The sequence below is a fragment of the Calliopsis andreniformis genome, unplaced genomic scaffold (assembly GCF_051401765.1).
Source record: "Calliopsis andreniformis isolate RMS-2024a unplaced genomic scaffold, iyCalAndr_principal scaffold0111, whole genome shotgun sequence".
Classification (NCBI taxonomy): Eukaryota; Metazoa; Arthropoda; class Insecta; order Hymenoptera; family Andrenidae; genus Calliopsis; species Calliopsis andreniformis.
This window is the reverse complement of record NW_027480520.1, coordinates 810475-882563: the sequence shown is the minus strand read 5'-3', so window position 1 is coordinate 882563 and position 72089 is coordinate 810475.

The following is a 72089-nucleotide window of genomic DNA, read 5'->3' as shown; positions in this document are numbered from 1 at the left end:
CAATTCTCAATCCTCAATCCTGAATCATCAGACCACAAACATCAATACTTAACCCTAAGTCCTCGTCCGCAGTCCACAACCCTCAATCCTCAATCCTCAATCTTCATACATCAATATTCAACCTTCAATCCTCAATCCTCAATACTCAATCCTCAATCCTCAATCCTCAATCCTCAATCTTCAATACCCAATCCTCAATCGCCAATCATCAATCCTCAATCCTCAATCCTCAAACCTCAATCCTCAATCCTGAGTAATCAAACATCAATCCTGAATCCTCAATCCTGAAACCTCAATCTTCAGCCCTCAGTCCTCAACAATCAGTTGCCAATCCTAAATCCTCAATAGAATATCACCAATTCACAGTTTGCAATACTCAATACTCAATCTGCCATCTTCACATCTCTATCCACAAACATCAATACTCATCACTCAGCCCTCAGCACTCAGTCCTCAATATTCAACGCTCAATCCTCAATTCTCAATCTTCATTAATCAATATTCAATCTTCAATCCTCAATACTCAATCCTCAATCCTCAATCCTCAATCCTCAATCCTCAATCCTGAATCCTCAATCCTGAATCCTCAATCTTCAGCCCTCAGTCCTCAACAGTCAGTTGTCAATCCTCAATCCTCAATAGTATATCAACCATCACAGTTTCCAATACACAATACTCAATCTGCAATCTTGAAACCTCTATACACAAACATCAACACTTATCACTCAACCCTCAACACGCAGTACCCAATCCTCAATATTCAATCCTCAATCCTCAATCCTCAATACTCATTCTTCAATCCTGAATACCCAATCCTCAACCTTCAATCCTCTATCCTCAATCCTCAATCCTCAATCCTCAATCTTCAATCCTCAATAATCAATCTTCAATCCTCAATCCGCAATCCTCAGTCCTCAAACCTCACTCCTCAATCCTCAATCCTCAATCAACAATCCTCAATACTCAATCTGCAATCCTCAATCCTCAGTCCTCAAACCTCAATTCTGAATCCTCAATCTTGAATCCTCAAGCTTCTGCCCTCAGTCATCAACAATCAGTTAACAATCCTCAATCCTCAATAGAATATCCTGAATTCACAGTTTTCAATACTCAATACTCAATCTGCAATCTTCAAATCTCTATCCACAAACATTCATTCCCATCACTCAACCCTCAACACTCAGTCCTCAAAGTTCAATCCTCAATCCTCAATTCTCAATCTGCAATCCTCAATACTGAACCTTCAATCCTCAATCCTCAGTCCTCAATCCTCAATCCTCATTCTTCAACCCTCAATACCCAATCCTCAATCTTCAATCCTCAATCCTCAATCCTCAATTCGCAATCCTCTATCCTCAATCCTCAGACCTCAAGCATCAATACCCAACCCTCAGTCCTCGTCCTCAATCCACAACCCTTAATCCTCAATCCTCAATATTCATTCATCAATATTCAACCTTCAATCCTCAATCCTCAATCTTCAATCCTGAATCCTCAATCCTCAATCCTCAATCCTCAACCATCAATCCTCAATGCTCAATCTTCAATCCTCTACCCTCAATACTCAATCCTCAATTCTTAATCCTCAATCGTCAATCTTCAATCCTCTATATTCAATCTTCAATCCTCAGTCATCAATCCTCAATCCTCAATCCTCAATCTTCAATCCTCAATACTGAATCTTCAATCTTAAATCCTCAATCCTCAATCCTCAATCCTCAATCCTCAATCTTCAATCCTCAGTCCCCAATCCCCAGTCATCAATCCTCAATCCTCAATTCTGAATCCTCAATCTTCAGCCCGCAGTCCTCAACAATCAGTTGTCAATCCTCAATCCTCCATACAACAACATCAATTCACAGTTTTCAATACTCAATACTCAATCTGCAATCTTCAAATCTCTATCCACAAACATCAATTCTCATCACACAACCCGCAACACTCCGTCCCCAATCCTCAATCTTCAATCCTCAATCTTCAATCCTCAATACTCGATCCTCAATCCTCAATCGTCAATACTCAATACTCAATACTCAATCGTCAATCCTCAATCCCCAATCCTCAACCTTCAATCCTCTATCCTCAATCCTCAATCCTCAATCCTCAATCTTCAATCCTCAATAATCAATCTTCAATCCTCAATCCGCAATCCTCAGTCCTCAAACCTCAATCCTCAATCATCAATCCTCAGTCATCAATCCTCAATACTCAATCTGCAATCCTCAATCCTCAATCCTCAATCCTCAATCCTAATTCGTCACTCGTCAATACCCAATCCTCAATCTTAAATCCTCAATCCTCAATCCTCAATTCTCAATCCTCAATCCTCAATCTTCAATCCTCAATCCTCAATCCTCAATTCGCAATCCTCAATCCTCAATCCTCAGACCTCAAGCATCAATACCCAACCCTCAGTCCTCGTCCTCAATCCACAACCCTCAATCCTCAATCCTCAATCTTCAATCATCAATATTAAACATTCAATCCTCAATCCACAATCCTCAATCCTCAACCCTCAATCCTCAGTCCTGAAACCTCAATCCCGAATCCTCAATCCTGAATCCGCAAACTTCAGTCCTCAGTCCTCAACAATCAATTGTCAATCCTCAATCCTCAATAGAATATCCTCAATTCACAGTTTTCAATACTCAATCCCCATTCTTCAATCTTCAAATCTCAATCCACAAACATCAATTCTCATCACTCAGCCCTCAACACTCAGTCCTCAATCATCAACCCTCAATCCTCAATCCTCAATCTTGAATCCTCAATACTCAATCTTCAATCCTCAATCCTCAATTCTCAATCCTCAACACTCAATCCTCAATCGTCAATCCTCAATCCCCAATCCTCAATCTTCAATCCTCTATCCTCAATCCTCAATCCTCAATCCCCAATCCTCAATCCTCAATCTTCAATACTCAATACTCAATCTTCAATCCTCAATCCTCAATCCTCAGTCCTCAATCCTCAATCCTCAATCCTCAATCCTCAATCCTCAATCTTCAATCCTCAATACTCAATCTTCAATCCTCAATCCTCAATTCTCAATCCTCAATACTCAATCCTCAATCGTCAATCCTCAATTCCCAATCCTCAATCTTCAATCCTCAATCCTCAATCTTCAATCCTCAATCCTCAATCCTCAGTCCTCAATCCTCAATCCTCAATCCTCAATCGTCAATCGCCAATCCTGAATACTCAATCTTCAATCCTCAATCCTCAATCCTCAATTCGCAATCCTCAATCCTCAATCCTCAGACCTCAAGCATCAATACCCAACCCGCTGTCCTCGTCCTCAATCAACAACCCTTAATCCTCAATCCGCAATCTTCAATCATCAATATTCAACCTTCAATCCTCAATCCTCAATTCGCAATCCTCAATGCTCAATCCTCAATCGTCAATCCTCAATTCCCAATCCTCAATCTTCAATCCCCAATCTTCAATCTTCAATCCTTAATCCTCAATCCTCAATCCCCAATCCTCAATCTTCAAACCTCAATACTCAATCTTCAATCCTCAGTTCTCAATCCTCAATCCTCAATCGTCAATCCTCAATCCTCAATCTTCAATCCTCAATACTCAATCTTCAACACTCAATCTTCAATCCTGAATCCTCAATCCTCGTTCTTCAATCCTCAACACCCAATCCTCAATCTTCAATCCTCAATCCTCAATCCTTAATTCTCAATCCTCAATCCTCAATCCTCAGATCTCAAACATCAATACTCAACCCTCAGTCCTCGTCCGCAATCCACAACGCTCAGTCCTCAATCCTCAATCTTCAATCATCAATATTCAACCTTCAATCCTCAATACTCAATCCTCTATCCTCAATCCTCAATCCTGAATGTACAATCCTCAATACCCAATCCTCCATCTTCAATCCTTAATACTCAATCCTCAAACCTCAATCCTCAATCGTCAATCCTCAATCCCCAATCCTCAATCCTCAATCCTCAATCCTCAATCCTCAATCTTCAATACCCAATCCTCAATCGCCAATCATCAATCCTCAATCCTCAATCCTCAAACCTCAATCCTCAATCCTCAGTAATCAAACATCAATCCTGAATCCTCAATCCTGAAACCTCAATCTTCAGCCCTCAGTCCTCAACAATCAGTTGCCAATCCTCAATCCTCAATAGAATATCACCAATTCACAGTTTGCAATACTCAATACTCAATCTGCCATCTTCACATCTCTATCCACAAACATCAATTCTCATCACTCAGCCCTCAGCACTCAGTCCTCAATGTTCAACGCTCAATCCTCAATTCTCAATCTTCATTCATCAATATTCAATCTTCAATCCTCAATACTCAATCCTCAATCCTCAATCCTCAATCCTCAATCCTCAATCCTGAATCCTCAATCCTGAATCCTCAATCTTCAGCCCTCAGTCCTCAACAGTCAGTTGTCAATCCTCAATCCTCAATAGGATATCAACCATCACAGTTTCCAATACACAGTACTCAATCTGCAATCTGGAAACCTCTATACACAAACATCAACACTTATCACTCAACCCTCAACACGCAGTACCCAATCCTCAATATTCAATCCTCAATCCTCAATCCTCAATACTCATTCTTCAATCCTCAATACCCAATCCTCAACCTTCAATCCTCTATCCTCAATCCTCAATCCTCAATCCTCAATCTTCAATCCTCAATAATCAATCTTCAATCCTCAATCCGCAATCCTCAGTCCTCAAACCTCAATCCTCAATCCTCAATCCTCGATCATCAATCCTCAATATTTAATCTGCAATCCTCAATCCTCAGTCCTCAAACCTCAATTCTGAATCCTCAATCTTGAATCCTCAAGCTTCTGCCCTCAGTCATCAACAATCAGTTAACAATCCTCAATCCTCAATAGAATATCCTGAATTCACAGTTTTCAATACTCAATACTAAATCTGCAATCTTCAAATCTCTATCCACAAACATTCATTCCCATCACTCAACCCTCAACACTCAGTCCTCAATGTTCAATCCTCAATCCTCAATTCTCAATCTGCAATCCTCAATACTGAACCTTCAATCCTCAATCCTCAGTCCTCAATCCTCAATCCTCATTCTTCAATCCTCAATACCCAATCCTCAATCTTCAATCCTCAATCCTCAATCCTCAATTCGCAATCCTCTATCCTCAATCCTCAGACCTCAAGCATCAATACCCAACCCTCAGTCCTCGTCCTCAATCCACAACCCTTAATCCTCAATCCTCAATATTCATTCATCAATATTCAACCTTCAATCCTCAATCTTCAATCCTGAATCCTCAATCCTCAATCCTCAATCCTCAGCCATCAATCCTCAATGCTCAATCTTCAATCCTCTACCCTCAATACTCAATCCTCAATTCTTAATCCTCAATCGTCAATCTTCAATCCTCTATATTCAATCTTCAATCCTCAGTCATCAATCCTCAATCCTCAATCCTCAATCTTCAATCCTCAGTCCCCAATCCCCAATCATCAATCCTCAATCCTCAATTCTGAATCCTCAATCTTCAGCCCGCAGTCCTCAACAATCAGTTGTCAATCCTCAATCCTCAATACAACAACATCAATTCACAGTTTTCAATACTCAATACTCAATCTGCAATCTTCAAATCTCTATCCACAAACATCAATTCTCATCACACAACCCGCAACACTCCGTCCCCAATCCTCAATCTTCAATCCTCAATCTTCAATCCTCAATACTCAATCCTCAATCCTCAATCGTCAATACTCAATACTCAATCGTCAATCCTCAATCCCCAATCCTCAACCTTCAATCCTCTATCCTCAATCCTCAATCCTCAATCCTCAATCTTCAATCCTCAATAATCAATCTTCAATCCTCAATCCGCAATCCTCAGTCCTCAAACCTCAATCCTCAATCATCAATCCTCAGTCATCAATCCTCAATACTCAATCTGCAATCCTCAATCCTCAATCCTCAATCCTCAATCCTAATTCGTCACTCGTCAATACCCAATCCTCAATCTTAAATCCTCAATCCTCAATCCTCAATTCTCAATCCTCAATCCTCAATCTTCAATCCTCAATCCTCAATCCTCAATTCGCAATCCTCAATCCTCAATCCTCAGACCTCAAGCATCAATACCCAACCCTCAGTCCTCGTCCTCAATCCACAACCCTCAATCCTCAATCCTCAATCTTCAATCATCAATATTAAACATTCAATCCTCAATCCACAATCCTCAATCCTCAACCCTCAATCCTCAGTCCTGAAACCTCAATCCCGAATCCTCAATCCTGAATCCGCAAACTTCAGTCCTCAGTCCTCAACAATCAATTGTCAATCCTCAATCCTCAATAGAATATCCTCAATTCACAGTTTTCAATACTCAATCCCCATTCTTCAATCTTCAAATCTCAATCCACAAACATCAATTCTCATCACTCAGCCCTCAACACTCAGTCCTCAATCATCAACCCTCAATCCTCAATCCTCAATCTTGAATCCTCAATACTCAATCTTCAATCCTCAATCCTCAATTCTCAATCCTCAACACTCAATCCTCAATCGTCAATCCTCAATCCCCAATCCTCAATCTTCAATCCTCTATCCTCAATCCTCAATCCTCAATCCCCAATCCTCAATCCTCAATCTTCAATACTCAATACTCAATCTTCAATCCTCAATCCTCAATCCTCAGTCCTCAATCCTCAATCCTCAATCCTCAATCCTCAATCCTCAATCTTCAATCCTCAATACTCAATCTTCAATCCTCAATCCTCAATTCTCAATCCTCAATACTCAATCCTCAATCGTCAATCCTCAATTCCCAATCCTCAATCTTCAATCCTCAATCCTCAATCTTCAATCCTCAATCCTCAATCCTCAGTCCTCAATCCTCAATCCTCAATCCTCAATCGTCAATCGCCAATCCTGAATACTCAATCTTCAATCCTCAATCCTCAATCCTCAATTCGCAATCCTCAATCCTCAATCCTCAGACCTCAAGCATCAATACCCAACCCGCTGTCCTCGTCCTCAATCAACAACCCTTAATCCTCAATCCGCAATCTTCAATCATCAATATTCAACCTTCAATCCTCAATCCTCAATTCGCAATCCTCAATGCTCAATCCTCAATCGTCAATCCTCAATTCCCAATCCTCAATCTTCAATCCCCAATCTTCAATCTTCAATCCTTAATCCTCAATCCTCAATCCCCAATCCTCAATCTTCAAACCTCAATACTCAATCTTCAATCCTCAGTTCTCAATCCTCAATCCTCAATCGTCAATCCTCAATCCTCAATCTTCAATCCTCAATACTCAATCTTCAACACTCAATCTTCAATCCTGAATACTCAATCCTCGTTCTTCAATCCTCAACACCCAATCCTCAATCTTCAATCCTCAATCCTCAATCCTTAATTCTCAATCCTCAATCCTCAATCCTCAGATCTCAAACATCAATACTCAACCCTCAGTCCTCGTCCGCAATCCACAACGCTCAGTCCTCAATCCTCAATCTTCAATCATCAATATTCAACCTTCAATCCTCAATACTCAATCCTCTATCCTCAATCCTCAATCCTGAATGTACAATCCTCAATACCCAATCCTCCATCTTCAATCCTTAATACTCAATCCTCAAACCTCAATCCTCAATCGTCAATCCTCAATCCCCAATCCTCAATCCTCAATCCTCAATCCTCAATCCTCAATCTTCAATACCCAATCCTCAATCGCCAATCATCAATCCTCAATCCTCAATCCTCAAACCTCAATCCTCAATCCTCAGTAATCAAACATCAATCCTGAATCCTCAATCCTGAAACCTCAATCTTCAGCCCTCAGTCCTCAACAATCAGTTGCCAATCCTCAATCCTCAATAGAATATCACCAATTCACAGTTTGCAATACTCAATACTCAATCTGCCATCTTCACATCTCTATCCACAAACATCAATTCTCATCACTCAGCCCTCAGCACTCAGTCCTCAATGTTCAACGCTCAATCCTCAATTCTCAATCTTCATTCATCAATATTCAATCTTCAATCCTCAATACTCAATCCTCAATCCTCAATCCTCAATCCTCAATCCTCAATCCTGAATCCTCAATCCTGAATCCTCAATCTTCAGCCCTCAGTCCTCAACAGTCAGTTGTCAATCCTCAATCCTCAATAGGATATCAACCATCACAGTTTCCAATACACAGTACTCAATCTGCAATCTGGAAACCTCTATACACAAACATCAACACTTATCACTCAACCCTCAACACGCAGTACCCAATCCTCAATATTCAATCCTCAATCCTCAATCCTCAATACTCATTCTTCAATCCTCAATACCCAATCCTCAACCTTCAATCCTCTATCCTCAATCCTCAATCCTCAATCCTCAATCTTCAATCCTCAATAATCAATCTTCAATCCTCAATCCGCAATCCTCAGTCCTCAAACCTCAATCCTCAATCCTCAATCCTCGATCATCAATCCTCAATACTCAATCTGCAATCCTCAATCCTCAGTCCTCAAACCTCAATTCTGAATCCTCAATCTTGAATCCTCAAGCTTCTGCCCTCAGTCATCAACAATCAGTTAACAATCCTCAATCCTCAATAGAATATCCTGAATTCACAGTTTTCAATACTCAATACTAAATCTGCAATCTTCAAATCTCTATCCACAAACATTCATTCCCATCACTCAACCCTCAACACTCAGTCCTCAATGTTCAATCCTCAATCCTCAATTCTCAATCTGCAATCCTCAATACTGAACCTTCAATCCTCAATCCTCAGTCCTCAATCCTCAATCCTCATTCTTCAATCCTCAATACCCAATCCTCAATCTTCAATCCTCAATCCTCAATCCTCAATTCGCAATCCTCTATCCTCAATCCTCAGACCTCAAGCATCAATACCCAACCCTCAGTCCTCGTCCTCAATCCACAACCCTTAATCCTCAATCCTCAATATTCATTCATCAATATTCAACCTTCAATCCTCAATCTTCAATCCTGAATCCTCAATCCTCAATCCTCAATCCTCAGCCATCAATCCTCAATGCTCAATCTTCAATCCTCTACCCTCAATACTCAATCCTCAATTCTTAATCCTCAATCGTCAATCTTCAATCCTCTATATTCAATCTTCAATCCTCAGTCATCAATCCTCAATCCTCAATCCTCAATCTTCAATCCTCAGTCCCCAATCCCCAATCATCAATCCTCAATCCTCAATTCTGAATCCTCAATCTTCAGCCCGCAGTCCTCAACAATCAGTTGTCAATCCTCAATCCTCAATACAACAACATCAATTCACAGTTTTCAATACTCAATACTTAATCTGCAATCTTCAAATCTCTATCCACAAACATCAATTCTCATCACACAACCCGCAACACTCCGTCCCCAATCCTCAATCTTCAATCCTCAATCTTCAATCCTCAATACTCAATCCTCAATCCTCAATCGTCAATACTCAATACTCAATCGTCAATCCTCAATCCCCAATCCTCAACCTTCAATCCTCTATCCTCAATACTCAATCCTCAATCCTCAATCTTCAATCCTCAATCCTGAATCCTCAATCTTGAATCCTCAATCTTCAGCCCTCAGTCCTCAACAGTCAGTTGTCAATCCTCAATCCTCAATAGGATATCAACCATCACAGTTTCCAATACACAGTACTCAATCTGCAATCTGGAAACCTCTATACACAAACATCAACACTTATCACTCAACCCTCAACACGCAGTACCCAATCCTCAATATTCAATCCTCAATCCTCAATCCTCAATACTCATTCTTCAATCCTCAATACCCAATCCTCAACCTTCAATCCTCTATCCTCAATCCTCAATCCTCAATCCTCAATCTTCAATCCTCAATAATCAATCTTCAATCCTCAATCCGCAATCCTCAGTCCTCAAACCTCAATCCTCAATCCTCAATCCTCAATCATCAATCCTCAATACTCAATCTGCAATCCTCAATCCTCAGTCCTCAAACCTCAATTCTGAATCCTCAATCTTGAATCCTCAAGCTTCTGCCCTCAGTCATCAACAATCAGTTAACAATCCTCAATCCTCAATAGAATATCCTGAATTCACAGTTTTCAATACTCAATACTAAATCTGCAATCTTCAAATCTCTATCCACAAACATTCATTCCCATCACTCAACCCTCAACACTCAGTCCTCAATGTTCAATCCTCAATCCTCAATTCTCAATCTGCAATCCTCAATACTGAACCTTCAATCCTCAATCCTCAGTCCTCAATCCTCAATCCTCATTCTTCAATCCTCAATACCCAATCCTCAATCTTCAATCCTCAATCCTCAATCCTCAATTCGCAATCCTCTATCCTCAATCCTCAGACCTCAAGCATCAATACCCAACCCTCAGTCCTCGTCCTCAATCCACAACCCTTAATCCTCAATCCTCAATATTCATTCATCAATATTCAACCTTCAATCCTCAATCTTCAATCCTGAATCCTCAATCCTCAATCCTCAATCCTCAGCCATCAATCCTCAATGCTCAATCTTCAATCCTCTACCCTCAATACTCAATCCTCAATTCTTAATCCTCAATCGTCAATCTTCAATCCTCTATATTCAATCTTCAATCCTCAGTCATCAATCCTCAATCCTCAATCCTCAATCTTCAATCCTCAGTCCCCAATCCCCAATCATCAATCCTCAATCCTCAATTCTGAATCCTCAATCTTCAGCCCGCAGTCCTCAACAATCAGTTGTCAATCCTCAATCCTCAATACAACAACATCAATTCACAGTTTTCAATACTCAATACTTAATCTGCAATCTTCAAATCTCTATCCACAAACATCAATTCTCATCACACAACCCGCAACACTCCGTCCCCAATCCTCAATCTTCAATCCTCAATCTTCAATCCTCAATACTCAATCCTCAATCCTCAATCGTCAATACTCAATACTCAATCGTCAATCCTCAATCCCCAATCCTCAACCTTCAATCCTCTATCCTCAATACTCAATCCTCAATCCTCAATCTTCAATCCTCAATAATCAATCTTCAATCCTCAATCCGCAATCCTCAGTCCTCAAACCTCAATCCTCAATCCTCAATCCTAATTCGTCACTCGTCAATACCCAATCCTCAATCTTAAATCCTCAATCCTCAATCCTCAATTCTCAATCCTCAATCCTCAATCCTCAATCCTGAATCTTCAACCCTCAATATTCAATCTTCAATCCTCAATCCTCAGTCCTCAAACCTCAATTCTGAATCCTCAGTCCTGAATCCTCAACCTTCAGCCCTCAGTCCTCAACAATCAGTTGTCAATCCTCAGTCCTCAATAGAATATCCTCAATTCACAGTTTTCAATACTCAATACTCAATCTGCAATCTTCACATCTCTATCCACAAACATCAATTCTCACCGCTCAACCCTCAACACTCAGTCCTCAATGTTCAATCCTCAATCCTCAATTCTCTATCTCCAATCCTCAATACTGAATCTTCGATCCTAAATCCTCAATCCTCAATCCTCAATCCTCAATCCTCAATCTTCAATCCTCAGTCCGCAATCCTCAATCTTCAATCCTCAATCCTCAATCCTGAATCCTCAATCTTCAGCCCTCAGTCCTCAACAATCAGTTGTCAATCCTCAATCATCAATACAACATCATCAATTCACAGTTTTCAATACTCAGTACTCAGTCTGCAATCTTCAAATCTCTATCCACAAACATCAAGGCTCATCACTCAACCCTCAACACTCCGTCCCCAATCCTCAATCTTCAATCCTCAATCTTCCATCCTCAATCATCAATCCTCAATACCCAAGCCTCAGTCTTCAATCCTCAATCTTCAATCCTCAATCCTCAATCCTCAATTCGCAATCCTCAATCCTCAATCCTCAGACCTCAAGCATCAATACCCAACCCTCAGTCCTCGTCCTCAGTCCACAACCCTCAATCCTCAATCCTCAATCTTCAATCCTCAACCCTCTATCCTCAGTCCTGAAACCTCAATCCCGAATCCTCAATCCTGAATCCGCAAACTTCAGTCCTCAGTCCTCAACAATCAATGTCAATCCTCAATCCTCAATAGAATATCCTCAATTCACAGTTTTCAATACTGAATCCCCATTTTTCAATCTTCAAATCTCAATCCACAAACATCAATTCTCATCACTCAGCCCTCAACACTCAGTCCTCAATCATCAACCCTCAATCCTCAATCCTCAATCTTGAATCCTCAATACTCAATCTTCAATCCTCAATCCTCAATTCTCAATCCTCAACACTGAATCCTCAATCGTCAATCCTCAATCCCCAATCCTCAATCTTCAATCCTCTATCCTCAATCCTCAATCCTCAATCCTCAATCCCCAATCCTCAATCCTCAATCTTCAATACTCAATACTCAATCTTCAATCCTCAATCCTCAATCCTCAGTCCTCAATCCTCAATCCTCAATCCTCAATCCTCAATCTTCAATCCTCAATACTCAATCTTCAATCCTCAATCCTCAATTCTCAATCCTCAATACTCAATCCTCAATCGTCAATCCTCAATTCCCAATCCTCAATCTTCAATCCTCAATCCTCAATCCTGAATCCTCAATCTTCAGCCCTCAGTCCTCAACAGTCAGTTGTCAATCCTCAGTCCTCAATAGAATATCAACAATTCACAGTTTTCATTACACAATACTCAATAGAATATCAACAATTCACAGTTTTCAATACACAATACTCAATCTGCAATCTTAAAATCTCTATACACAAACATCAATTCTCATCACTCAACCCTCAACACTCAGTCCCCAATCCTCAATATTCAATCCTCAATCCTCAATCCTCAAACCTCAATCGTCAAACTTCAATCCTCAATGCTCAATCTTCAATCCTCAATCCTCAATCCTCAATCTTCGACCCACAATACTCAGTCTTCAATCCTCAATCCTCAATCCTCAATCCTCAATCCTCAATCCTCAATCCCAAATTCTCAATCCTCAATCCTCAATCCTCAATCCTGAACCGTCAATCCTCAGTCCTGAAACCTCAATCCCGAATCCTCAATCCTGAATCCTCAACCTTCAGACCTCAGTCCTCAACAATCAATTGTCAATCCTCAATCCTCGACAGAACATCCTCAATTCACAGTTTTCAATACTCAATCCCAATTCTTCAATCTTCAAGTCTCAATCCACATACATCAATCCTCATCACTCAACCCTCAACACTCAGTCCTCAATCTTCAATCCTCAATCCAAAATCCTCAATCTTCAATCCTCAATACTCAATCTTCAGTCCTCAATCCTCAATTCTCAATCCTCAATGCTCAATCCTCAATCGTCAATCCTCAATTCCCAATCCTCAATCTTCAATCCTCAATCCTCAATTGTCAATACTCAATCCTCAGTCCTCAGTCCTCAAACCTCAATCCTCAACCCTCAGCCCTCATCCTCATTCCTCAATTCTCAATCCCCAATCCTCAATCCTCAATCTTCAATCCTCGATACTCAATCTTCAATCCTCAATCCTCAGTCCTCAATCCTCAATCCTCATTCTTCAATCCTCAATACCCAATCCTCAATCTTCAATCCTCAATCCTCAATCCTCAATTCGCAATCCTCTATCCTCAATCCTCAGACCTCAGGCATCAATACTCAACCCTCAGTACTCGTCCGCAATCCACAACCCTCAATCCTCAATCCTCAACCTTCAATCATCAATATTCTATCTTCAATCCTCAATCATCAATCCGCTATACTCAATCCTCAATCCTGAATGTTCAATCCACAATACTCAGTCCTCAATCTTCAATCCACAATCGTCAATCCTCAATCCTCAATCCTCAATCCTCAATCCTCAATCCTCAATCCTCATTCTTCAATCCTCAATACTAAATCCTCAATCTTCAATCCTCAATCCTCAATGCTCAATTCGCAATCCTCAATCCTCAATCCTCAGACCTCAAGCGTCAATACACAACCCTCTGTCCTCGTCCTCAATCTACAACCCTTAATCCTCAATGCGCAATCTTCAATCATCAATATTCAACCTTCAGTCCTCAATCCTCAATCCTCAATCCCCAATCCTCAATCCTCAATCCTCAAACCTCAATACCGGAGCCTCAATCTTCAATCGTCAATACTCAATCCTCAATCCTGAATCCTCAATCTTCAATCCTCAGTACTCAATCTTCAATCCTCAATCCTCAATCCTCATTCTTCAATCCTCAACACCCAATCCTCAATTTTCAATCCTCAATCGTCAATCCTCAATTCTCAATCCTCAGTCCTCAATCCTCAGACATCAAGCATCAATACTCAAACCTCAGTCCTCGTCCGCAATCCACAACCCACAATCCTCAATCATCAACCTTCAATCATCAATATTCAATCTTCAATCCTCAATCCTCAATCCTCAATCCTCAATCCTCAATCCTCAATCCTCAGTCCTTAGTCCTCAAACCTCAATCATCAACCCTCAACCCTCATCCTCAATCCTCAATCCTCAATCCTCAATCCTCAATCCTCAAACCTCAATACCGGAGCCTCAATCTTCAATCCTCAATCCTCAATCCTCAATTCTCAATCCTCAATCCTCAATCCTCAGACCTCAAACATCAATACTTAACGCTCAGTCCTCGTCCGCAATCCACAACACTCAATCCTCAATCCTCAATCCTCAATCTTCAATCATCAATATTCAATCTGCAATCCTAAATCCTCAATCCTCTATCCTCAATCCTCAATCCTGAATGTTCAATACTCAATACCCAATCCTCTATATTCAATCCTCAATCCTCAACCGTCAACCCTCAATTCCCAATCCTCAATCTTCAATCCTCAATCCTCAATCCTGAATCCTCAATCCTCAATACCAAATCCTCAATCTTCAATCCTCAACACTCAATCCTCAATACGCAATCCTCAATCCTCAATCCTCAATCCTCAATCCTCAGTCCTCAGTCCTCAAACCTCAATCCTCAAACCTCAACCTTCATCCTCAGTCCTCAATCCTCGATCCTCAATCTTCAATCCTCAATCCTCAATCCTCAATTCCCAATCCTCAATCCTCAATCCTCAGACCTCAAGCATCAATACCCAACCCTCTGTCCTCGTCCTCAATCCTCAATCTTCTATCCTTAATACTCAATCTTCAATCCTCAATCCTCAATTCTCAATCCTCAATACTCAATCCTCAATCGTCAATCCTCAATTCCCAATCCTCAATCTTCAATCCTCAATCCACAATATTCAATCCTCAATCCTCAATCCTCAATCCTCAAACCTCAATCTTCAATCCTCAGTACTCAATCTTCAATCCTCAATCCTCAATCCTCAGTCCTCAATCCTCAAACCTCAATCCTCAATCGTCAATCTCCAATCCTGTATACCCAATCTTCAATCCTTAATCCTCAATCCTCAATCCTCAATCCTCGTTCTTCAATCCTCAATACCCAATCCTCAATCTTCAATACTCAATCCTCAATTCTCAACACTCAATCCTCAATCGTCAGACCTCAAGCATCAATACTCAACCCTCAGTACTCGTCCGCAATCCACAACCCTCAATCCTCAATCCTCAACCTTCAATCATCAATATTCTATCTTCAATCCCCAATCATCAATCCTCTATACTCAATCCTCAATCCTGAATGTTCAATCCACAATACCCAGTCCTTAATCTTCAATCCACAATCGTCAATCCTCAATCCTCAATCCTCAATCCTCAATCCTCAATCCTCAATCCTCATTCTTCAATCCTCAATACTAAATCCTCAATCTTCAATCCTCAATCCTCAATCCTCAATTCGCAATCCTCAATCCTCAATCCTCAGACCTCAAGCGTCAATACACAACCCTCTGTCCTCGTCCTCAATCTACAACCCTTAATCCTCAATGCGCAATCTTCAATCATCAATATTCAACCTTCAGTCCTCAATCCTGAATTCTCAATCCTCAATCCTCAATCCTCAATCCTCAAACCTCAATACCGGAGCCTCAATCTTCAACCGTCAATCCTCAATCTTCAATCCTGAATCCTCAATCTTCAATCCTCAGTACTCAATCTTCAATCCTCAATCCTCAATCCTCATTCTTCAATCCTCAACACCCAATCCTCAATCTTCAATCCTCAATCCTCAATCCTCAATTCTCAATCCTCAGTCCTCAATCCTCAGACATCAAGCATCAATACTCAAACCTCAGTCCTCGTCCGCAATCCACAACCCTCAATCCTCAATCATCAATCTTCAATCATCAATGTTCAATCTTCAATCCTCAATCCTCAATCCTCAATCCTCAATCCTCAATCCTCAATCCTCAATTCTCTATCCTCAATCCTCAGTCCTTAGTCCTCAAACCTCAATCCTCAACCCTCAACCCTCATCCTCAATCCTCAATCCTCAATCCTCAATCCTCAATCCTCAAACCTCAATACCGGAGCCTCAATCTTCAATCCTCAATCCTCAATCCTCAATTCTCTATCCTCAATGCTCAGTCCTTAGTCCTCAAACATCAATCCTCAACCCTCAACCCTCATCCTCAATCCTCAATCCTCAATCCTCAATCATCAATCCTCAATTTTCAATCCTCAATACTCAATCCTCAATCCTCTATCCTCAATACTCAATCCTCAATCCTCAATCCTCAATCCTCAACCCTCAATCCTCAGTCCTGAAACCTCAATCCCGAATCCTTAATCCTGAATCCGCAAACTTCAGTCCTCAGACCTCAACAATCAATTCTCAATCCTCAATCCTCAATAGAATATCCTCAATTCACAGTTTTGAATACTCAATCCCCATTCTTCAATCTTCAAATCTCAATCCACAAACATCAATTCTCATCACTCAACCCTCAACACTCAGTCCAGGATCTTCAATCCTCAATCCTCAATCCTCAATCTTGAATCCTCAATACTCAATCTTCAATCCTGAATCCTCAATTCTCAATCCTCAACACTCAATCCTCAATCGTCAATCCTCAATACCCAATCCTCAATCTTCAATCCTCTATCCTCAATCCTCAATCCTCAATCCTCAATCTTCAATCATCAATATTCAATCTTCAATCCTCAATCCTCAATCCTCTATCCTCAATCCTCAATCCTGCATGTTCAATCCTCAATACCCAATCCTCAACCTTCAATCCTCAATCCTCAATCCTCAATCTTTTATCCTCAATACTCAATCTTCAATCCTCAATCCTCAATCCTCAATCCTCAATTCTCAATCCTCATTCCTCAATCCTCAGACCTCAAACATCAATACTCAACCCTCAGTCCTCGTCCGCAATCGACAACGCTCAATCCTCAATCCTCAATCTTCAATCATCAATATTCAACCTTCAATCCTCAATACTCAATCCTCTATCCTCAATCCTCAATCCTGAATGTTCAATCCTCAATACCCAATCCTCAATCTTCAATCCTCAATACTCAATCCTCAATCCTCAATCCTCAATCCTCAGTCCTCAAACCTCAATCCTGAATCCTGAATCCTGAATCCTCAATCTTCAGCCCTCAGTCCTCAACAATCAATTGTCAGTCCTCAATCCTCAATAGAATATACCCAATTCGCAGTTTTCAATACTCAACCCCAATATTCAATCCTCAAATCTCAATCCACAAACATCAATTCTCATCACTCAACGCTCAACACTCAGTCCCCAATCCTCAATCTTCAATCCTCAATCCTCAATCCTCAATCCTCAATCCACGATATTCAATCCTCAATCCTCAATCCTCAATCCTCAAACCTCAATCTTCAATCCTCAGTACTCAATCTTCAATCCTCAATCCTCAATCCTCAGTCCTCAATCCTCAAACCTCAATCCTCAATCCTCAATCCTCATTCTTCTATCCTCAATACTAAATCCTCAATCTTCAATCCTCAATCCTCAATCCTCAATTCGCAATCCTCAATCCTCAATCCTCAGACCTCAAGCGTCAATACACAACCCTCTGTCCTCGTCCTCAATCTACAACCCTTAATCCTCAATGCGCAATCTTCAATCATCAATATTCAACATTCAGACCTCAATCCTCAATCCTCAATCCTCAATCCTCCATCCTCAATCCTCAAACCTCAATACCGGAGCCTCAATCTTCAATCGTCAATCCTCAATCCTCAATCCTGAATCCTCAATCATCAATCCTCAGTACTCAATCTTCAATCCTCAATCCTCAATCCTCATTCTTCAATCCTCAACACCCAATCCTCAATCTTCAATCCTCAATCCTCAATCCTCAATTCTCAATCCTCAGTCCTCAATCCTCAGACATCAAGCATCAATACTCAAACCTCAGTCCTCGTCCGCAATCCACAACCCTCAATCCTCAATCATCAATCTTCAATCATCAATATTCAATCTTCAATCCTCAATCCTCAATCCTCAATCCTCAATCCTCAATCCTCAATCCTCAATTCTCTATCCTCAATCATCAGTCCTTAGTCCTCAAACCTCAATCCTCAACCCTCAACCCTCATCCTCAATCCTCAATCCTCAATCCTCAATCCTCAATCCTCAAACCTCAATACCGGAGCCTCAATCTTCAATCCTCAATCCTCAATCCTCAATTCTCAATCCTCAATCCTCAATCCTCAGACCTCAAACATCAATACTTAACCCTCAGTCCTCGTCCGCAATCCACAACACTCAATCCTCAATCCTCAATCCTCAATCTTCAATCATCAATATTCAATCTTCAATCCTAAATCCTCAATCCTCTATCCTCAATCCTCAATCCTGAATGTTCAATACTCAATACCCAATCCTCTATATTCAATCCTCAATCCTCAACCGTCAACCCTCAATTCCCAATCCTCAATCTTCAATCCTCAATCCTCAATCCTGAATCCTCAATCCTCAATACCAAATCCTCAATCTTCAATCCTCAACACTCAATCCTCAATACGCAATCCTCAATCCTCAATCCTCAATCCTCAATCCTCAGTCCTCAGTCCTCAAACCTCAATCCTCAAACCTCAACCTTCATCCTCAATCCTCAATCCTCGATCCTCAATCTTCAATCCTCAATCCTCAATCCTCAATTCCCAATCCTCAATCCTCAATCCTCAGACCTCAAGCATCAATACCCAACCCTCTGTCCTCGTCCTCAATCCTCAATCTTCTATCCTTAATACTCAATCTTCAATCCTCAATCCTCAATTCTCAATCCTCAATACTCAATCCTCAATCGTCAATCCTCAATTCCCAATCCTCAATCTTCAATCCTCAATCCACAATATTCAATCCTCAATCCTCAATCCTCAATCCTCAAACCTCAATCTTCAATCCTCAGTACTCAATCTTCAATCCTCAATCCTCAATCCTCAGTCCTCAATCCTCAAACCTCAATCCTCAATCGTCAATCTCCAATCCTGTATACCCAATCTTCAATCCTTAATCCACAATCCTCAATCCTCAATCCTCGTTCTTCAATCCTCAATACCCAATCCTCAATCTCCAATCCTCAATCCTCAATTCTCAACACTCAATCCTCAATCGTCAGACCTCAAGCATCAATACTCAACCCTCAGTACTCGTCCGCAATCCACAACCCTCAGTCCTCAATCCTCAACCTTCAATCATCAATATTCTATCTTCAATCCCCAATCATCAATCCACAATCGTCAATCCTCAATCCTCAATCCTCAAACCTCAATCCTCAATCCTCAATCCTCATTCTTCAATCCTCAATACTAAATCCTCAATCTTCAACCCTCAATCCTCAATCCTCAATTCGCAATCCTCAATCCTCAATCCTCAGACCTCAAGCGTCAATACACAACCCTCTGTCCTCGTCCTCAATCTACAACCCTTAATCCTCAATGCGCAATCTTCAATCATCAATATTCAACCTTCAGTCCTCAATCCTCAATCCTCAATCCTCAATCCTCAATCCTCAATCATCAAACCTCAATACCGGAGCCTCAATCTTCAATCGTCAATCCTCAATCCTCAATCCTGAATCCTCAATCTTCAATCCTCAGTACTCAATCTTCAATCCTCAATCCTCAATCCTCATTCTTCAATCCTCAACACCCAATCCTCAATCTTCAATCCTCAATCCTCAATCCTCAATTCTCAATCCTCAGTCCTCAATCCTCAGACATCAAGCATCAATACTCAAACCTCAGTCCTCGTCCGCAATCCACAACCCACAATCCTCAATCATCAATCTTCAATCATCAATATTCAATCTTCAATCCTCAATCCTCAATCCTCAATCCTCAATCCTCAATCCTCAATCCTCAATTCTCTATCCTCAATCCTCAGTCCTTAGTCCTCAAACCTCAATCCTCAACCCTCAACCCTCATCCTCAATCCTCAATCCTCAATCCTCAATCCTCAATCCTCAAACCTCAATACCGGAGCCTCAATCTTCAATCCTCAATCCTCAATCCTCAATTCTCTATCCTCAATGCTCAGTCCTTAGTCCTCAAACATCAATCCTCAACCCTCAACCCTCATCCTCAATCCTCAATCCTCAATCCTCAATCATCAATCCTCAATTTTCAATCCTCAATACTCAATCCTCAATCCTCTATCCTCAATACTCAATCCTCAATCCTCAATCCTCAATCCTCAACCCTCAATCCTCAGTCCTGAAACCTCAATCCCGAATCCTTAATCCTGAATCCGCAAACTTCAGTCCTCAGACCTCAACAATCAATTCTCAATCCTCAATCCTCAATAGAATATCCTCAATTCACAGTTTTGAATACTCAATCCCCATTCTTCAATCTTCAAATCTCAATCCACAAACATCAATTCTCATCACTCAACCCTCAACACTCAGTCCAGGATCTTCAATCCTCAATCCTCAATCCTCAATCTTGAATCCTCAATACTCAATCTTCAATCCTGAATCCTCAATTCTCAATCCTCAACACTCAATCCTCAATCGTCAATCCTCAATACCCAATCCTCAATCTTCAATCCTCTATCCTCAATCCTCAATCCTCAATCCTCAATCTTCAATCATCAATATTCAATCTTCAATCCTCAATCCTCAATCCTCTATCCTCAATCCTCAATCCTGCATGTTCAATCCTCAATACCCAATCCTCAACCTTCAATCCTCAATCCTCAATCCTCAATCTTCTATCCTCAATACTCAATCTTCAATCCTCAATCCTCAATCCTCAATCCTCAATTCTCAATCCTCATTCCTCAATCCTCAGACCTCAAACATCAATACTCAACCCTCAGTCCTCGTCCGCAATCGACAACGCTCAATCCTCAATCCTCAATCTTCAATCATCAATATTCAACCTTCAATCCTCAATACTCAATCCTCTATCCTCAATCCTCAATCCTGAATGTTCAATCCTCAATACCCAATCCTCAATCTTCAATCCTCAATACTCAATCCTCAATCCTCAATCCTCAATCCTCAGTCCTCAAACCTCAATCCTGAATCCTGAATCCTGAATCCTCAATCTTCAGCCCTCAGTCCTCAACAATCAATTGTCAGTCCTCAATCCTCAATAGAATATACCCAATTCGCAGTTTTCAATACTCAACCCCAATATTCAATCCTCAAATCTCAATCCACAAACATCAATTCTCATCACTCAACGCTCAACACTCAGTCCCCAATCCTCAATCTTCAATCCTCAATCCTCAATCCTCAATCCTCAATCCTCAATCCTCAATCCTCAATCCTCAATCCTCAATCCCAAATCCTCAATCCTCAATCCTCAACCCTCAACTCTCATTCCTCAGACCTGAAACATAAATACCGCATCTTCAATACTGAATCCTCAATCTTCAGCTCTCAGTCCTCAACAATCAATTGTCAATCCTCAATCCTCAATAGAATATCCTCAATTCACAGTTTTCAATACTCAATCCCCATTCTTCAAACTTCAAATCTCAATCCACAAACATCAATTCTCTTCACTCAACCCTCAACACTCAGTCCTCAATCTTCAATCCTCAATCCTAAATCCTCAATCTTCAATCCTCAATACTCAATCTTCAATCCTCAATCCTCAATTCTCAATCCTCAATAGTCAGTCCTCAATCGTCAATCCTCAATTCCCAATCCTCAATCTTCAATCCTCAATCCTCAATCTTCAATCCTTTCTCCTCAATCCTCAATCCCCAATCCTCAATCTTCAATCCTTAATCCTCAACCCTCAATCCCCAATCCTCAATCCTCAATACTCAATCTTCAACCCTCAATCTTCAATCCTCAATCCTCAATCCTCATTCTTCGATCCTCAACACCCAATCCTCAATCTTCAATCCTCAATCCTCAATCCTCAATCCTCAATCCTCAATCCTCAAACTTCAATCCTCAATACTCAATCTTCAACCCTCAATCTTCAATCCTCAATCCTCTATCCTCATTCTTCAATCCTCAACACCCAATCCTGAATCTTCAATCCTCAATCCTCAATCCTCAATTCTCAATCCTCAATCCTCAATCCTCAGACCTCAAACATCAATACTCAACCCTCAGTCCTCGTCCGCAATCCACAACCCTCAATCCTCAATCCTCAATCGTCAATCATCAATATTCAATCTTCAATCCTCAATCCTCAATCCTCTATCCTCAATCCTCAATCCTGAATGTTCAATCCTCAATACCCAATCCTCAATCTTCAATCCTCAATACTCAATCCTCAATCCTCAATCCTCAATCCTCAGTCCTCAATCCTCAATTCTCAATCCTCAATCCTCAATCCTCAGACCTCAAACATCAATACTCAACCCTCAGCCCTCGTCCGCAATCCACAACCCTCAATCCTCAATCCTCAATCTTCAATCATCAATATTCAATCTTCAATCCTCAATCCTCAATCCTCTATCCTCAATCCTCAATCCTGAATGTTCAATCCTCAACACCCAATCCTCAACCTTCAATCCTCAATCCTCAATCCTCAATCCTCAATCCTCAAACCTCATTCCTCAGTCCTGAAACCTCAAAACCGAATCCTCAATCCTGAATCCTCAATCTTCAGCCCTCAGTCCTCAACAATCAATTGTCAATCCTCAATCCTCAATAGAATATCCTCAATTCACAGTTTTCAATACTCAATCCCCATTCTTCAATCTTCAAATCGCAATCCGCAAACATCAATTCTCATCACTCAACCCTCAACACTCAGTCCTCAATCTTCAATCCTCAAACCTAAATCCTCAATTTTCAATCCTCAATACTCAATCTTCAATCCTCAATCCTCAATTCTCAATCCTCAATCCTCAATCCTCAATCCTCAATCCCCAATCTACAATCTTCAATCATCAATATTCAATCTTCAATCCTAAATCCTCACTCCTCTATCCTCAATCCTCAATGCTGAATGTTCAATACTCAATACCCAATCCTCAATATTCAATCCTCAATCCTCAACCGTCAACCCTCAATTCCCAATCCTCAATCTTCAGTCCTCAATCCTCAATCCGGAATCCTCAATCCTCAACACCAAAACCTCAATCTTCAAACCTCAACACTCAATCCTCAATACGCAATCCTCAATCCTCAATCCTCAATCCTCAATCCTCAGTCCTCAGTCCTCAAACCTCAATCCTCAAACCTCAACCTTCATCCTCAATCCTCAATCCTCGATCCTCAATCTTCAATCCTCAATCCTCAATCCTCAATTCCCAATCCTCAATCCTCAATCCTCAGACCTCAAGCATCAATACCCAACCCTCTGTCCTCGTTCTCAATCCTCAATCTTCTATCCTTAATACTCAATCTTCAATCCTCAATCCTCAATTCTCAATCCTCAATACTCAATCCTCAATCGTCAATACTCAATTCCCAATCCTCAATCTTCAATCCTCAATCCACAATATTCAATCCTCAATCCTCAATCCTCAATCCTCAGTCCTCAATCTTCAATCCTCAGTACTCAATCTTCAATCCTCAATCCTCAATCCTCAGTCCTCAATCCTCAATCCTCAATCCTCAATCGTCAATCTCCAATCCTGTATACTCAATCTTCAATCCTCAATCCTCAATCCTCAATCCTCAATCCTCGTTCTTCAATCCTCAATACCCAATCCTCAATCTTCAATCCTCAATCCTCAATTCTCAACACTCAATCCTCAATCGTCAGACCTCAAGCATCAATACTCAACCCTCAGTACTCGTCCGCAATCCACAACCCTCAATCCTCAATCCTCAACTTTCAATCATCAATATTCTATCTTCAATCCTCAATCATCAATCCTCTATACTCAATCCTCAATCCTGAATGTTCAATCCACAATACCCAGTCCTCAATCTTCAATCCACAATCGTCAATCCTCAATCCTCAATCCTCAATCCTCAATCCTAAATCCTGAATCCTCATTCTTCAATCCTCAATACTAAATCCTCAATCTTCAATCCTCAATCCTCAATCCTCAATTCGCAATCCTCAATCCTCAATCCTCAGACCTCAAGCGTCAATACACAACCCTCTGTCCTCGTCCTCAATCTACAACCCTTAATCCTCAATGCGCAATCTTCAATCATCAATATTCAACCTTCAGTCCTCAATCCTCAATCCTCAATCCTCAATCTTCAATCCTCAATCCTCAAACCTCAATACCGGAGCCTCAATCTTCAATCGTCAATCCTCAATCCTCAATCCTGAATCCTCAATCTTCAATCCTCAGTACTCAATCTTCAATCCTCAATCCTCAATCCTCATTCTTCAATCCTCAACACCCAATCCTCAATCTTCAATCCTCAATCCTCAATTCTCAATCCTCAGTCCTCAATCCTCAGACATCAAGCATCAGTACTCAAACCTCAGTCCTCGCCCTCAATCCACAACCCTCAATCCTCAATCCTCAATCTTCAATCATCAATATTCAATCTTCAATCCTCAATCCTCAATCCTCAATCCTCAATCCTCAATCCTCAATCCTCAATTCCCTATCCTCAATCCTCAGTCCTTAGTCCTCAAACCTCAATCCTCAACCCTCAACCCTCATCCTCAATCCTCAATCCTCAATCCTCAATCCTCAATCCTCAAACCTCAATACCGGAGTCTCAATCTTCAATCCTCAATCCTCAATCCTCAATTCTCTATCCTCAATGCTCAGTCCTTAGTCCTCAAACATCAATCCTCAACCCTCAACCCTCATCCTCAATCCTCAATCCTCAATCCTCAATCCCAAATCCTCAATCCTCAATCCTCAACCCTCAACTCTCATTCCTCAGACCTGAAACATCAATACCGAATCTTCAATACTGAATCCTCAATCTTCAGCTCTCAGTCCTCAACAATCAATTGTCAATCCTCAATCCTCAATAGAATATCCTCAATTCACAGTTTTCAATACTCAATCCCCATTCTTCAAACTTCAAATCTCAATCCACAAACATCAATTCTCTTCACTCAACCCTCAGCACTCAGTCCTCAATCTTCAATCCTCAATCCTCAATTCTCAATCCTCAATAGTCAATCCTCAATCGTCAATCCTCAATTCCCAATCCTCAATCCTCAATCCTCAGTCTTCAATCATCAATATTCAATCTTCAATCCTAAATCCTCACTCCTCTATCCTCAGTCCTCAATCCTGAATGTTCAATACTCAATACCCAATCCTCAATATTCAATCCTCAATCCTCAACCGTCAACCCGCAATTCCCGATCCTCAATCTTCAATCCTCAATCCTCAATCCTGAATCCTCAATCCTCAATACCAAATCCTCAATCTTCAATCCTCAACACTCAATCCTCAATACGCAATCCTCAATCCTCAATCCTCAATCCTCAATCCTCAGTCCTCAGTCCTCAAACCTCAATCCTCAAACCTCAACCTTCATCCTCAATCCTCAATCCTCGATCCTCAATCTTCAATCCTCAATCCTCAATCCTCAATTCCCGATCCTCAATCCTCAATCCTCAGACCTCAAGCATCAATACCCAACCCTCTGTCCTCGTTTTCAATCCTCAATCTTCTATCCTTAATACTCAATCTTCAATCCTCAATCCTCAATTCTCAATCCTCAATACTCAATCCTCAATCGTCAATCCTCAATTCCCAATCCTCAATCTTCAATCCTCAATCCACAATATTCAATCCTCAATCCTCAATCCTCAATCCCCAATCCTCAATCTACAATCCTCAGTACTCAATCCTCAATCCTCAATCCTCAATCCTCAGTCCTCAATCCTCAATCCTCAATCCTCAATCCTCTATCCTCAATCCTCAATCCTGAATGTTCAATCCTCAATCCTGAATCCTCAGTCCTCAATACCAAATCCTCAATCTTCAATCCTCAACACTCAATCCTCAATCCTCAATCCTGAAACCTCAATCCTCAGTCCTGAAACCTCAATACCGAATCCTCAATCCTGATTCCTCAATCTTCAGCCCTCAATCCTCAGTCCTGAAACCTCAATCCCGAGTCCTTAATCCTGAATCCGCAAACTTCAGTCCTCAGACCTCAACAATCAATTCTCAATCCTCAATCCTCAATAGAATATCCTCAATTCACAGTTTTGAATACTCAATCCCCATTCTTCAATCTTCAAATCTCAATACACAAACATCAATTCTCATCACTCAACCCTCAACACTCAGTCCACAATCTTCAACCCTCAATCCTTAATCCTCAATCTTGAATCCTCAATACTCAATCTTCAAACCTCAATCCTCAATTCTCAGTCCTCAACACTCAAACCTCATTGCTCAATCCTCAATCCCTAATCCTCAATCTTCAATCCTCTATCCTCAATCCTCAATCCTCAATCCCCAATCCTCAATCTTCAATACTCAATACTCAATCTTCAATCCTCAATCCTCAATCCTCAGCCCTCAATCCTCAATACTCAATCATCAATCCTCAATCTTCTATCCTCAATACTCAATCTGCAATCCTCAATCCTCAATCCTCAATCCTCAATCCTAATTCGTCACTCCTCGAAACCGAGTCCTCAATCTTCAATCCTCAATCCTCAATCCTCAATTCTCAATCCTCAATCCTGAATCCTCAATCCTCAATTTTCAATCCTCAATACTCAATCTTCAATACTCAATCCTCAATCCTCAATCCTCAATCCTCAATCCTCAATCCTCAATCCCAAATCCTCAATCCTCAATCCTCAACCCTCAACTCTCATTCCTCAGACCTGAAACATCAATACCGAATCTTCAATACTGAATCCTCAATCTTCAGCTCTCAGTCCTCAACAATCAATTGTCAATCCTCAATCCTCAATAGAATATCCTCAATTCACAGTTTTCAATACTCAATCCCCATTCTTCAAACTTCAAATCTCAATCCACAAACATCAATTCTCTTCACTCAACCCTCAACACTCAGTCCTCAATCTTCAATCCTCAATCCTAAATCCTCAATCTTCAATCCTCAATACTCAATCTTCAATCCTCAATCCTCAATTCTCAATCCTCAATAGTCAATCCTCAATCGTCAATCCTCAATTCCCAATCCTCAATCTTCAATCCTCAATCCTCAATCTTCAATCCTTACTCCTCAATCCTCAATCCCCAATCCTCAATCTTCAATCCTCAATCCTCAACCCTCAATCCCCAATCCTCAATCCTCAATACTCAATCTTCAACCCTCAATCTTCAATCCTCAATCCTCAATCCTCATTCTTCGATCCTCAACACCCAATCCTCAATCTTCAATCCTCAATCCTCTATCCTCATTCTTCAATCCTCAACACCGAATCCTCAATCTTCAATCCTCAATCCTCAATCCTCAATTCTCAATCCTCAATCCTCAATCCTCAGACCTCAAACATCAATACTTAACCCTCAGTCCTCGTCCGCAATCCACAACACTCAATCCTCAATCCTCAATCCTCAGTCTTCAATCATCAATATTCAATCTTCAATCCTAAATCCTCACTCCTCTATCCTCAGTCCTCAATCCTGAATGTTCAATACTCAATACCCAATCCTCAATATTCAATCCTCAATCCTCAACCGTCAACCCTCAATTCCCGATCCTCAATCTTCAATCCTCAATCCTCAATCCTGAATCCTCAATCCTCAATACCAAATCCTCAATCTTCAATCCTCAACACTCAATCCTCAATACGCAATCCTCAATCCTCAATCCTCAATCCTCAATCCTGAGTCCTCAGTCCTCAAACCTCAATCCTCAAACCTCAACCTTCATCCTCAATCCTCAATCCTCGATCCTCAATCTTCAATCCTCAATCCTCAATCCTCAATTCCCGATCCTCAATCCTCAATCCTCAGACCTCAAGCATCAATACCCAACCCTCTGTCCTCGTTCTCAATCCTCAATCTTCTATCCTTAATACTCAATCTTCAATCCTCAATCCTCAATTCTCAATCCTCAATACTCAATCCTCAATCGTCAATCCTCAATTCCCAATCCTCAATCTTCAATCCTCAATCCACAATATTGAATCCTCAATCCTCAATCCTCAGTCCCCAATCCTCAATCTACAATCCTCAGTACTCAATCCTCAATCCTCAATCCTCAATCCTCAGTCCTCAATCCTCAACCGTCAACCCTCAATTCCCGATCCTCAATCTTCAATCCTCAATCCTCAATCCTGAATCCTCAATCCTCAATACCAAATCCTCAATCTTCAATCCTCAACACTCAATCCTCAATACGCAATCCTCAATCCTCAATCCTCAATCCTCAATCCTCAATCCCAAATCCTCAATCCTCAATCCTCAACCCTCAACTCTCATTCCTCAGATCTGAAACATCAATACCGAATCTTCAATACTGAATCCTCAACCTTCAGCTCTCAGTCCTCAACAATCAATTGTCAATCCTCAATCCTCAATAGAATATCCTCAATTCACAGTTTTCAATACTCAATCCCCATTCTTAAAACTTCAAACCTCAATCCACAAACATCAATCCTCTTCACTCAACCCTCAACAATCAGTCTTCAATCTTCAATCCTCAATCCTAAATCCTCAATCTTCAATCCTCAATACTCAATCTTCAATCCTCAATCCTCAATTCTCAATCCTCAATAGTCAATCCTCAATCGTCAATCCTCAATTCCCAATCCTCAATCTACAATCCTCAATCCTCAATCTTCAATCCTTACTCCTCAATCCTCAATCCCCAATCCTCAATCTTCAATCCTTAATCCTCAACCCTCAATCCCCAATCCTCAATCCTCAATACTCAATCTTCAACCCTCAATCTTCAATCCTCAATCCTCAATCCTCATTCTTCAATCCTCAACACCCAATCCTCAATCTTCAATCCTCAATCCTCTATCCTCATTCTTCAATCCTCAATACCCAATCCTCAATCTCAATCCTCAATACTCAATCCTCATTCCTCAATCCCCAATCCTCAGTCCTCAATCCTCAATTCTCAATCCTCAATCCTCAAACCTCAGACCTCAAACATCAATACTCAACCCTCAGCCCTCGTCCGCAGTCCACAACCCTCAATCCTCAATTCTCAATCTTCAATCATCAATATTCAATCTTCAATCCTCAATCCTCAATCCTCTATCCTCAATCCTCAATCCTGAATGTTCAATCCTCAATACCCAATCCTCAACCTTCAATACTCAATCCTCAATCCTCAATCCTGAAACCTCAATCCTCAGTCCTGAAACCTCAATACCGAATCCTCAATCCTGATTCCTCAATCTTCAGCCCTCAGTCCTCAACAATCAATTGTCAATCCTCTATCCTCAATAGAATATCCTCAATTTACAGTTTTCAATACTCAATCCCCATTCTTCAATCTTCAAATCTCAATCCACAAACATCAATTCTCATCACTCAACCCTCAACACTCAGTCCACAATCTCCAACCCTCAATCCTTAATCCTCAATCTTGAATCCTCAATACTCAATCTTCAAACCTCAATCCTCAATTCTCAGTCCTCAGCACTCAAACCTCATTGGTCAATCCTCAATCCCCAATCCTCAATCTCCAATCCTCTATCCTCAATCCTCAATCCTCAATCCCCAATCCTCAATCTTCAATACTCAATACTCAATCTTCAATCCTCAATCCTCAATCCTCAGTCCTCAATACTCAATCCTCAATCATCAATCCTCAATCTTCTATCCTCAATACTCAACCTGCAATCCTCAATCCTCAATCCTCAATCCTCAATCCTAATTCGTCACTCCTCGAAACCGAGTCCTCAATCTTCAATCCTCAATCCTCAACCCTCATTTCTCAATCCTCAATCCTGAATCCTCAATCCTCAATTTTCAATCCTCAATACTCAATCCTCAATCCTCAATCCTCAATTCTCAATCCTGAATCCTCAATCCTCAGACCTCAAACATCAATACTCAACCCTCAGTCCTCGTCCGCAATCCACAACCCTCAATCCTCAATCCTCAATCTTCAATCATCAATATTCAATCTTCAATCCTCAATCCTCAATCCTCTATCCTCAATCCTCAATCCTGAATGTTCAATCCTCAATACCCAATCCTCAATCTCAATCCTCAATACTCAATCCTCAATCCTCAATCCTCAATCCTCAATCCTCAAACCTCATTCCTCAGCCCTGAAACCTCAAAACCGAATCCTCAATCCTGAATCCTCAATCTTCAGCCCTCAGTCCTCAACAATCAATTGTCAATCCTCAATCCTCAATAGAATATCCTCAATTCACAGTTTTCAATACTCAATCCCCATTCTTCAATCTTCAAATCGCAATCCGCAAACATCAATTCTCATCACTCAACCCTCAACACTCAGTCCTCAATCTTCAATCCTCAATCCTAAATCCTCAATTTTCAATCCTCAATACTCAACCTTCAATCCTCAATCCTCAATTCTCAATCCTCAATCCTCAATCCTCAATCCTCAATCTACAATCCTCAATACTCAACCTTCAACTCTCAACCTTCAATCCTCAATCCTCTATCCTCATTCTTCAATCCTCAACACCGAATCCTCAATCTTCAATCCTCAATCCTCAATCCTCAATCCTCAATCCCCAATCCTCAATCTTCAATACTCAATACTCAATCTTCAATCCTCAATCCTCAATCCTCAATCTTCAATCCTTACTCCTCAATCCTCAATCCTGAATCCTCAATCCTCAAACTTCAATCCTCAATACTCAATCTTCAACCATCAATCTTCAATCCTCAATCCTCAATCCTCATTCTTCAATCCTCAACACCCAATCCTCCAACTTCAATCCTCAATCCTCAATCCCCAATCCACAATCCTCAATACCCAATCTTCAACCCTCAATCTTCAAGCCTCAATCCTCAATCCTCATTCTTCGATCCTCAACACCCAATCCTCAATCTTCAATCCTCAATCCTCTATCCTCATTCTTCAATCCTCAATACCCAATCCCCAATCTTCAATCCTCAATCCTCAATCCTCAATTCTCAATCCTGAATCCTCAATCCTCAGACCTCAAACATCAATACTCAACCCTCAGTCCTCGTCCGCAATCCACAACCCTCAATCCTCAATCCTCAATCTTCAATCATCAATATTCAATCTTCAATCCTCAATCCTCAATCCTCTATCCTCAATCCTCAATCCTGAATGTTCAATCCTCAATACCCAATCCTCAATCTCAATCCTCAATACTCAATCCTCAATCCTCAATCCCAAATCCTCAGTCCTCAATCCTCAATTCTCAATCCTCAATCCTCAATCCTCAGACCTCAAACATCAATATTCAACACTCAGCCCTCGTCCGCAATCCACAACCCTCAATCCTCAATCCTCAATCTTCAATCATCAATATTCAATCTTCAATCCTCAATCCTCAATCCTCTATCCTCATTCCTCAATCCTGAATGTTGAATCCACAATACCCAATCCTCAACCTTCAATCCTCAATCCTCAATCCTCAATCCTCAAACCTCAATCCTCAGTCCTGAAACCTCAATAGCGAATCCTCAATCCTGAATCCTCAATCTTCAGCCCTCAGTCCTCAACAATCAATTGTCAATCCTCAATCCTCAATAGAATTACCTCAATTCACAGTTTTCAATACTCAATCCCCATTCTTCAATCTTCAAATCTCAATCCACAAACATCAATTCTCATCACTCAACCCTCAGCACTCAGTCCACAATCTTCAATTCTCAATCCTCAGTCCTCAATCTTGAATCCTCAATACTCAATCTTCAATCCTCAATCCTCAATTCTCAATCCTCAACACTCAGTCCTCAATCGTCAATCCTCAAACCCCAATCCTCAATCTTCAATCCTCCATCCTCAATCCTCAATCCTCTATTCTCAATCCTCAATACTCATTCCTCAATCGTGAATCCTCAATACCCAATCCTCAATCTTCAATCCTCAATCCACAATATTCAATCCTCAATCCTCAATCCTCAATCCCCAATCCTCAATCTTCAATCCTCAATACTCAATCTTCAATCCTCAATCCTCAATCCTCAATCCTCAATCCTGAATCCTCAATCCTCAAACTTCAATCCTCAATACTCAATCTTCAACCATCAATCTTCAATCCTCAATCCTCAATCCTCATTCTTCAATCCTCAACACCCAATCCTCCAACTTCAATCCTCAATCCTCAATCCTCAATTCTCAATCCTCAATCCTCAATCCTCAGACATCAGACATCAATACTCAACCCTCAGTCCTCGTCCGCAATCCACAAACCTCAATCTTCAATCCTAAATCTTCAATCATCAATATTCAATCTTCAATCCTCAAACCTCAATCCTCTATCCTCAATCCTCAATCCTCAATCCTCAATTCTCAATCCTCAATCCTCAGTCCTGAGTCCTCAATCCTCAATCCCCAATCCTCATTCTTCAATCCTCAATACCCAATCCTCAATCTTCAATCCTCAATCCTCAATCCTCAATTCTCAATCCTCAATCCTCAGTCCTGAGTCCTCAGACCACAATCCTCAAACCTCAGCCCTCATCCTCAATCCTCAATCCTCGATCCTCAATCCTCAATCCTCAATCTTCAATCCTCAATACTCAATCTTTAATCCTCAATCCTCAGTCCTCAAACCTCAATTCTGAATACTCAGTCCTGAATACTCAACCTTCAGCCCTCAGTCCTCAACAATCAGTTGCCAATCCTCAGTCCTCAATAGAATATCCTCAATTCACAGCTTTCAATACTCAATACTCAATATGCATTCTTCAAATCTCTATCCACAAACATCAATTCTCATAACTCAACCCTCAACACTCAGTCCTCAATGTTCAGTCCTCAATCCTCAATTCTCAATATTCAATCCTCAATTCTGAATCTTCAATCCTAATTCCTCAATCCTCAATTCTCAATCCTCAATCCTCAATCTTCAACCCTCAGTCCCCAAACCTCAATCTTCAATCCTCAATCCTCAATCCTGAATCCTCAATCTTCAGCACTCAGTCTTCAACAATCAGTTGTCAATCCTCAATCCTCAATACAACGTCACCAATGCACAGTTTTCAATACTCAATACTCAATCTGCAATCTCCAAATCTCTATCCACAAGCATCAATTCTCATCACTCAACCCTCAACCCTCGGTCCCCAATCCTCAATCTTCAATCCTCAATCCTCAATCCTCAATCCTCAATCCTCAATTTTCAATCCTCAATACTCAATCTTCAATCCCCCATCCTCAATCCTCAATCCTCAATCCTCAATCCTCAATCCTCAACCCTCAATCCTCAGCCCTGAAACCTCAATCCCGAATCCTCAATCCTGAATCCGCAAACCTCAGCCCTCAGTCCTCAACAATCAACTGTCAATACTCAATCCTCAATAGAATACCCTCAATTCACAGTTTTCAATACTCAATACCCATTCTCCAATCTTCAAACCTCAATCCACAAACATCAATTCTCATCACTCAACCCTCAACACTCAGTCCCCAATCTTCAATCCTCAATCCTCAATCCTCGATCTTGAATCCTTAATACTCAATCTTCAATCCTCAATCCTCAATTCTCAATCCTCAACACTCAATCCTCAATCGTCAATCCTCAATCCCCAATCCTCAATCTTCAATCCTCTTGCCGCAATCCCCAATCCTCAATACTCAATCCTCAATCTTCAATACTCAATGCTCAATCTTCAATCCTCAATCCTCAATCCTCAGTCCTCAATCCTCAATCCTCAATCCTCAATCCTCAATCCACAATCTTCTATCCTCAATACTCAATCTGCAATCCTCAATCCTCAATCCTCAATCCTCAAACCTAATTCGTCACTCCTCGAAACCCAGTCCTCAATCTTCAATCCTCAATCCTCAATCATCAATTCTCTATCCTCAACCCTCAATCCTCAATCCTCAATCTTCAATCCTCAATACTCAATCTTCAATACACAATCCTCAATCCTCAATCCTCAATCCTCAATCCTCAATCCTGAATCCCAAATCCTCAATCCTCAATCCTCAATCCTCAACCCTCAATCCTCAGTGCTGAAACATCAATACCGAATCCTCAATACTTAATCTTCAATCCTCAATCCTCAATCCTCAATCCTCAATCCTCAATCCTCAATCCTCAATCTTCAATCCTCAATACTCAGTCTTCAACCCTCAATCTTCAATCCTCAATCCTCATTCTTCAATCCTCAACACCCAATCCTTAATCTGCAATCCTCAATCCTCAATCCTCAATTCTCAATCCTCATTCCTCAATCCTCAGACCTCAAACATCAATACTCAACCCTCTGTCCTCGTCCGCAATCCACAACCCTCAATCCTCAATCCTCAATCTTCAATCATCAATATTCAATCTTCAATCCTCAATACTCAATCCTCTATCCTCAATCCTCAATCCTGAATGTTCAATCCTCAATACACAATCCTCAATCTTCAATCCTCAGTACTCAATCCTCAATCCTCAATCCTCGAATTCTCAGTCCTCAAACCTCAATCCTGAATCCTCAATCCTGAAACCTCAATCTTCAGCCCTCAGTCCTCGACGATAAATAGTCAGTCCACAATCCTCAATAGAATATACCCAATTCGCAGTTTTCAATACTCAATCCCCAATCTTCAATTTTCAAATCTCAATCCACAAACGTCAATTCTCATCACTCAACGCTCAACACTCAGTCCCCAATCCTCAATCTTCAATGCTCAATCCTCAATCCTCAATCCTCAACCCTCAATCTTCAATCCTCAATACTCAATCTTCAATCCTCAATCCTCAATCCTCAATCCTCAATCCTCAATCCTCAATCCTCAATCGTCAATCTTCAGCCCTCAGTCCTCAACATTCAGTTGTCAATCCTCAATCCTCAATACAACATCATCAATTCACAGTTTTCAATACTCAATACTCAATCTGCAATCTTCAAATCTCTATCCACGAATATCAATTCTCATCACTCAACCCTCAACACTCCGTCCCCAACCCTCAATCTTCAATCCTCAATCCTCAATCCTCAATCATCAATCCTCAATATTCAATCCTCAATACTCAGCCTTCAATCCTCAATCCTCAATCCTCAATCCTCAACCCTCAATCCTCAATCCTCAATCCTCAACCCTCAATCCTCAGTCCTGAAACCTCAATCCCGAATCCTCAATTCTGAATCCGCAAACTTCAGTCCTCAGTCCTCAACAATCAATCGTCAATCCTCAATCATCAATAGAATATCCTCAATTCACAGATTTCAATACTCAATCCCCATTCTTCAATATTCAAATCTCAATCCACAAACATAAATTCTCATCACTCAGCCCTCAACACTCAGTCCTCAATCTTCAATCCTCAATCCTCAATCCGCAATCTTGATTCCTCAATACTCAATCTTCAATCCTCAATCCTCAATTCACAATCCTCAACACTCAATCCTCAATCGTCATTCCTCAATCCCCAATACTCAATCTTCAATCCTCTATACTCAATCCTCAATCCTCAATCCTCAACCCTCAACCTTCAATACCCAATCCTCAATCTTCAATCCTCAATCCTCAATCCTCAATTCTCAATCCTCAATCCTCAATCCTCAATCCTCAATCTTCAATCCTCAATCTTCAATCCTCAATCCTCAATCTTCAATCCTTAGTCCTCAATCCTCAATCCCCAATCCTCAGTCTTCAATACTCAATCTTCAATCCTCAATCCTCAATCCTCAGTCCTCAATCCTCAATCCTCATTCTTCAATCCTCAACACCCAATCCTCAATCTTCAATCCTCAATCCTCAATCCTCAATTCTCAATCCTCAGTCCTCAATCCTCAGACCTCAAGCATCAATACTCAACCCTCAGTCCTCGTTCGCAATCCACAACCCTCAATCCTCAATCCTCAATCTTCAATCATCAATATTCAATCTTCAATCCTCAATCCTCAATCCTCAATTCTCAATCCGCAATACTCAATCCTCAATCGTCAATCCTCAATCCTGAATCCTCAACCTTCAATCCTCAATACTCAATCTTCAATACTCAATCCTCAATCCTCAATCCTCATCCTAAATCCTCAATCCTCAATCCCAAATCCTTAAACCTCAATCCTCAATCCTCAACCCACAATCCTCAGTACTGATACCTCAATACCGAATCCTCAATCCTGAATCCTCAATCCTCAGCCATCAGTCCTCAACAACCAATTGTCAATCCTCAATCCTCAACAGAATATCTTCAATTCACAGTTTTCAATACTCAATCCCCATTCTTCATTCTTCAAATCTCAATCCACAAACATCAATTTTCATCACTCAACCCTCAACACTCAGTCCTCAATCTTCAATCGTCAATCCTAAATCCGCAATCTTCAATCCTCAATACTCAACATTCAATCCCCAACCCTCAATCCTCAATCCTCAGTGCTCAATCCTCAATCGTCAATCCTCAATTCCCAATCCTCAATCTTCAATCCTCAATCTTCAATATTCAATCCTGAATCGTCAATCCTCAATCCTCAATCCTCAATCCTCAATCTTCAATCCTCAATACTCAATCTTCAATCCGCAATCCTCAATCCTCAATCCTCAATCCTCAATCCTCAATCCTCAATCCTCAATCTTCAATCCTCAATACTCAATATTCAACCCTCAACCTTCAATCCTCAATCCTCTATCCTCATTTTTCAATCCTCAACACCCAATCCTCAATCTTCAATCCTCAATCCTCAATCCTCAATTCTCAATCCTCAATCCTCAATCCTCAGACCTCAAACATCAATACTCAACCCTCAGTCCTCGTCCGCAGTCCACAAACCTCAATCCTCAATCCTCAATCTTCAATCATCAATATTCAATCTTCAATCCTCAATCCTCAATCCTCTATCCTCAATCCTCAATCCTGAATGTTCAATCCTCAATACCCAATCCTCAATCTGCATTCCTCAATACTCAATCCTCAATCCTCAATCCTCAATCCTCAGTCCTCAATCCTCAATTCTCAATCCTCAATCCTCAATCCTCAGTCCTCAATCTTCTATCCTCAATACTCAATCCGCAATCCTCAATCCTCAATCCTCAATCCTCAATCTTCAATCATCAATATTCAATCTTCAATCCTCAATACTCAATCCTCTATCCTCAATCCTCAATCCTGAATGTTCAATCCTCAATACACAATCCTCAATCTTCAATCCTCAGTACTCAATCCTCAATCCTCAATCCTCGAATTCTCAGTCCTCAAACCTCAATCCTGAATCCTCAATCCTGAAACCTCAATCTTCAGCCCTCAGTCCTCGACGATAAATAGTCAGTCCACAATCCTCAATAGAATATACCCAATTCGCAGTTTTCAATACTCAATCCCCAATCTTCAATTTTCAAATCTCAATCCACAAACGTCAATTCTCATCACTCAACGCTCAACACTCAGTCCCCAATCCTCAATCTTCAATGCTCAATCCTCAATCCTCAATCCTCAACCCTCAATCTTCAATCCTCAATACTCAATCTTCAATCCTCAATCCTCAATCCTCAATCCTCAATCCTCAATCCTCAATCCTCAATCGTCAATCTTCAGCCCTCAGTCCTCAACATTCAGTTGTCAATCCTCAATCCTCAATACAACATCATCAATTCACAGTTTTCAATACTCAATACTCAATCTGCAATCTTCAAATCTCTATCCACGAACATCAATTCTCATCACTCAACCCTCAACACTCCGTCCCCAACCCTCAATCTTCAATCCTCAATCCTCAATCCTCAATCATCAATCCTCAATATTCAATCCTCAATACTCAGCCTTCAATCCTCAATCCTCAATCCTCAATCCTCAACCCTCAATCCTCAATCCTCAATCCTCAACCCTCAATCCTCAGTCCTGAAACCTCAATCCCGAATCCTCAATTCTGAATCCGCAAACTTCAGTCCTCAGTCCTCAACAATCAATCGTCAATCCTCAATCATCAATAGAATATCCTCAATTCACAGATTTCAATACTCAATCCCCATTCTTCAATATTCAAATCTCAATCCACAAACATAAATTCTCGTCACTCAGCCCTCAACACTCAGTCCTCAATCTTCAATCCTCAATCCTCAATCCGCAATCTTGAATCCTCAATACTCAATCTTCAATCCTCAATCCTCAATTCACAATCCTCAACACTCAATCCTCAATCGTCATTCCTCAATCCCCAATACTCAATCTTCAATCCTCTATCCTCAATACTCAATCCTCAATCCTCAATCCTCAACCTTCAATACCCAATCCTCAATCTTCAATCCTCAATCCTCAATCCTCAATTCTCAATCCTCAATCCTCAATCCTCAATCCTCAATCTTCAATCCTCAATCCTCAATCCTCAATTCTCAATCCTCAATCCTCAATCGTCAATCCTCAATTCCCAATCCTCAATCTTCAACCCTCAATCCTCAATCTTCAATCCTTAATCCTCAATCCTCAATCCCCAATCCTCAGTCTTCAATACTCAATCTTCAATCCTCAATCCTCAATCCTCAGACCTCAAACATCAATACTCAACACTCAGCCCTCGTCCGCAATCCACAACCCTCAATCCTCAATCCTCAATCTTCAATCATCAATATTCAATCTTCAATCCTCAATCCTCAACCCTCTATCCTCAATCCTCAATCCTGAATGTTCAATCCTCAATACCCAATCCTCAACCTTCAATCTTCAATCCTCAATCCTCAATCCTCAAACCTCAATCCTCAGTCCTGAAACCTCAATACCGAATCGTCAATCCTGAATCCTCAATCTTCAGCCCTCAGTCCTCAACAATCAATTGTCAGTCCTCAATCCTGAATAGAATATACCCAATTCGCAGTTTTCAATACTCAATCCCCAATGTTCAATCTTCAAATCTCAATCCACAAACATCAATTCTCATCAATCAACGCTCAACACTCAGTCCCCAATCCTCAATCTTCAATCCTCAATCCTCAATCCTCAATCCTCAATCCTGAATCCACAATCCTCATTCCTCAAACCTCAATCCACGGTCCTGAAACCTCAATCCCGTATCCTCAATCCTGAATCCGCAAACTTCAGTCCTCAATCCTCAACAATCAATTGTGAATCCTCAATCCTCAATAGAATATCCTCAATTCACAGTTTTCAATACTCAATCCCCATTCTTCAATCTTCAAATATCAATCCACAAACATTGATTCTCATTACTCAACCCTCAACACTCAGTTCTCAATCTTCAATACTCAATCCTCAATCCGCAATCTTGAATCCTCAATACTCAATCTTCAATCCTCAATCCTCAATTCTCAATCCTCAACACTCAATCCTCAATCGTCAATCCTCAATCCCCAATCCTCAATCTTCAATTCTCTATCCACAATCCTCAATCCTCAATCCTCAATCCTCAATCCTCAATCCTCAATCTTCAATCCTCAATCCTCAATCCTCAATCCTCAATACTCAACCCTCAATCCTCAGTCCAGAAACATCAATACCGAATCCTCAATCCTGAATCTGCAAACTCCAGTCCTCAGTCCTCAACAATCAATCGTCAATCCGCAATCTTGAATCCTCAATACTCAATCTTCAATCCCCAATCCTCAATTCACAATCCTCAACACTCAATCCTCAATCGTCAATCCTCAATCCCCAATTCTTAATCTTCAATCCTCTATACTCAATCCTCAATCCTCAATCCTCAATCCTCAACCTTCAATACCCAATCCTCAATCTTCAATCCTCAATCCTCAATCCTCAATTCTCAATCCTCAATCCTCAATCCTCAATCCTCAATCTTCAATCCTCAATCCTCAATCCCAAATCCTTAATCCTCAATCCTCAATCCTCAATCCACAATCCTCAGTCCTGATACCTCAATACCGAATCCTCAATCCTGAATCCTCAATCCTCAGCCCTCAGTCCTCAACAATCAATTGTCAATCCTCAATCCTCAATCCGCAATCTTGAATCCTCAATACTCAATCTTCAATCCTCAATCCTCAATTCACAATCCTCAACACTCAATCCTCAATCGTCAATTCTCAATCCCGAATTCTCAATCTTCAATCCTCTATACTCAATCCTCAATCCTCAATCCTCAATCCTCAACCATCAATACCCAATCCTCAATCTTCAATCCTCAATCCTCAATCCTCAATCCTCAATCCTCAATCCTCAATCCTCAATCCTCAATCTTCAATCCTCAATCCTCAATCCTCAATTCTCAATCCTGAATCCTCAATCGTCGATCCTCAATTCCCAATCCTCAATCTTCAATCCTCAATCCTCAATCTTCAATCCTTAGTCCTCAATCCTCAATCCCCAATCCTCAGTCTTCAATACTCAATCTTCAATCCTCAATCCTCAATCCTCAGTCCTCAATCCTCAATCCTCATTATTCAATCCTCAACACCCAATCCTCAATCTTCAATCCTCAATCCTCAATCCTCAATTCTCAATCCTCAGTGCTCAATCCTCAGACCTCAAGCATCAATACTCAACCCTCAGTCCTCGTCCGCAATCCACAACCCTCAATCCTCAATCCTCAATCTTCAATCATCAATATTCAATCTTCAATCCTCAATCCTCAATCCTCAATTCTCAATCCGCAATACTCAACCCTCAATCGTCAATCCTCAATCCTGAATCCTCAACCTTCAATCCTGAATACTCAATCTTCAATACTCAATCCTCAATCCTCAATCCTCAATCCTCAATCCTCAATCCTCAATCCCAAATCCTTAATCCTCAATCTTCAATCCTCAACGCTCAATCCTCGGTCCTGAAACCTCAATCCCGAATCCTTAATCCTGAATCCGCAAACTTCAGTCCTCAATCCTCAACAATCAATTGTGAATCCTCAATCCTCAATAGAATATCCTCAATTCACAGTTTTCAATACTCAATCCCCATTCTTCAATCTTCAAATATCAATCCACAAACATTAATTCTCATTACTCAACCCTCAACACTCAGTCCTCAATCTTCAATCCCCAATCCTCAATCCGCAATCTTGAATCCTCAATACTCAATCCTCAATCCTCAATCCTCAATTATCAATCCTCAACACTCAATCCTCAATCGTCAATCCTCAATCCCCAATCCTCAATCTTCAACCCTCTATCCACAATCCTCAATCCTCAATCCTCAATCCTCAATCCTCAATCCTCAATCTTCAATCCTCAATCCTCAATCCTCAATCCTCAATCCTAATTCGTCACTCCTCAATACCCAATCCTCAATCTTCAATCCTCAATCCTCAGTCTTCAATACTCAATCTTCAATCCTCAATCCTCGATCCTCAGTCCTCAATACTCAATCTTCAATACTCAATCCTCAATCCTCAATCCTCTATCCTCAATCCTCAATCCTCAATCCTCAATCCTCAACCCTCAATCCTCAGTCCTGAAACCTCAATTCCGAATCCTCAATCCTGAATCCGCAAACTCCAGTTCTCAGTCCTCTCCAGTCCTCAACAATCAATCGTCAATTCTCAATCCTCAATCTTCAATCCTCAATCCTCAATCCTCAATTCTCAATCCTGAATCCTCAATCGTCGATCCTCAATTCCCAATCCTCAATCTTCAATCCTCAATCCTCAATCTTCAATCCTTAGTCCTCAATCCTCAATCCCCAATCCTCAGTCTTCAATACTCAATCTTCAATCCTCAATCTTCAATCCTCAATCCTCAATCTTCAATCCTTAGTCCTCAATCCTCAATCCCCAATCCTCAGTCTTCAATACTCAATCTTCAATCCTCAATCCTCAATCCTCAGTCCTCAATCCTCAATCCTCATTATTCAATCCTCAACACCCAATCCTCAATCTTCAATCCTCAATCCTCAATCCTCAATTCTCAATCCTCAGTGCTCAATCCTCAGACCTCAAGCATCAATACTCAACCCTCAGTCCTCGTCCGCAATCCACAACCCTCAATCCTCAATCCTCAATCCTCAATCTTCAATCATCAATATTCAATCTTCAATCCTCAATCCTCAATCCTCAATTCTCAATCCGCAATACTCAACCCTCAATCGTCAATCCTCAATCCTGAATCCTCAACCTTCAATCCTGAATACTCAATCTTCAATACTCAATCCTCAATCCTCAATCCTCAATCCTCAATCCTCAATCCTCAATCCCAAATCCTTAATCCTCAATCTTCAATCCTCAACGCTCAATCCTCGGTCCTGAAACCTCAATCCCGAATCCTTAATCCTGAATCCGCAAACTTCAGTCCTCAATCCTCAACAATCAATTGTGAATCCTCAATCCTCAATAGAATATCCTCAATTCACAGTTTTCAATACTCAATCCCCATTCTTCAATCTTCAAATATCAATCCACAAACATTAATTCTCATTACTCAACCCTCAACACTCAGTCCTCAATCTTCAATCCCCAATCCTCAATCCGCAATCTTGAATCCTCAATACTCAATCCTCAATCCTCAATCCTCAATTATCAATCCTCAACACTCAATCCTCAATCGTCAATCCTCAATCCCCAATCCTCAATCTTCAATCCTCTATCCACAATCCTCAATCCTCAATCCTCAATCCTCAATCCTCAATCCTCAATCTTCAATCCTCAATCCTCAATCCTCAATCCTCAATCCTAATTCGTCACTCCTCAATACCCAATCCTCAATCTTCAATCCTCAATCCTCAGTCTTCAATACTCAATCTTCAATCCTCAATCCTCGATCCTCAGTCCTCAATACTCAATCTTCAATACTCAATCCTCAATCCTCAATCCTCTATCCTCAATCCTCAATCCTCAATCCTCAATCCTCAACCCTCAATCCTCAGTCCTGAAACCTCAATTCCGAATCCTCAATCCTGAATCCGCAAACTCCAGTTCTCAGTCCTCAACAATCAATCGTCAATCCTCAATCCTCAATAGAATATCCTCAATTCACAGATTTCAATACTCAATCCCATTTCTTCAATATTCAAATCTCAATCCACAAACATAAATTCTCATCACTCAGCCCTCAACACTCAGTCCTCAATCTTCAATCCTCAATCCTCAATCCGCAATCTTGATTCCTCAATACTCAATCTTCAATCCTCAATCCTCAATTCACAATCCTCAACACTCAATCCTCAATCGTCAATCCTCAATCCCCAATACTCAATCTTCAATCCTCTATACTCAATCCTCAATCCTCAATCCTCAACCCTCAACCTTCAATACCCAATCCTCAATCTTCAATCCTCAATCCTCAATCCTCAATTCTCAATCCTCAATCCTCAATCCTCAATCCTCAATCTTCAATCCTCAATCTTCAATCCTCAATCCTCAATCTTCAATCCTTAGTCCTCAATCCTCAATCCCCAATCCTCAGTCTTCAATACTCAATCTTCAATCCTCAATCCTCAATCCTCAGTCCTCAATCCTCAATCCTCATTCTTCAATCCTCAACACCCAATCCTCAATCTTCAATCCTCAATCCTCAATCCTCAATTCTCAATCCTCAGTCCTCAATCCTCAGACCTCAAGCATCAATACTCAACCCTCAGTCCTCGTTCGCAATCCACAACCCTCAATCCTCAATCCTCAATCTTCAATCATCAATATTCAATCTTCAATCCTCAATCCTCAATCCTCAATTCTCAATCCGCAATACTCAATCCTCAATCGTCAATCCTCAATCCTGAATCCTCAATCTTCAATCCTCAATACTCAATCTTCAATACTCAATCCTCAATCCTCAATCCTCAATCCTAAATCCTCAATCCTCAATCCCAAATCCTTAAACCTCAATCCTCAATCCTCAACCCACAATCCTCAGTCCTGATACCTCAATACCGAATCCTCAATCCTGAATCCTCAATCCTCAGCCATCAGTCCTCAACAACCAATTGTCAATCCTCAATCCTCAACAGAATATCTTCAATTCACAGTTTTCAATACTCAATCCCCATTCTTCATTCTTCAAATCTCAATCCACAAACATCAATTTTCATCACTCAACCCTCAACACTCAGTCCTCAATCTTCAATCGTCAATCCTAAATCCGCAATCTTCAATCCTCAATACTCAACATTCAATCCCCAACCCTCAATCCTCAATCCTCAGTGCTCAATCCTCAATCGTCAATCCTCAATTCCCAATCCTCAATCTTCAATCCTCAATCCTCAATATTCAATCCTGAATCGTCAATCCTCAATCCTCAATCCTCAATCTTCAATCCTCAATACTCAATCTTCAATCCGCAATCCTCAATCCTCAATCCTCAATCCTCAATCCTCAATCCTCAATCCTCAATCTTCAATCCTCAATACGCAATCTTCAACCCTCAACCTTCAATCCTCAATCCTCTATCCTCATTTTTCAATCCTCAACACCCAATCCTCAATCTTCAATCCTCAATCCTCAATCCTCAATTCTCAATCCTCAATCCTCAATCCTCAGACCTCAAACATCAATACTCAACCCTCAGTCCTCGTCCGCAGTCCACAAACCTCAATCCTCAATCCTCAATCTTCAATCATCAATATTCAATCTTCAATCCTCAATCCTCAATCCTCTATCCTCAATCCTCAATCCTGAATGTTCAATCCTCAATACCCAATCCTCAATCTGCATTCCTCAATACTCAATCCTCAATCCTCAATCCTCAATCCTCAGTCCTCAATCCTCAATGCTCAATCCTCAATCCTCAATCCTCAGTCCTCAATCTTCTATCCTCAATACTCAATCCGCAATCCTCAATCCTCAATCCTCAATCCTCAATCCTCATTCGTCACTCCATGAAGCCCAGTCCTCAATCTTCAATCCTCAATCCTCAGTCATCAATTCTCAATCCTCAATCCTCAATCCTCAATCCTCAACCTTCAATCCTCAATACTCAACCTTCAATACTCAATCCTCAATCCTCAATCCTCAATCCTCAATCCCCAATCCTCAATCCCATATCCTCAATCCTCAATCCTCAATCCTCAACCCTCAACCCTCATCCTCAATCCTCAGTCCTCAATCCTCAATCATCAATCCTCAATTTTCGATCCTCAATACTCAATCCTCAATCCTCAATCCTCAATCCTCAATCCTCAATCCTCAATCCTCAATCCTCAACCCTCAATCCTCAGTCCTGAAACCTCAATCCCGAATCCTCAATCCTGAATCCGCAAACTTAAGTCCTCAGACCTCAACAATCAATTGTCAATCCTCAATCCTCAATAGAATATCCTCAATTCACAGTTTTCAATACTCAATCCCCATTCTTCAATCTTCAAATCTCAATCCACAAACATCAATTCTCATTACTCAACCCTCAACACTCAGTCCACGGTCTTCAATCCTCAATCCTCAATCCTCAATCTTTAATCCTCAATACTCAATCTTCAATCCTGAATCCTCAACTCTCAATCCTCAACACTCAATCCTCAATCGTCAATCCTCAATCCCCAATCCTCAATCTTCAATCCTCTATCCTCAATCCTCAATCCTCAATCCTCAATCCTCAATCTTCAATACTCAATACTCAATCTTCAATCCTCAACCCTCAATCCTCAGTCCTCAGTCCTCAATCCTCAATCCTCAAACCTCAATCATCAATCTTCAATCCTCAGTCCTCAATCCTCAATTCTCAATCCTCAGTCCTCAATCCTCAGACCTCAATCCTCAATCCCAAATCCTTAATCCTCAATCCTCAATCCTCGACACACAGTCCTCAGTCCTGATACCTCAATACCGAATCCACAATCCTGAATCCTCAATCCTCAGCCCTCAGTCCTCAAGAATCAATTGTCAATCCTCAATCCTCAATAGAATATCTTCAGTTAGCAGTTTTCAATACTCAATCCCCATTCTTCAATCTTCAAATCTCAATCCACAAACATCAATTATCATCACTCAACCCTCAACACTCAGTCCTCAATCTTCAATCGTCAATCCTAAATCCGCAATCTTCAATCCTCAATACTCAACCTTCAATCCTCAACCCTCAATCCTCAATCCTCAATACTCAATCCTCAATCGTCAATCCTCAATTCCCAATCCTCAATCTTCAATCCTCAGTCCTCAATCCTCAATCCTCAATCCTCAATCCTCAATTCTCAATCCGCAATACTCAATCCTCAATCGTCAATCCTCAATCCTAAATCCTCAACATTAAATCCTCAATACTCAATCTTCAATACTCAATCCTCAATCCTCAATCCTCAATCCTCAATCCTCAATCCTCAATCCCAAATCCTTAATCCTCAATCCTCAATCCTCAACCCACAATCCTCAGTCCTGATACCTCAATACCGAATCCTCAATCCTGAATCCTCAATCCTCAGCCCTCAGTCCTCAAGAATCAATTGTCAATCCTCAATCCTCAATAGAATATCTTCAATTAGCAGTTTTCAATACTCAATCCCCATTCTTCAATCTTCAAATCTCAATCCACAAACATCAATTATCATCACTCAACCCTCAACACTCAGTCCTCAATCTTCAATCGTCAATCCTAAATCCGCCATCTTCAATCCTCAATACTCAACCTTCAATTCTCAACCCTCAATCCTCAATCCTCAATACTCAATCCTCAATCGTCAATCCTCAATTCCCAATCCTCAATCTTCAATCCTCAATCCTCAATCTTCAATCCTGAATCGTCAATCCTCAATCCTCAATCCTCAATCCTCAATCTTCAATCCTTAATCCTCACTCCTCAATCCCCAATCCTCAATCTTCAATCCTCAATACTCAATCTTCAATCCTCAATCCTCAATCCTCAATCCTCAATCCTCAATCCTCAATCCTCAATCCTCAATCCTCAATCTTCAATCCTCAATACTCAATCTTCAACCCTCAATCTTCAATCCTCAATCCTCAATTCTCATTCTTCAATCCTCAACACCCAATCCTCAATCTTCAATCCTCAATCCTCAACCCTCAATTCTCAATCCTCAATCCTCAATCCTCAGACCTCAAACATCAATACTCAACCCTCAGTCCTCGTCCGCAATCGACAACGCTCAATCATCAATCCTCAATCTTCAATCATCAATATTCAACCTTCAATCCTCAATACTCAATCCTCTATCCTCAATCTTCAATCCTGAATGTTCAATTCTCAATACCCAATCCTCAATCTTCAATCCTCAATACTCAATCCTCAATCCTCAATCCTCAATCCTCAGTCCTCAAACCTCAATCCTGAATCCTCGATCCTGAATCCTCAATCTTCAGCCCTCAGTCCTCAACAACCAATTGTCAGTCCTCAATCCTCAATAGAATATACCCAATTCGCAGTTTTCAATACTCAATCCCCAATCTTCAATCTTCAAGTCTCAATCCACAAACATCAATTCTCATCACTCAACGCTCAACACTCAGTCCCCAATCATCAATCTTCAATCCTCAATCATCAATCCTCAATCCTCAATCCTCAATCTTCAATCCTCAGTGCTCAAACTTCAATCTTCAATCCTCAATCCTCAGTCCTGAAACCTCAATCCCGAATCCTCAATCCTGAATCCGCAAACTTAAGTCCTCAGACCTCAACAATCAATTGTCAATCCTCAATCCTCAATAGAATATCCTCAATTCATAGTTTTCAATACTCATTCCCCATTCTTCAATCTTCAAATCTCAATCCACAAACATCAATTCTCATCACTCAACCCTCAACACTCAGTCCACGGACTTCAATCCTCAATCCTCAATCCTCAATCTTGAATCCTCAATACTCAATCTTCAATCCTGAATCCTCAACTCTCAATCCTCAACACTCAAACCTCAATCGTCAATCCTCAATCCTAAATCCGCAATCTTCAATCCTCAATACTCAACCTTCAATCCTCAACCCTCAATCCTCAATCCTCAATACTCAATCCTCAATCGTCAATCCTCAATTCCCAATCCTCAATCTTCAATCCTCAGTCCTCAATCCTCAATCCTCAATCCTCAATCCTCAATTCTCAATCCGCAATACTCAATCCTCAATCGTCAATCCTCAATCCTGAATCCTCAACATTCAATCCTCAATACTCAATCTTCAATACTCAATCCTCAATCCTCAATCCTCAATCTTGAATCCTCAATACTCAATCTTCAATCCTGAATCCTCAACTCTCAATCCTCAACACTCAATCCTCAATCGTCAATCCTCAATCCCCAATCCTCAATCTTCAATCCTCTATCCTCAATCCTCAATCCTCAATCCTCAATCCTCAATCTTCAATACTCAATACTCAATCTTCAATCCTCAACCCTCAATCCTCAGTCCTCAGTCCTCAATCCTCAATCCTCAATCCTCAATCTTCTATCCTCAATACTCACTCCGCAATCCTCAATCCTCAATCCTCAATCCTCAATCCTAATTCGTCACTCCTTGAAGCCCAGTACTCAATCTTCAATCCTCAATCCTCAATCCTCAATCCTCAATCCTCAATACTCAATCCTCAATCCTCAACATTCAATCCTCGATACTCAAACTTCAATCCCCAATCCTCAATCCTCAATCCTCAATCCTCAATCCTCAATCCTCAATCCCAAATCCTCAATCCTCAATCCTCAATCCTCAACACTCAATCCTCATTCCTGAAACATCAATTCCAAATCCTCAATCTTGAATCCTCAAACTTCAGCCCTCAGTCCTCAACAATCAGTTGTCAATCCCCAATCCTCAATAGAATATCCTCAATTCACAGCTTTCAATACTCAATCCCCATTCTTCAATCATCAAATCTCAATCCACAAACATCAATTCTCATCACTCAACCCTCAACACTCAGTCTTCAATCTTCAATCCCCAATCCTAAATCCTCAATCTTCAATCCTCAATACTCAATCTTCAATCCTCAATCCTCAATTCTCAATCCTCAATACTCAATCCTCAATCGTCAATCCTCAATTCCCAATCGTCAATCTTCAATCCTCAATCCTCAATCTTCAATCCTTAATCCTCAATCCTCCATCCCCAATCCTCAATCTTCAATCCTCAATACTCAATCTTCAATCTTCAATCCTCACTCCTCACTCCTCAATCCTCAATCCTCAAACCTCAATCATCAATCTTCAATCCTCAATACTCAATCTTCAACACTCAATCTTCAATCCCCAATCCTCAATCCTCATTCCTCAATCCTCAACACCCAATCCTCAATCTTCAATCCTCAGTCCTCAATCCTCAATTCTCAATCCTCAGGCCTAAATCCTCAGACCTCAAGCATCAATACTCAACCCTCAGTCCTCGTCCGCAATCCACAACCCTCAATCCTCAATCCTCAATCTTCAATCATCAATATTCAATCATCAATCCTCAATCCTCAATCCTCAATTCTCAATCCGCAATACTCAATCCTCAATCGCCAATCCTCAATCCTGAATCCTCAACATTCAATCCTCAATACTCAACAATCAGTTGTCAATCCTCAATCCTCAATAGAGTATCCTTAATTCACAGCTTTCAATACTCAATCCCCATTCTTCAATCATCAAATCTCAATCCACAAACATCAATTCTCATCACTCAACCCTCAACACTCATTCCTCAATCCTCAATCTTCAATCATCAATATTCAATCTTCAATCCTCAATCGTCAATCCTCAATTCTCAATCCGCAATACTCAATCCTCAATCGTCAATCCTCAATCCTGAATCCTCAATCCTCAGCCCTCAGTCCTCAAGAATCAATTGTCAATCCTCAATCCTCAATAGAATATCTTCAATTAACAGTTTTCAATACTCAATCCCCATTCTTCAATCTTCAAATCTCAATCCACAAACATCAATTATCATCACTCAACCCTCAACACTCAGTCCTCAATCTTCAATCGTCAATCCTAAATCCGCAATCTTCAATCCTCAATACTCAACCTTCAGTCCTCAACGCTCAATCCTCAATCCTCAATACTCAATCCTCAATCGTCAATCCTCAATCCCAATCCTCAATCTTCAATCCTCAATCCTCAATCTTCAATCCAGAATCGTCAATCCTCAAACCTCAATCCTCAATCTTCAATCCTCGATACTCAATCTTCAATCCTCAATAATCAATCCTCAATCCTCAATCCTCAATCCTCAATCCTCAATCTTCAATCCTCAATACTCAATCTTCAACCCTCAATCTTCAATCCTCAATCCTCTATCCTCACTCTTCAATCCTCAACACCCAATCCTCAATCTTCAATCCTCAATCCTCAATCCTCAATTCTCAATCCTCAATCCTCAATCGTCAGACCTCAAACATCAGTACTCAACCCTCAGTCCTCGTCCGCAATCCACAACCCTCAATCCTCAGTCCTGAAACATCAATTCCAAATCCTCAATCTTGAATCCTCAACCTTCAGCCCTCAGTCCTCAACAATCAGTTGTCAATCCTCAATCCTCAATAGAGTATCCTCAATTCACAGCTTTCAATACTCAATCCCCATTCTTCAATCTTCAAATATCAGTCCACAAACATCAATTCTCATCACTCAACCCTCAACACTCAGTCCTCAATCTTCAATCCTCAATCCTAAATCCTCAATTTTCAATCCTCAATACTCAATCTTCAATCCTCAATCCTCAATTCTCTATCCTCAATCCTCAATCCTCAATCCTCAATCCTCAATCTACAATCCTCAATACTCAATCTGCAACTCTCAATCTTCAATTCTCAATCCTCTATCCTCATTCTTCAATCCTCAACACCCAATCCTCAATCTTCAATCCTCAATCCTCAATCCTCAATCCTCAATCCTCAATACTCAACCTTCAGTCCTCAACCCTCAATCCTCAATCCTCAATACTCAATCCTCAATCGTCAATCCTCAATCCCAATCCTCAATCTTCAATCCTCAATCCTCAATCTTCAATCCAGAATCGTCAATCCTCAAACCTCAATCCTCAATCTTCAATCCTCGATACTCAATCTTCAATCCTCAATCCTCAATCCTCAATCCTCAATCCTCAATCCTCAATCCTCAATCTTCAATCCTCAATACTCAAACTTCAACCCTCAATCTTCAATCCTCAATCCTCTATCCTCACTCTTCAATCCTCAACACCCAATCCTCAATCTTCAATCCTCAATCCTCAATCCTCAATTCTCAATCCTCAATCCTCAATCGTCAGACCTCAAACATCAGTACTCAACCCTCAGTCCTCAATCCTCATTCTTCAATCCTCAATACCAAATCCTCAATCCTCAATCCTCAATCCTCAATCCTCAATTCGCAATCCTCAATCCTCAATCCTCAGACCTCAAGCATCAATACCCAACCCTCTGTCCTCGTCCTCAATCCACAACCCTTAATCCTAAATCCGCAATGTTCAATCATCAATATTCAACCTTCAATCCTCAATCCTCAATCCTCAATTCTCTATCCTCAATCCTCAGTCCTTAGTCCTCAAACCTCAATCCTCAACCCTCAACCCTCATCCTCAATCCTCAATCCTCAATCCTCAATCATCAATCCTCAATTTTCGATCCTCAATACTCAATCCTCAATCCTCAATCCTCAATCCTCAATCCTCAATCCTCAATCCTCAATCCTCAATCCTCAACCCTCAATCCTCAGTCCTGAAACCTCAATCCCGAATCCTCAATCCTGAATCCGCAAACTTAAGTCCTCAGACCTCAACAATCAATTGTCAATCCTCAATCCTCAATAGAATATCCTCAATTCACAGTTTTCAATACTCAATCCCCATTCTTCAATCTTCAAATCTCAATCCACAAACATCAATTCTCATTACTCAACCCTCAACACTCAGTCCACGGTCTTCAATCCTCAATCCTCAATCCTCAATCTTGAATCCTCAATACTCAATCTTCAATCCTGAATCCTCAGCTCTCAATCCTCAACACTCAATCCTCAATCGTCAATCCTCAATCCCCAATCCTCAATCTTCAATCCTCTATCCTCAATCCTCAATCCTCAATCCTCAATCCTCAATCTTCAATACTCAATACTCAATCTTCAATCCTCAACCCTCAATCCTCAGTCCTCAGTCCTCAATCCTCAATCCTCAAACCTCAATCATCAATCTTCAATCCTCAGTCCTCAATCCTCAATTCTCAATCCTCAGTCCTCAATCCTCAGACCTCAATCCTCAATCCCAAATCCTTAATCCTCAATCCTCAATCCTCAACACACAGTCCTCGGTCCTGATACCTCAATACCGAATCCTCAATCCTGAATCCTCAATCCTCAGCCCTCAGTCCTCAAGAATCAATTGTCAATCCTCAATCCTCAATAGAATATCTTCAGTTAGCAGTTTTCAATACTCAATCCCCATTCTTCAATCTTCATATCTCAATCCACAAACATCAATTATCATCACTCAACCCTCAACACTCAGACCTCAATCTTCAATCGTCAATCCTAAATCCGCAATCTTCAATCCTCAATACTCAACCTTCAATCCTCAACCCTCAATCCTCAATCCTCAATACTCAATCCTCAATCGTCAATCCTCAATTCCCAATCCTCAATCTTCAATCCTCAGTCCTCAATCCTCAATCCTCAATCCTCAATCCTCAATTCTCAATCCGCAATACTCAATCCTCAATCGTCAATCCTCAATCCTGAATCCTCAACATTCAATCCTCAATACTCAATCTTCAATACTCAATCCTCAATCCTCAATCCTCAATCTTGAATCCTCAATACTCAATCTTCAATCCTGAATCCTCAACTCTCAATCCTCAACACTCAATCCTCAATCGTCAATCCTCAATCCCCAATCCTCAATCTTCAATCCTCTATCCTCAATCCTCAATCCTCAATCCTCAATCCTCAATCTTCAATACTCAATACTCAATCTTCAATCCTCAACCCTCAATCCTCAGTCCTCAGTCCTCAATCCTCAATCCTCAATCCTCAATCTTCTATCCTCAATACTCAATCCGCAATCCTCAATCCTCAATCCTCAATCCTCAATCCTAATTCGTCACTCCTTGAAGCCCAGTACTCAATCTTCAATCCTCAATCTTCAATCCTCAATCCTCAATCCTCAATCCTCAATCCTCAATACTCAATCCTCAATCCTCAACATTCAATCCTCAATACTCAAACTTCAATCCCCAATCCTCAATCCTCAATCCTCAATCCTCAATCCTCAATCCTCAATCCCAAATCCTCAATCCTCAATCCTCAATCCTCAACACTCAATCCTCATTCCTGAAACATCAATTCCAAATCCTCAATCTTGAATCCTCAAACTTCAGCCCTCAGTCCTCAACAATCAGTTGTCAATCCCCAATCCTCAATAGAATATCCTCAATTCACAGCTTTCAATACTCAATCCCCATTCTTCAATCATCAAATCTCAATCCACAAACATCAATTCTCATCACTCAACCCTCAACACTCAGTCCTCAATCTTCAATCCCCAATCCTAAATCCTCAATCTTCAATCCTCAATACTCAATCTTCAATCCTCAATCCTCAATTCTCAATCCTCAATACTCAATCCTCAATCGTCAATCCTCAATTCCCAATCGTCAATCTTCAATCCTCAATCCTCAATCTTCAATCCTTAATCCTCAATCCTCCATCCCCAATCCTCAATCTTCAATCCTCAATACTCAATCTTCAATCTTCAATCCTCACTCCTCACTCCTCAATCCTCAATCCTCAAACCTCAATCATCAATCTTCAATCCTCAATACTCAATCTTCAACACTCAATCTTCAATCCCCAATCCTCAATCCTCATTCTTCAATCCTCAACACCCAATCCTCAATCTTCAATCCTCAGTCCTCAATCCTCAATTCTCAATCCTCAGGCCTAAATCCTCAGACCTCAAGCATCAATACTCAACCCTCAGTCCTCGTCCGCAATCCACAACCCTCAATCCTCAATCCTCAATCTTCAATCATCAATATTCAATCATCAATCCTCAATCCTCAATCCTCAATTCTCAATCCGCAATACTCAATCCTCAATCGCCAATCCTCAATCCTGAATCCTCAACATTCAATCCTCAATACTCAACAATCAGTTGTCAATCCTCAATCCTCAATAGAGTATCCTCAATTCACAGCTTTCAATACTCAATCCCCATTCTTCAATCATCAAATCTCAATCCACAAACATCAATTCTCATCACTCAACCCTCAACACTCATTCCTCAATCCTCAATCTTCAATCATCAATATTCAATCTTCAATCCTCAATCGTCAATCCTCAATTCTCAATCCGCAATACTCAATCCTCAATCGTCAATCCTCAATCCTGAATCCTCAATCCTCAGCCCTCAGTCCTCAAGAATCAATTGTCAATCCTCAATCCTCAATAGAATATCTTCAATTAACAGTTTTCAATACTCAATCCCCATTCTTCAATCTTCAAATCTCAATCCACAAACATCAATTCTCATTACTCAACCCTCAACACTCAGTCCACGGTCTTCAATCCTCAATCCTCAATCCTCAATCTTGAATCCTCAATACTCAATCTTCAATCCTGAATCCTCAGCTCTCAATCCTCAACACTCAATCCTCAATCGTCAATCCTCAATCCCCAATCCTCAATCTTCAATCCTCTATCCTCAATCCTCAATCCTCAATCCTCAATCCTCAATCTTCAATACTCAATACTCAATCTTCAATCCTCAACCCTCAATCCTCAGTCCTCAGTCCTCAATCCTCAATCCTCAAACCTCAATCATCAATCTTCAATCCTCAGTCCTCAATCCTCAATTCTCAATCCTCAGTCCTCAATCCTCAGACCTCAATCCTCAATCCCAAATCCTTAATCCTCAATCATCAATCCTCAATTTTCGATCCTCAATACTCAATCCTCAATCCTCAATCCTCAATCCTCAATCCTCAATCCTCAATCCTCAATCCTCAATCCTCAACCCTCAATCCTCAGTCCTGAAACCTCAATCCCGAATCCTCAATCCTGAATCCGCAAACTTAAGTCCTCAGACCTCAACAATAAATTGTCAATCCTCAATCCTCAATAGAATATCCTCAATTCACAGTTTTCAATACTCAATCCCCATTCTTCAATCTTCAAATCTCAATCCACAAACATCAATTCTCATTACTCAACCCTCAACACTCAGTCCACGGTCGTCAATCCTCAATCCTCAATCCTCAATCTTGAATCCTCAATACTCAATCTTCAATCCTGAATCCTCAGCTCTCAATCCTCAACACTCAATCCTCAATCGTCAATCCTCAATCCCCAATCCTCAATCTTCAATCCTCTATCCTCAATCCTCAATCCTCAATCCTCAATCCTCAATCTTCAATACTCAATACTCAATCTTCAATCCTCAACCCTCAATCCTCAGTCCTCAGTCCTCAATCCTCAATCCTCAAACCTCAATCATCAATCTTCAATCCTCAGTCCTCAATCCTCAATTCTCAATCCTCAGTCCTCAATCCTCAGACCTCAATCCTCAATCCCAAATCCTTAATCCTCAATCCTCAATCCTCAACACACAGTCCTCGGTCCTGATACCTCAATACCGAATCCTCAATCCTGAATCCTCAATCCTCAGCCCTCAGTCCTCAAGAATCAATTGTCAATTCTCAATCCTCAATAGAATATCTTCAGTTAGCAGTTTTCAATACTCAATCCCCATTCTTCAATCTTCATACCTCAATCCACAAACATCAATTATCATCACTCAACCCTCAACACTCAGACCTCAATCTTCAATCGTCAATCCTAAATCCGCAATCTTCAATCCTCAATACTCAACCTTCAATCCTCAACCCTCAATCCTCAATCCTCAATACTCAATCCTCAATCGTCAATCCTCAATTCCCAATCCTCAATCTTCAATCCTCAGTCCTCAATCCTCAATCCTCAATCCTCAATCCTCAATTCTCAATCCGCAATACTCAATCCTCAATCGTCAATCCTCAATCCTGAATCCTCAACATTCAATCCTCAATACTCAATCTTCAATACTCAATCCTCAATCCTCAATCCTCAATCTTGAATCCTCAATACTCAATCTTCAATCCTGAATCCTCAACTCTCAATCCTCAACACTCAATCCTCAATCGTCAATCCTCAATCCCCAATCCTCAATCTTCAATCCTCTATCCTCAATCCTCAATCCTCAATCCTCAATCCTCAATCTTCAATACTCAATACTCAATCTTCAATCCTCAACCCTCAATCCTCAGTCCTCAGTCCTCAATCCTCAATCCTCAATCCTCAATCTTCTATCCTCAATACTCAATCCGCAATCCTCAATCCTCAATCCTCAATCCTCAATCCTAATTCGTCACTCCTTGAAGCCCAGTACTCAATCTTCAATCCTCAATCTTCAATCCTCAATCCTCAATCCTCAATCCTCAATCCTCAATACTCAATCCTCAATCCTCAACATTCAATCCTCAATACTCAAACTTCAATCCCCAATCCTCAATCCTCAATCCTCAATCCTCAATCCTCAATCCTCAATCCCAAATCCTCAATCCTCAATCCTCAATCCTCAACACTCAATCCTCATTCCTGAAACATCAATTCCAAATCCTCAATCTTGAATCCTCAAACTTCAGCCCTCAGTCCTCAACAATCAGTTGTCAATCCCCAATCCTCAATAGAATATCCTCAATTCACAGCTTTCAATACTCAATCCCCATTCTTCAATCATCAAATCTCAATCCACAAACATCAATTCTCATCACTCAACCCTCAACACTCAGTCCTCAATCTTCAATCCCCAATCCTAAATCCTCAATCTTCAATCCTCAATACTCAATCTTCAATCCTCAATCCTCAATTCTCAATCCTCAATACTCAATCCTCAATCGTCAATCCTCAATTCCCAATCGTCAATCTTCAATCCTCAATCCTCAATCTTCAATCCTTAATCCTCAATCCTCCATCCCCAATCCTCAATCTTCAATCCTCAATACTCAATCTTCAATCTTCAATCCTCACTCCTCACTCCTCAATCCTCAATCCTCAAACCTCAATCATCAATCTTCAATCCTCAATACTCAATCTTCAACACTCAATCTTCAATCCCCAATCCTCAATCCTCATTCTTCAATCCTCAACACCCAATCCTCAATCTTCAATCCTCAGTCCTCAATCCTCAATTCTCAATCCTCAGGCCTAAATCCTCAGACCTCAAGCATCAATACTCAACCCTCAGTCCTCGTCCGCAATCCACAACCCTCAATCCTCAATCCTCAATCTTCAATCATCAATATTCAATCATCAATCCTCAATCCTCAATCCTCAATTCTCAATCCGCAATACTCAATCCTCAATCGCCAATCCTCAATCCTGAATCCTCAACATTCAATCCTCAATACTCAACAATCAGTTGTCAATCCTCAATCCTCAATAGAGTATCCTCAATTCACAGCTTTCAATACTCAATCCCCATTCTTCAATCATCAAATCTCAATCCACAAACATCAATTCTCATCACTCAACCCTCAACACTCATTCCTCAATCCTCAATCTTCAATCATCAATATTCAATCTTCAATCCTCAATCGTCAATCCTCAATTCTCAATCCGCAATACTCAATCCTCAATCGTCAATCCTCAATCCTGAATCCTCAATCCTCAGCCCTCAGTCCTCAAGAATCAATTGTCAATCCTCAATCCTCAATAGAATATCTTCAATTAACAGTTTTCAATACTCAATCCCCATTCTTCAATCTTCAAATCTCAATCCACAAACATCAATTATCATCACTCAACCCTCAACACTCAGTCCTCAATCTTCAATCGTCAATCCTAAATCCGCAATCTTCAATCCTCAATACTCAACCTTCAGTCCTCAACCCTCAATCCTCAATCCTCAATACTCAATCCTCAATCGTCAATCCTCAATCCCAATCCTCAATCTTCAATCCTCAATCCTCAATCTTCAATCCAGAATCGTCAATCCTCAAACCTCAATCCTCAATCTTCAATCCTCGATACTCAATCTTCAATCCTCAATCCTCAATCCTCAATCCTCAATCCTCAATCCTCAATCCTCAATCTTCAATCCTCAATACTCAATCTTCAACCCTCAATCTTCAATCCTCAATGCTCTATCCTCACTCTTCAATCCTCAACACCCAATCCTCAATCTTCAATCCTCAATCCTCAATCCTCAATTCTCAATCCTCAATCCTCAATCGTCAGACCTCAAACATCAGTACTCAACCCTCAGTCCTCGTCCGCAATCCACAACCCTCAATCCTCAGTCCTGAAACATCAATTCCAAATCCTCAATCTTGAATCCTCAACCTTCAGCCCTCAGTCCTCAACAATCAGTTGTCAATCCTCAATCCTCAATAGAGTATCCTCAATTCACAGCTTTCAATACTCAATCCCCATTCTTCAATCATCAAATCTCAATCCACAAACATCAATTCTCATCACTCAACCCTCAACACTCATTCCTCAATCTTCAATCCTCAATACTCAATCTTCAATCCTCAATCCTCAATTCTCAATCCTCAATACTCAATCCTCAATCGTCAATCCTCAATTCCCAATCGTCAATCTTCAATCCTCAATCCTCAATCTTCAGTCCTTAATCCTCAATCCTCCATCCCCAATCCTCAATCTTCAATCCTCAATACTCAATCTTCAATCTTCTATCCTCAATCCTCAATCCCCAATCCTCAAACCTCAATCATCAATCTTCAATCCTCAATACTCAATCTTCAACACTCAATCTTCAATCCCCAATCCTCAATCCTCATTCTTGAATCCTCAACACCCAATCCTCAATCTTCAATCCTCAGTCCTCAATCCTCAATTCTCAATCCTCAGTCCTCAATCCTCAGACCACAAGCATCAATACTCAACCCTCAGTCCTCGTCCGCAATCCACAACCCTCAATCCTCAATCCTCAATCTTCAATCATCAATATTCAATCTTCAATCCTCAATCGTCAATCCTCAATTCTCAATCCGCAATACTCAATCCTCAATCGTCAATCCTCAATCCTGAATCCTCAATATTCAATCCTCAACACTTAGTCTTCAATACTCAATCCTCAATCCTCAATCCTCAATCCTCAATCCTCAATCCTCAATCCCAAATCCTTAATCCTGAATCCTAAATCCTCAACCCACAATCCTCAGTCCTGATACCTCAATACCGAATCCTCAATCCTGAATCCTCAATCCTCAGCCCTCAGTCCTCAAGAATCAATTGTCAATCCTCAATTCTCAATAGAATATCTTCAATTAACAGTTTTCAATACTCAATCCCCATTCTTCAATCTTCAAATCTCAATCCACAAACATCAATTATCATCACTCAACCCTCAACACTCAGTCCTCAATCTTCAATCGTCAATCCTAAATCCGCAATCTTCAATCCTCAATACTCAACCTTCAATCCTCAACCCTCAATCCTCAATCCTCAATACTCAATCCTCAATCGTCAATCCTCAATTCCAAATCCTCAATCTTCAATCCTCAATCCTCAATCTTCAATCCTGAATCGTCAATCCTCAATCCTCAATCCTCAATCTTCAATCTTCAATACTCAATCTTCAATCTTCAATCCTCAATCCTCAATCCTCAATCCTCAATCCTCAATCCTCAATCTTCAATCCTCAATACTCAATCTTCAACCCTCAATCTTCAATCCTCAATCCTCTATCCTCATTCTTCAATCCTCAACACCCAATCCTCAATCTTCAATCCTCAATCCTCAATCCTCAATTCTCAATCCTCAATCCTCAATCGTCAGACCTCAAGCATCAGTACTCAACCCTCAGTCCTCGTCCGCAATCCACAACCCTCAATCCTCAATACTCAATCTTCAATCATCAATATTCAATCTTCAATCCTCAATCCTCAATCTTCTATCCTCAATCCTCAATCCTGAATGTTCAATCCTCAATACCCAATTCTCAATCTTCAATCCTCAATACTCAATCCTCAATCCTCAATCCTCAATCCTCAGTCCTCAATCCCTAATTCTCAATCCTCAGTCCTCAATCCTAAAGACCTCAAACATCAATACTCAACCCTCAGCCCTCGTCCGCAATCCACAACCCTCAATCCTCAATCCTCAATCTTCAATCATCAATATTCAACCTTCAATCCTCAATCCTCAATCCTCTATCCTCAGTCCTCAATCCTGAATGTTCAATCCTCAATACCCTATCCTCAACCTTCAATCCTCAATCCTCAATCCTCAATCCTCAAACCTCAATCCTCAGTCCTGAAACCTCAATACCGAATCCTCAATCCTGAATCCTCAATCTTCAGCCCTCAGTCCTCAACAATCAATCCTCAATCCTCAATCCTCAATTCTCAATCCTCAATCCTCAATCGTCAGACCTCAAACATCAGTACTCAACCCTCAGTCCTCGTCCGCAATCCACAACCCTCAATCCTCAGTCCTGAAACATCAATTCCAAATCCTCAATCTTGAATCCTCAACCTTCAGCCCTCAGTCCTCAACAATCAGTTGTCAATCCTCAATCCTCAATAGAGTATCCTCAATTCACAGCTTTCAATACTCAATCCCCATTCTTCAATCTTCAAATATCAGTCCACAAACATCAATTCTCATCACTCAACCCTCAACACTCAGTCCTCAATCTTCAATCCTCAATCCTAAATCCTCAATTTTCAATCCTCAATACTCAATCTTCAATCCTCAATCCTCAATTCTCTATCCTCAACCCTCAATCCTCAGTCCTCAATCCTCAATCTACAATCCTCAATACTCAATCTGCAACTCTCAATCTTCAATTCTCAATCCTCTATCCTCATTCTTCAATCCTCAACACCCAATCCTCAATCTTCAATCCTCAATCCTCAATCCTCAATCCTCAATCCTCAATACTCAACCTTCAGTCCTCAACCCTCAATCCTCAATCCTCAATACTCAATCCTCAATCGTCAATCCTCAATCCCAATCCTCAATCTTCAATCCTCAATCCTCAATCTTCAATCCAGAATCGTCAATCCTCAAACCTCAATCCTCAATCTTCAATCCTCGATACTCAATCTTCAATCCTCAATCCTCAATCCTCAATCCTCAATCCTCAATCCTCAATCCTCAATCTTCAATCCTCAATACTCAATCTTCAACCCTCAATCTTCAATCCTCAATCCTCTATCCTCACTCTTCAATCCTCAACACCCAATCCTCAATCTTCAATCCTCAATCCTCAATCCTCAATTCTCAATCCTCAATCCTCAATCGTCAGACCTCAAACATCAGTACTCAACCCTCAGTCCTCAATCCTCATTCTTCAATCCTCAATACCAAATCCTCAATCCTCAATCCTCAATCCTCAATCCTCAATTCGCAATCCTCAATCCTCAATCCTCAGACCTCAAGCATCAATACCCAACCCTCTGTCCTCGTCCTCAATCCACAACCCTTAATCCTAAATCCGCAATGTTCAATCATCAATATTCAACCTTCAATCCTCAATCCTCAATCCTCAATTCTCTATCCTCAATCCTCAGTCCTTAGTCCTCAAACCTCAATCCTCAACCCTCAACCCTCATCCTCAATCCTCAATCCTCAATCCTCAATCATCAATCCTCAATTTTCGATCCTCAATACTCAATCCTCAATCCTCAATCCTCAATCCTCAATCCTCAATCCTCAATCCTCAATCCTCAATCCTCAACCCTCAATCCTCAGTCCTGAAACCTCAATCCCGAATCCTCAATCCTGAATCCGCAAACTTAAGTCCTCAGACCTCAACAATCAATTGTCAATCCTCAATCCTCAATAGAATATCCTCAATTCACAGTTTTCAATACTCAATCCCCATTCTTCAATCTTCAAATCTCAATCCACAAACATCGATTCTCATTACTCAACCCTCAACACTCAGTCCACGGTCTTCAATCCTCAATCCTCAATCCTCAATCTTGAATCCTCAATACTCAATCTTCAATCCTGAATCCTCAGCTCTCAATCCTCAACACTCAATCCTCAATCGTCAATCCTCAATCCCCAATCCTCAATCTTCAATCCTCTATCCTCAATCCTCAATCCTCAATCCTCAATCCTCAATCTTCAATACTCAATACTCAATCTTCAATCCTCAACCCTCAATCCTCAGTCCTCAGTCCTCAATCCTCAATCCTCAAACCTCAATCATCAATCTTCAATCCTCAGTCCTCAATCCTCAATTCTCAATCCTGAGTCCTCAATCCTCAGACCTCAATCCTCAATCCCAAATCCTTAATCCTCAATCCTCAATCCTCAACACACAGTCCTCGGTCCTGATACCTCAATACCGAATCCTCAATCCTGAATCCTCAATCATCAGCCCTCAGTCCTCAAGAATCAATTGTCAATCCTCAATCCTCAATAGAATATCTTCAGTTAGCAGTTTTCAATACTCAATCCCCATTCTTCGATCTTCATATCTCAATCCACAAACATCAATTATCATCACTCAACCCTCAACACTCAGACCTCAATCTTCAATCGTCAATCCTAAATCCGCAATCTTCAATCCTCAATACTCAACCTTCAATCCTCAACCCTCAATCCTCAATCCTCAATACTCAATCCTCAATCGTCAATCCTCAATTCCCAATCCTCAATCTTCAATCCTCAGTCCTCAATCCTCAATCCTCAATCCTCAATCCTCAATTCTCAATCCGCAATACTCAATCCTCAATCGTCAATCCTCAATCCTGAATCCTCAACATTCAATCCTCAATACTCAATCTTCAATACTCAATCCTCAATCCTCAATCCTCAATCTTGAATCCTCAATACTCAATCTTCAATCCTGAATCCTCAACTCTCAATCCTCAACACTCAATCCTCAATCGTCAATCCTCAATCCCCAATCCTCAATCTTCAATCCTCTATCCTCAATCCTCAATCCTCAATCCTCAATCCTCAATCTTCAATACTCAATACTCAATCTTCAATCCTCAACCCTCAATCCTCAGTCCTCAGTCCTCAATCCTCAATCCTCAATCCTCAATCTTCTATCCTCAATACTCAATCCGCAATCCTCAATCCTCAATCCTCAATCCTCAATCCTAATTCGTCACTCCTTGAAGCCCAGTACTCAATCTTCAATCCTCAATCTTCAATCCTCAATCCTCAATCCTCAATCCTCAATCCTCAATACTCAATCCTCAATCCTCAACATTCAATCCTCAATACTCAAACTTCAATCCCCAATCCTCAATCCTCAATCCTCAATCCTCAATCCTCAATCCTCAATCCCAAATCCTCAATCCTCAATCCTCAATCCTCAACACTCAATCCTCATTCCTGAAACATCAATTCCAAATCCTCAATCTTGAATCCTCAAACTTCAGCCCTCAGTCCTCAACAATCAGTTGTCAATCCCCAATCCTCAATAGAATATCCTCAATTCACAGCTTTCAATACTCAATCCCCATTCTTCAATCATCAAATCTCAATCCACAAACATCAATTCTCATCACTCAACCCTCAACACTCAGTCCTCAATCTTCAATCCCCAATCCTAAATCCTCAATCTTCAATCCTCAATACTCAATCTTCAATCCTCAATCCTCAATTCTCAATCCTCAATACTCAATCCTCAATCGTCAATCCTCAATTCCCAATCGTCAATCTTCAATCCTCAATCCTCAATCTTCAATCCTTAATCCTCAATCCTCCATCCCCAATCCTCAATCTTCAATCCTCAATACTCAATCTTCAATCTTCAATCCTCACTCCTCACTCCTCAATCCTCAATCCTCAAACCTCAATCATCAATCTTCAATCCTCAATACTCAATCTTCAACACTCAATCTTCAATCCCCAATCCTCAATCCTCATTCTTCAATCCTCAACACCCAATCCTCAATCTTCAATCCTCAGTCCTCAATCCTCAATTCTCAATCCTCAGGCCTAAATCCTCAGACCTCAAGCATCAATACTCAACCCTCAGTCCTCGTCCGCAATCCACAACCCTCAATCCTCAATCCTCAATCTTCAATCATCAATATTCAATCATCAATCCTCAATCCTCAATCCTCAATTCTCAATCCGCAATACTCAATCCTCAATCGCCAATCCTCAATCCTGAATCCTCAACATTCAATCCTCAATACTCAACAATCAGTTGTCAATCCTCAATCCTCAATAGAGTATCCTCAATTCACAGCTTTCAATACTCAATCCCCATTCTTCAATCATCAAATCTCAATCCACAAACATCAATTCTCATCACTCAACCCTCAACACTCATTCCTCAATCCTCAATCTTCAATCATCAATATTCAATCTTCAATCCTCAATCGTCAATCCTCAATTCTCAATCCGCAATACTCAATCCTCAATCGTCAATCCTCAATCCTGAATCCTCAATCCTCAGCCCTCAGTCCTCATGAATCAATTGTCAATCCTCAATCCTCAATAGAATATCTTCAATTAACAGTTTTCAATACTCAATCCCCATTCTTCAATCTTCAAATCTCAATCCACAAACATCAATTATCATCACTCAACCCTCAACACTCAGTCCTCAATCTTCAATCGTCAATCCTAAATCCGCAATCTTCAATCCTCAATACTCAACCTTCAGTCCTCAACCCTCAATCCTCAATCCTCAATACTCAATCCTCAATCGTCAATCCTCAATCCCAATCCTCAATCTTCAATCCTCAATCCTCAATCTTCAATCCAGAATCGTCAATCCTCATACCTCAATCCTCAATCTTCAATCCTCGATACTCAATCTTCAATCCTCAATCCTCAATCCTCAATCCTCAATCCTCAATCCTCAATCCTCAATCTTCAATCCTCAATACTCAATCTTCAACCCTCAATCTTCAATCCTCAATCCTCTATCCTCACTCTTCAATCCTCAACACCCAATCCTCAATCTTCAATCCTCAATCCTCAATCCTCAATTCTCAATCCTCAATCCTCAATCGTCAGACCTCAAACATCAGTACTCAACCCTCAGTCCTCGTCCGCAATCCACAACCCTCAATCCTCAGTCCTGAAACATCAATTCCAAATCCTCAATCTTGAATCCTCAACCTTCAGCCCTCAGTCCTCAACAATCAGTTGTCAATCCTCAATCCTCAATAGAGTATCCTCAATTCACAGCTTTCAATACTCAATCCCCATTCTTCAATCATCAAATCTCAATCCACAAACATCAATTCTCATCACTCAACCCTCAACACTCATTCCTCAATCTTCAATCCTCAATACTCAATCTTCAATCCTCAATCCTCAATTCTCAATCCTCAATACTCAATCCTCAATCGTCAATCCTCAATTCCCAATCGTCAATCTTCAATCCTCAATCCTCAATCTTCAGTCCTTAATCCTCAATCCTCCATCCCCAATCCTCAATCTTCAATCCTCAATACTCAATCTTCAATCTTCTATCCTCAATCCTCAATCCCCAATCCTCAAACCTCAATCATCAATCTTCAATCCTCAATACTCAATCTTCAACACTCAATCTTCAATCCCCAATCCTCAATCCTCATTCTTGAATCCTCAACACCCAATCCTCAATCTTCAATCCTCAGTCCTCAATCCTCAATTCTCAATCCTCAGTCCTCAATCCTCAGACCACAAGCATCAATACTCAACCCTCAGTCCTCGTCCGCAATCCACAACCCTCAATCCTCAATCCTCAATCTTCAATCATCAATATTCAATCTTCAATCCTCAATCGTCAATCCTCAATTCTCAATCCGCAATACTCAATCCTCAATCGTCAATCCTCAATCCTGAATCCTCAATATTCAATCCTCAACACTTAGTCTTCAATACTCAATCCTCAATCCTCAATCCTCAATCCTCAATCCTCAATCCTCAATCCCAAATCCTTAATCCTGAATCCTAAATCCTCAACCCACAATCCTCAGTCCTGATACCTCAATACCGAATCCTCAATCCTGAATCCTCAATCCTCAGCCCTCAGTCCTCAAGAATCAATTGTCAATCCTCAATTCTCAATAGAATATCTTCAATTAACAGTTTTCAATACTCAATCCCCATTCTTCAATCTTCAAATCTCAATCCACAAACATCAATTATCATCACTCAACCCTCAACACTCAGTCCTCAATCTTCAATCGTCAATCCTAAATCCGCAATCTTCAATCCTCAATACTCAACCTTCAATCCTCAACCCTCAATCCTCAATCCTCAATACTCAATCCTCAATCGTCAATCCTCAATTCCAAATCCTCAATCTTCAATCCTCAATCCTCAATCTTCAATCCTGAATCGTCAATCCTCAATCCTCAATCCTCAATCTTCAATCTTCAATACTCAATCTTCAATCTTCAATCCTCAATCCTCAATCCTCAATCCTCAATCCTCAATCCTCAATCTTCAATCCTCAATACTCAATCTTCAACCCTCAATCTTCAATCCTCAATCCTCTATCCTCATTCTTCAATCCTCAACACCCAATCCTCAATCTTCAATCCTCAATCCTCAATCCTCAATTCTCAATCCTCAATCCTCAATCGTCAGACCTCAAGCATCAGTACTCAACCCTCAGTCCTCGTCCGCAATCCACAACCCTCAATCCTCAATACTCAATCTTCAATCATCAATATTCAATCTTCAATCCTCAATCCTCAATCTTCTATCCTCAATCCTCAATCCTGAATGTTCAATCCTCAATACCCAATTCTCAATCTTCAATCCTCAATACTCAATCCTCAATCCTCAATCCTCAATCCTCAGTCCTCAATCCCTAATTCTCAATCCTCAGTCCTCAATCCTAAAGACCTCAAACATCAATACTCAACCCTCAGCCCTCGTCCGCAATCCACAACCCTCAATCCTCAATCCTCAATCTTCAATCATCAATATTCAACCTTTAATCCTCAATCCTCAATCCTCTATCCTCAGTCCTCAATCCTGAATGTTCAATCCTCAATACCCTATCCTCAACCTTCAATCCTCAATCCTCAATCCTCAATCCTCAAACCTCAATCCTCAGTCCTGAAACCTCAATACCGAATCCTCAATCCTGAATCCTCAATCTTCATCCCTCAGTCCTCAACAATCAATTGTCAATCCTCAATCCTCAATAGAATATCCTCAATTCACAGTTTTCAATACTCAATCCCCATTCTTCAATCTTCAAATCTCAGTCCACAAACATCAATTCTCATCACTCAACCCTCAACACTCAGTCCTCAATCTTCAATCCTCAATCCTAAATCCTCAATTTTCAATCCTCAATACTCAATCTTCAATCCTCAATCCTCAATTCTCTATCCTCAATCCTCAATCCTCAATCCTCAATCCTCAATCTACAATCCTCAATACTCAATCTTCAACTCTCAATCTTCAATTCTCAATCCTCTATCCTCATTCTTCAATCCTCAACACCCAATCCTCAATCTTCAATCCTCAATCCTCAATCCTCAATTCTCAATCCTCAATCCTCAATCCTAGGACCTCAAACATCAATACTTAACCCTCAGTCCTCGTCCGCAATCCACAACACTCAATCCTCAATCCTCAATCTTCAATCATCAATATTCAATCTTCAATCCTCAATCCTCAATCCTCTATCCTCAATCCTCAATCCTGAATGTTCAATACTGAATACCCAATCCTCAATATTTAATCCTCAATCCTCAACCGTCAACACTCAATTCCCAATCCTCAATCTTCAATCCTCAATCCTCAATCCTGAATCCTCAATCCTCAACCTTCAATCCACAATACTCAATCTTCAACCCTCAATCTTCAATCCTCAATCCTCTATCCTCATTCTTCAATCCTCAACACCCAATCCTCAATCTTCAATCCTCAATCCTCAATCCTCAATTCTCAATCCTCAATTCTCTATCCTCAATCTTCAGTCCTTAGTCCTCAAACCTCAATCCTCAACTCTCAACCCTCATCCTCAATCCTCAATCCTCAATCCTCAATCCTCAATCCTCAATCCCAAATCCTCAATCCTCAATCCTCAATCCTCAACCCTCAATCCTCAGTCCTGAAACATCAATTCCAAATCCTCAATCCTGAACCCTCAACCTTGATCCCTCAGTCCTCAACAATCAGTTGTCAATCCTCAATCCTCAATAGAATATCCTCAATTCACAGCTTTCAATACTCAATCCCCATACTTCAATCATCAAATCTCAATCCACAAACATCAATTCTCATCACTCAACCCTCAACACTCAGTCCTCAATCCTCAATCCCCATTCCTAAATCCTCAATCTTCAATCCTCAATACTCAATCTTCAATCCTCAATCCTCAATTCTCAATCCTCAATACTCAATCCTCAATCGTCAATCCTCAATTCCCAATCGTCAATCTTCAATCCTCAATCCTCAATCTTCAATCCTTAATCCTCAGTCCTCCATCCCCAATCCTCAATCTTCAATCCTCAATACTCAATCTTCAATCTTCAATCCTCAATACTCAATCCTCAATCCTCAATCCTCAAACCTCAATCATCAATCTTCAATCCTCAATACTCAATCTTCAACACTCAATCTTCAATCCCCTATCCTCAATCCTCATTCTTCAATCCTCAACACCCAATCCTCAATCTTCAATCCTCAGTCCTCAATACTCAATTCTCAATCCTCAGTCCTCAATCCTCCTACCTCAAGCATCAATACTCAACCCTCAGTCCTCGTCCGCAATCCACAACCCTCAATCCTCTATCCTCAATCTTCAATCATCAATATTCAATCTTCAATCCTCAATCCTCAATCTTCAATTCTCAATCCGCAATACTCAATCCTCAATCGTCAATCCTCAATCCTGTATCCTCAACGTTCAATCCTCAACACTCAATCTTCAATACTCAATCCTCAATCCTCAATCCTCAATCCTCAATCCTCAATCCTCAATCCTCAATCCCAAATCCTTAATCCTCAATCCTCAATCCTCAACCCACAATCCTCAGTCCTGAAACATCAATACCGAATCCTCAATCCTGAATCCTCAATCTTCAGCCCTCAGTCCTCAAGAATCAATTGTCAATCCTCAATCCTCAATAGAATATCTTCAGTTAGCAGTTTTCAATACTCAATCCCCATTCTTCAATCTTCAAATCTCAATCAACAAACATCAATTATCATCACTCAACCCTCAACACTCAGTCCTCAATCTTCAATCGTCAATCCTAAATCCGCAATCTTCAATCCTCAATACTCAACCTTCAATCCTCAACCCTCAATCCTCAATCCTCAATACTCAATCCTCAATCGTCAATCCTCAATTCCCAATCCTCAATCTTCAATCCTCTATACTCAATCCTCAATCCTGAATGTTCAATCCACAATACCCAATCCTCATTCTTCAATCCTCAGTCCTCAATCCTCAATCCTCAATCCTCAATCCTCAATTCTCAATCCGCAATACTCAATCCTCAATCGTCAATCCTCAATCCTGAATCCTCAACATTCAGTCCTCAATATTCAATCTTCAATACTCAATCCTCAATCCTCAATCCTCAATCCTCAATCCTCAATCCTCAATCCCAAATCCTTAATCCTCAATCCTCAATCCTCAACCCACAATCCTCAGTCCTGATACCTCAATACCGAATCCTCAATCCTGAATCCTCAATCCTCAGCCCTCAGTCCTCAAGAATCAATTGTCAATCCTCAATCCTCAATAGAATATCTTCAATTAGCAGTTTTCAATACTCAATCCCCATTCTTCAATCTTCAAATCTCAATCCACAAACATCAATTATCATCACTCAACCCTCAACACTCAGTCCTCAATCTTCAATCGTCAATCCTAAATCCGCCATCTTCAATCCTCAATACTCAACCTTCAATCCTCAACCCTCAATCCTCAATCCTCAATACTCAATCCTCAGTCCTCAATCCTCAATCCTCAATCATCAATCCTCAATTCTCAATCCGCAATACTCAATCCTCAATCGTCAATCCTCAATCCTGAATCCTCAACATTCAATCCTCAATACTCAATCTTCAATACTCAATCCTCAATCCTCAATCCTCAATCCTCAATCCTCAATCCTCAATGCCAAATCCTTAATCCTCAATCCTCAATCCTCAACCCACAATCCTCAGTCCTGATACCTCAATACCGAATCCTCAATCCTGAATCCTCAATCCTCAGCCCTCAGTCCTCAAGAATCAATTGTCAATCCTCAATCCTCAATAGAATATCTTCAATTAGCAGTTTTCAATACTCAATCCCCATTCTTCAATCTTCAAATCTCAATCCACAAGCATCAATTATCATCACTCAACCCTCAACACTCAGTCCTCAATCTTCAATCGTCAATCCTAAATCCGCCATCTTCAATCCTCAATACTCAACCTTCAATTCTCAACCCTCAATCCTCAATCCTCAATACTCAATCCTCAATCGTCAATCCTCAATTCCCAATCCTCAATCTTCAATCCTCAATCCTCAATCTTCAATCCTGAATCGTCAATCCTCAATCCTCAATCCTCAATCCTCAATCTTCAATACTTAATCCTCACTCCTCAATCCCCAATCCTCAATCTTCAATCCTCAATACTCAATCTTCAATCCTCAATCCTCAATCCTCAATCCTCAATCCTCAATCCTCAATCCTCAATCCTCAATCCTCAATCCTAAGACCTCAAACATCAATACTCAACCCTCAGTCCTCGTCCGCAATCGACAACGCTCAATCCTCAATCCTCAATCTTCAATCATCAATATTCAACCTTCAATCCTCAATACTCAATCCTCTACCCTCAATCCTCAATCCTGAATGTTCAATTCTCAATACCCAGTCCTCAATCTTCAATCCATCAATACTCAATCCTCAATCCTCAATCCTCAATCCTCAGTCCTCAAACCTCAATCCTGAATCCTCGATCCTGAATCCTCAATCTTCAGCCCTCAGTCCTCAACAACCAATTGTCAGTCCTCAGTCCTCAATAGAATATACCCAATTCGCAGTTTTCAATACTCAATCCCCAATCTTCAATCTTCAAGTCTCAATCCACAAACATCAATTCTCATCACTCAACGCTCAACACTCAGTCCCCAATCATCAATCTTCAATCCTCAATCATCAATCCTCAATCCTCAATCCTCAATCTTCAATCCTCAGTGCTCAAACTTCAATCTTCAATCCTCAATCCTCAGTCCTCAATCCTCAATCCTCTATCCTCAATCGTCAATCTCCAACCCTGAATACTCAATCTTCAATCCTCAATCCTCAATCCTCAATCCTCAATCCTCATTCTTCAATCCTCAATACACAATTCTCAATCTTCAATCCTCAATCCTCAATTCTCAACACTCAATCCTCAATCGTCAGACCTCAAACATCAATACTCAACCCTCAGGAGTCGTCCGCAATCCACAACCCTCAATCCTCAATCCTCAACCTTCAATCATCAATATTCAATCTTCAATCCTCAATCATCAATCCTCTATACTCAATCCTCAATCCTGAATGTTCAATCCACAATACCCAATCCTCAATGTTCAATCCTCAATCCTCAATCCTCAGTCCTCATTCCTCAATCCTCAATCCTCAATCCTCAATCCTCATTCTTCAATCCTCAATACCAAATCCTCAATCCTCAATCCTCAATCCTCAATCCTCAATTCGCAATCCTCAATCCTCAATCCTCAGACCTCAAGCATCAATACTCAACCCTCAGTTGTCGTCCGCAATCCACAACACTCAATCCTCAATCCTCAACCTTCAATCATCAATATTCAACCTTCAATCCTCAATACTCAATCCTCTATCCTCAATCCTCCATCCTGAATGTTCAATCCTCAATACCCAATCCTCAATCCTCAATCCCAAATCCTTAATCCTCAATCCTCAATCCTCAACCCACAATCCTCATTCCTGATACCTCAATACCGAATCCTCAATCCTGATTCCTCAATCCTCAGCCCTCAGTCCTTAAGAATCAATTGTCAATCCTCAATCCTCAATAGAATATCTTCAATTAACAGTTTTCAATACTCAATCCCCATTCTTCTATC